Source organism: Periplaneta americana, chromosome 13, assembly GCF_040183065.1.
Source record: "Periplaneta americana isolate PAMFEO1 chromosome 13, P.americana_PAMFEO1_priV1, whole genome shotgun sequence".
Classification (NCBI taxonomy): Eukaryota; Metazoa; Arthropoda; class Insecta; order Blattodea; family Blattidae; genus Periplaneta; species Periplaneta americana.
Genome location: NC_091129.1, coordinates 43791369 through 43863457, shown reverse-complemented (window position 1 = coordinate 43863457; position 72089 = coordinate 43791369). Strand labels below are relative to the sequence as shown.

The window sequence follows — 72089 nt, the reverse complement described above, 5'->3', positions numbered from 1 at the left end:
CCTTATTCTTGTAATTATTGATAGGCCTCTAGCCTCTTGGATCCAAATTATGGCACCTGCCATCTTTTCTGTGTTCTTTCTTTATCTGTGGGAAATCCATTGCGAACAGCGTAAAATATCCTGTCGGTCGACATTCTTGTTGTGAAGATTCCATTCCTTTCCTCTTTTCATTACCCATCGTACAATATCTTGCATGTCACATGTCTGTATAATATTCTTACTTCGTATTCTATCTAGCCTTGATTTTTCTGCTGTTCTTCTTAGTTTTCAGAAGTTGTTTTGTTTTTGTTGCGTCTGATCTTGTTTCAGCAGTATAAGTAAGGATGGCTTGAGTACAGTTATATAAATCACGGTTTTAATTTCAGTCTTTATATAATAATTATTTCATATTATATTATTTAAATGTCCAGAAATTATGAATACATAACTAGAATCTAGTCTGACTTCCTTTTCCATTTTTCTACTAAAATCAATCTCATTTACATGTTTAATTATGGTCTACTTTTCTTTTATTTTATTGAAACCATTTTTATTTTGTCAATAATGATAGCCTGTAAAGGCATTAAGTTGTTTTTCAATAAAACTAAAAGAACACTACCAAATAGCCAAATAGTACAGTGAGTCCGAGCAAAAGTTCTGATGTTTCTGTCAGTCGAAATTACTTGTTCTATGTTTTTACCTTTCAATTCCAGGTTGCATCACACAGATATTTATTTGAAGTCAAACACCAAGGTCGTAATCCTTTCGTCTGTCCTGTTCATTCATTTGGTACTCTGAGCAATAAAATATATACTTCAAGTGACTTGCTAAGCCGAATCTTAGTGGGTTTAATTGCGGGGTTTTCCTTCCACTAGGATGATTACCTTCTCAAAAATTATGAAGTTCTATCTATTGCTCACGTAATCCTGGAATCTTGGCCCTTAGGCCAGCATTACCTCTAGATTCAAGACAGCCTAGGTCTACAAAAACAGGGGCGTCACTACGTATGATGGGAATGTCCCAAAAGAAGGATTCCACCTGAATCCTAAGATTTTATATTTGTAAATTTGTATTTTTTATTTATTTTTTTTTTTTTTGTTCTGCGGTTAAAAAATCCTCAGCACTGAAAAGACTCCTATTAAATAACATATTTGTAGTTAGATTGTGTTTATTATTTAAATCACAACTTGACATCAACTTAAAAATCTGCAACACTGAAATGGACAACAGTTTCCTTTGCACAGGATGATATATCGTCAAGACAGAATATTCATTGTATATATCTTGTGTGATGTGACAATGCAAAGAACCGCGCGGACATAGGTCTTATTCTATTATTTTTATAATGTCTCCTGCAGCTGACCTTCTGGTTACCAATATCTCTGAGTGGGCTTTCACTAGAGATTTGATTTTATGTAATTATATATTCTATTCCTATGTAAATGAATCTAAGCGAAAAACAAAAATACCAGCAAATCATACCAAAAGGATCTTACTGTGAAGTTTGACGTTACATATTTTGATGTACAACCTTTGAAACGGAAATTGGTCGCTGTTCAGAGACTAAATCCCACCTCGGAAAAGCTCGGGAATCATCGTGTGCGCTGTGTTCACACGCGTGTGTTTTACATAAAGAGATTCGAAGCCCGGTCTTTGTAACGAGAAGAAAGACCTCTATCGCTAAGCCATAAAGGCGTCTTAGGGAATATGTCATTTCGTGACATACAGATACGTCGCTGCTACGACTTTATTTCATCCTTGGACCTTGCTGCTTAATATTTTCCCGTGTGAATCACGCGGGAACCCGAAAGACAGACAAATTCAAGCTACAGGAAAGCGACCATTTTCTGTGTCAGAGAGTGTACATTAAATAGAATAGTCTACATATTTTCAAGTATTCATTCACTTCTGTTTTTCTGCCCAAAGGCAGATCTTTCACTGAAAATCCAGCATTTTCCATTCTTCCTTTTTTTCTGTCTTCCTCTTCGTCTTCGCACACCATCCATACATCTGTTGTCTATTGTCTGATGTCTTCTTCAGCACCGAAATTTTCTCCCGTTCACCATTCCTTTCAGGGGACTCCTCAGTAGAAAATACGAAATACACTTTCAAATACTTATCTCGCACAACACAATAGTTACAACTAGTTAAATATTGACACGTGCTACATGTAATCGAATACTCAAGCAAACGAATTTCTCACCACAGCAGTTACATCCATGAAGAATCGGAAACTAAAAGAAATAATAAGACTTAATTGAGACTTACTATCACACTACATCAAGCTCGTTCAGAAAGTTTCTTTCACATAAACATACTTACCCAAATATTCATATCATACGAGATGCGAATGAACGCAACTTGGGGAAACGATAGTGGAAAGACGTTTTAAAATTTTCTAATTACTGTCTTGGAACATTGAAAAGCACAATTGGTCCTTTTTTTTGTCAACTCTTCGAGATTGAGCTTTTAGTTCACGACACTCCTATTAAAACTGTAACGAAAAACAATGTGAATTCATATAGGTAATTGATTTATTATTCAAACAAATCAACCGGTGCCTATAGTAATATAACATATGCGGTACCGTACATATTTGAAACCAAAATACCTATTGGGAGCACTAGAAGCTTATATTTATTTATATCATTATTTGTAAAATGTTTGTTGCAGCTATAAGCCTAATATGATAAATAGGGCAAGGATTCGTATGTAAATGCATATTTTACAGGCCAATTGGAAGTCATGCTAGAGCATTTTTACATTTTGCCTAGTATTGCCTTTAATTGTTCAATTTAAAGGTTTAACAGTGGCATAGAGTAGTTTCGGAGCAGAGGAAGCAATCAAGATTAATTTAGTAAGTACTAAATGAGATTTGTGTAAATTATAAAAATTGTAAAAAGAGTTAAACAATTCTATTAACTAGGCTTTAAAATATCATTTTTATGATATTTAGATATTCCAGGGAAAAATTTTAAATTTAATAAAGTCATGGGCATTCCTAACAGAGTAATGAAATCTTACCTAGTCCAAAATTATACCCGATGTCGCCTGTATAAAACTCTAGCAAAACCGGTTCTTTGTTATGGCAATGAATCTTGGACTTCAGGGAAGAATTATGAAAATTGAATTATTGCTATTTAAATGAAGTTCATGCGTCGAACAGTTAGCTACATTAAATTGGATCACAGACGAAATAAAGGCATCTTACAAGGGCTCAGAATAGGATTAGTACTGCAATATACAGTAGAACTCTGATTATCCGTCCCCATATTAACCGATTGGCGGATTATCCGACTGTTTTTCTCTCGCTTCTTTTTTATTTTCTACAGAAACATATAAATTACTACTGTACGTTATACCAGTGCGTATACACAATTTGGTCTACTGTTCGAGTTGCTGTACGGTACAACTTCAAGATAAAATGGATTTCATAAGTGTCAAAAGAAAACGTATTGGTGCTAAATATGGAAAAATGTCCAAATAATTGAGTGGTTTGGGGAAGGAGAAACTGTGGCTCATCTCGCATCAGAATACGGAACTGATGTTACAACTGTGCGCGATTTAATAAAAATCAAGGTTAAAATGTATAGAATATGTAAATCTACAACATGAGATCTCTACTATTCCTGTTTTTTCCGCTAATAGCCTTTACAAGGAGTTTTCTTGCCCCTTAAAATCACGTCGTTAATATACCGAACTTAAATTAGTGAACTCCTGATTCACTACCTAGCGTGTTGAACACACGACTACGGAGGAAATTACTAAAGTTCAAGTATTATTCACTTGAATTATTAAAATACATTATGGTACGAATTATCCAATGTTTTCGATTAACCGTTCGTTCTACCCCCTTCATTACCACGGGTAGTAATAGAGGTTCTACTGTATACAGCGATAACAAGATAACTGCCACCATCATGTCAAGTGTATGCCTGGAACAAGGATCCCAGAGCAGTCTTGAATTACAGACCAGCTGGAGAAAGATCACTGGCACGCCATGTGAAGAGATGGAAGGAACATCTTGTAGACTGGAACAGTACATTTTGGGGCTATTAACTGTTAGGAAGTTCTTCTTTTCTTCTTCTTCTTCTTCTTCTTCTTCTTCTCTTCTTCTACTTTATGGAATTAGGCCTTTGGCCTTTTCCACTTTAAGAGATCGAATCCCTCCATCTTGTGATCGGACGTCCTACTCTTCTTCTACCTTTAGGCTGATATTGAAGTAAAATCTGTGGGAATGTATTATATGGCATTCTGCCCATTAGGAAGTTGATGATGATAATCATTATTAAAATTTATTAAAATAGGCATATCATTTTACATCCATAATTAAAAATCAAACATATTTGAAAAAGTAAAAGTAATATTCTGCTGTCTTATTGACTCCGTGTATAGTTGGTATAGTTCATGTATTAAGTTAGTATAATTTTTGTGTTCAATTGTATGGTTTTGTGTGTTTTAGTTTGGATAGTTTGACTCCGTGTGTAGTTGGTATAGTTCATGTATTTAGCTAGTATAATTTTTGTGTTCAATTATATGGTTTTGTGTGTTTCTTTGTTTGAATAGCTTGACTCCGTGTATAGTGGTATAGTTCATGTATTTAGTTAGTATAATTTTTGTGTTCAATTGTATCGTTTTTGTGCGTTTAGTTTAGATAGTTTGTGTGTTTAGGCTGTACAATTTATGTGTGCAATTGGTATAGGTTTTTGTGTATTTAGTTTGTGTGTGAGTTAAGACTATGTATGTGTTCAGTATGTGCAATTTTTTTCTTTTTTCTTTTTATCGTGTGTTTAGTGTGGACAGTTGTGCTCAGATTATAATTTATGTGTTCAGTTCGCATATTTTTTTGTGAATGTTTAGTTTGCATAATTTATATGTTTAGTCTGTATTGTTTTTCGTGTTTAGTTGGTTTAATTTGTTTATGTGTTGAGTTTGTAAGTGTGTAGTGTAAGCTTTCTTGGACTGGCTTCCGAAGTGTAGTAGACCTTCAGCTCACCCTACACTCTTCTGTAGGAGGCCGTTGCCCTTATGGGATTTCAGGCTTTTCGTATTTCGTATCTTATCGTTTACATAGGGATGCTCACTGTTGACTCGATTGAGTCACAACACCACCCCTACTTTTCTCCTACCACTTCGCAGCGCAGCCAGTGCAGTTGTTTGTAGCGAACAGTAGGAGAACATCATAAAATTTTCAGTGCCGGATTCATCATGCCAAGTCGATCTCGGCACAATTACCATAATGAGTGTAAAGTGCAATATTTTTGTGCATAGGAAGGAGTTTATAGAGTCAGATGCCTAATATGTAAGGCGTTAATTAAGTTGTTCTCCAGTTTCAACATTAAAATGCATTTTAGACTGCATGATTCGTGATTATGGAAGTCACGTTTTGTCTGGTAAGTGTAGTCATATTATCCATAGTAATTTATTATCTCTGAACGTTATTTATGTTAAAGCGATTCTTCCTCCGTGTTAAGATTGACACTTTCTTGAAAAAACAGGTATTATAATTTTCTCTCAACGAATTATATCAAAATTATTTAATTATGTATACAAATAAATAATAGCTTTCACTTTTTTTTCATGATACAATCATTCCTCAATTAACGAAAAAGAAGTGAATAGCTGATTTTATTTTATGATAGATTTGTATTCACATCTGATTATTTAAATGTAGGTATGCAAGGAGAAACAAAATGTCGTTACTTTCAATTACAGTACACGCAAATTTATTTCAAGACTAAAAATGTGAGAAGAACAATTACAAAATCGTGATTTTTCTTACATTTCGTCGTTGCTATCAGTTGAAGTGAACACAACACTGATCATCCAAGTGTTCTAAAGGAAATGCTTCAATTCTTCACTCTTTTGAAAAACAATTATCACAATTACAGCCAATACAAGCAGAATTGGGCCTTGTAGTCCTTTCAGGTTCCAAGTGTCCGAAGCTCCTTAGGATTTGTAAAACGAATTAACTCAGTTGCAGAGTAATTACTCTTTAATTTGTTCCGGTAAAGAAGGATGGGAATTGTATAAATCTTTGTCAAATATCACATTTCCGAAGTTACGTTAGGTTCTTTGCAGCGCGAGTGTTGTCAGTTTTCGGTACAACCTATATCTGCGAACAAACCTTTTCTCAAATTAACCACATTAAAATTATACACTTACGCTGATCTCAGATTTTTATCTTGTTTGTCTTCTCCGTCTTTCCTTACCAACATATGAACCTAACCTAGAAAAAACTTATCAATGTGAAAAAGTGGCGTCTATGTTCCAGTAACTGTCAGGAAGATTAATTTATTTCGTCAACAGATTTAACTGACACAATTTCAAACAGTTGATTACAAGAGAAAAAAACAATTCATTTTCGTTATATAGGCCTACCTTGTTATCTAAATAGGGCACCATCTGTTAGAGTTTGAAAGATTGGAAATATTATTTGTATCTTGAAGTTTTTTATACTTCTGTTCCTTGAAAGAAAAATTGTGTATGTTAAACCTATAGCCAAGTTTCCACCACTGATAGCTACGTCGTATCGTTCATCTTGTACATGTAAGTGGTTGCTTTGCTACGTATAAGAAGGGTTGGGGGCACCAGATACTTCCCCTACCGTTTGCTTGTGAGCATGCCCGGTTTATAATGTAAATAATATATCAGGGAAAGCAATGTTTCCACTACATCCAAGAACGCTAAGCAAGCAATGTTTCCACTACGTCCGTGGACACAACGGAAGCAATGTTTCCACTACATTCATGTACGTTACGCAAGCAATATTTCTACTACATCCATGTATGCTATGCAAGCAATGTTTCCACTACATCCATGTACGCTATGCAAGCAATGTTTCCACTACATCCATGTACGCTACGCAAGGAATGTTTCCACTACATCCATGTACGTTACGCAAGCAATGTTTCCACTACGTCCACGAACGCTAAGCAACCAATGTTTCCACTACGTTCATGGACACAACGAAAGCAATGTTTCCACTACATCCATGGACGCTACGCAAGCAATGTTTTCACTATACCCATGTATGCTAAGCAAGTAATGTTTCCATTACATCCATGGACGCTACGCAAGGAATGTTTCCACTACATCCATGTACGCTTCCTAAGCAATGTTTCCACTACATCCATGTACGCTAAGCAAGCAATGATTCCATTACATCCATGTACGCTATGCAAGCAATGTTTCCATTACATCCATGTACGCTACGCAAGCAATGTTTCCACTACATCCATGGACGCTACGCAAGCAATGTTTCCACTACATCCATGTACGCTACGCAAGCAATGTTTCCACTACATCCATGTACGCTACGCAAGCAATGTTTCCACTACATCCATGTACGTTACGCAAGTAATGTTTCCACTACATCCATGTACGCTATACAAGCAATGTTTCCATTACATCCATGTACACTATGCAAGCAATGTTTCCACTACATTCATGTACGCTATGCAAGCAATGTTTCCACTACATCCATGTACGCTATGCAAGGAATGTTTCCACTACATCCATGTACACTATGCAAGCAATGTTTCCACTACATCCATGTACGCTACGCAAAAAATGTTTCCACTACATACATGTAAGTTACGCTATGCAAGCAATGTTTCCACTACATCCATGTACGCTACGCAAGGAATGTTCCACTACATCCATGTACGCTATGCAAGCAATGTTTCCACTACATCCATGTACGCTATGCAAGCAATGTTTCCACTACATCCATGTACGCTACGCAAGGAATATTCCACTACATCCATGTACGCTATGCAAGCAATGTTTCCACTATATCCACGAACGCTAAGCAAGCAATGTTTCCACTACGTGCAAGGACACAACGAAAGCAATGTTTCCACTACATCCAAGGACGCTACGCAAGCAATGTTTTCAGCACGAGCGCTGCTCAGTCGGTCTCAAATTTTATTAATACTACTGTATCTTCTTTTTATATTGCTTGTATTATTTTATTTGTATTTCTCTTTGTTTTGTTTTGTAATTATATTTCTTTATTCTGTATATTTAGTATATCATGTTTCCATTACATCCATGTAAGCTACGCCCCTGGATCTTAATAGTTATCTGAAGGGACAATATATACCAGGGCTGGGCATATTACGTGATTCTGAGAAATGAGCGCTGTTTACTCTGAAGAGCAATTTTACCGGGCGGTGTGACGCTTGCATATTGTACGTCACTCGCTGTCATTGCAGTGATTGACTCTACAGTAGGATGGCGAAATTTGAAGGTTCATCCGCCTGAGAAGCTGTATGCCAGACGAAAACCTACATTATACCTTGAGATTGAACCTGCCTGATTCATTTGTCCCTAACATTGAACAGCTTCTGCAAATGAAACGACTTCATAAGTCTGGAAAACATTCACATAGTTATTTTGGTTATTGAGTTTAAAATAGTTTTGTTTCACTAGAAAATATTTATTGATTTCAGACTTGCAGAAGCACGATTGTGTTACAATAGTTTATTCATGCAAAATGAAAGTGTAAGAGAATATTTATTATTAATTTTCTTCTTGTGTTTCTGATTGTAATCCTTTATTACATATATTTATATTAGTAATACCATTATGTAATTGTTAAAGAACTGTGCATGTAGCTTGTGTAAATAAGCCTATATATATCAGCATGCTCCATTACATTGGAGTGATACTACATGCTTTACATAACATTTCACAATTGGTTACATAATTTATGACATGAGAGTTAACAAGATATTTACAATTTGATTAAGATCTTGGAATTCTTACAGGTTCAGGTGTTACCTAATTATACTTGTATATTTTAGGTTACAGTCATTGTTAGTATTATTTCTACTTTTGATTAATTTTACATTTCGCCAAATTGTATAGATTTTTAATTTCTTTTAAGCCTTTTAGGTATGTTTTTGTGAATTGATCAAATGGTGGAGGCCAGATTTGACCTGTGCGTATTATATTAGCTCGTAGAAGTCTTCTTTCATTTTACAGTTGGGCACATCTTAGTATTATATGGCTGACTGTCTGTTCTAGTCTGCAAGGGCACGTTGCTGCTGGAATAATATTGAACCTGTGAAGGTACGATCTTGTGAAGCCATGACCTGTCTCAATAGAGGTAAATTCGGCTCCGATAGGTAAATTTATCTTCAATCTGTCTCTAACAGATGGGAAGAATGATTTCGTTATTGCGCCTTTAGTTGAGATAGTCCACTGCTCTTGCCATTTGTTTGTGCTCTTTTCTTTCTCTTCTGTTAATGTGTGTGTGCGTGTGCGCGTGTTTGTAGCGAAGTTTATTTCATTAAATTAATGAGAGTGTTTAAAGTCTGTACTGTACAATGGATTGATGTAATTCTTATGAACTATTATGTACTGACAGACTGAATGGATAGGACAAGCGTGGATCTTGTTATATTAATGCAGGGAAAGCATCTGTAATGTGAGTCTGCCACTGCGTGAGCATTCTATTCCGACTTGGAATTGAAGTGCGTTGCGGAGCACCTCTGGCTGGCTATACGAAGTCGCTTTCATGCCCGGTGCTGATATATACTGGGTGTTCAGTTCAAACTGTGTCATGGCTCGCTGTATGCCGTCACGTGGCTAGTCGATGAGCCTAGAGAATTCAATCTTCCTACATTTCCGCAGAGGTGTATTACTTGTCTGCTAGAGAAGTTGTCTAGCAAGTACGGCGTTCATTCAGAAGAGTACTTTCCGATACGTACGGTAACGCCGGTAGTGGCAGGAATGTGAACTGTTTCGAAACATGTACTGAGGTGAGTTTTTTCTTACTGTCGGGATATGGGGAGAGGGTTAAGACGATTACTTACGTATTTGTTGACATTAACTTCCACGGTCAACATGGACACGGAGCATTTGATTTGTGTTGTGGAATGTTGCCGTACGCAACCGATGATAACAAATACACTGCGTAAGTTACGACTTGGCCGCGCAAAACACAGAAAGAGGTTATGGTGGCACACAGATCGTACAGACCGCCATCTGTTGCACGACGTTCAAGTTATACCGTACACGTTCTCAAGTTCAGATTGAACGCCTTGATTAATAGGCAACTTCTCTGACACAAAAGCTGAAACTCGCTTCAAATCGCTGACTCATCAACAGTGACGTCATGACACACTTTGAAATGAACACCCAGTACAGTAGTTTGCCAGGAAGAGCTTGACTGATATGACAGACAAAGTGGTGGGGACATCCTCAGTAAACAATAACAAAATTCTACAAGTCTGGCTTTCAGGTAGTAGCTCCCTGTAAAGCAGGTTTGAATAATTTCAAGGAAATATTGTTCCGGAGCCGGGTATCGATCCCGGGACCCTTCGCTTAGCGCGCGAACGCTCTACCGACTGAGCTACTTGAAAGCCAGATTTGTATAATACATTCGTTACTGTAGGTACGTTAACAGAAAGCCACAAATTAAGTCACACAGTATTGTGTGCACTCATATTTGAGTTCTGGCGCCTTGTCAGCTCATTTGAGTTGTGTGGATATAAAAGGAAAAATTGTGACGGTGTCGTGTATGGTTCCTGGGGTAGCTCAGTCGGTAGAGCGTTCGCGCGCTAAGGGAAGGGTCCCGGGATCGATATCCGGCTCCGGAACAATTTTTCCTTGAAATTATTCAATAACAAAATTCCTTTGCCTGACATGTATAACTTCTAGCAGTTTTATGGAGAGCTTGAAGGTCGTGATTATATAGACCACATTATACAAATGCTATATTATTTAGTGTTGGTATTTTATATTAATACAAACTGTGGTATAACTACATAAGAGATCTCAAGGATTTCTGGACATGGCATTTACATCTCTAGCAGTTGCGAGGTAACTGTCTATTCTAGGGTGCCTAAAAGATTGAGCCTACTTGTAAATCGGGAGTATCATTTAACAATCAAAAGATTAAAGATAATAACTGAATAAAATTCCAATTATACAAATAATGAAATTGAAAACATGTGAAAATATGTTACATTAACCCTTTATTAGTCGCGTCATATTTTTATACGCCGGTACTCGCTTGGGGTACAATAGTAATCCATACTAATTAACCATTAAAACATGAATAGCAAACGTAAAATAAATTTTCAATGTACCACTACCTGTACTTTTTATTTCATCTGAAGGTAATTAATAAAGTATTACCCTGAGCATAAATATATCCATGCATATATATACTTGTATCTAATTTAAACATCTTAATAGGCCTAAGCCTACTGTTACAACTACTCCTACACTATATTCCTGTCCATCGTGGACACAGTTTTTCTACTGATATGGCTGTTCGGGTTGTGTTCCCGCATAAATTTTAAGATTTATAGGTGGACTATAAACTATTGCAAAAATCTTAAGCAATATTTCGCTGGTTTGGTTAAATATAATTCTAAACGAAGATCGTCCTAGAAATGTAAGCAACTGCTCGTCCATTGTTAGATATTCACTGGGTGTGTATGCTCGCTGTAAACTTTGTAAAAATATTCCAAATCGCGAATTACTGCCAATTTGTCAATCTGTTTCTGTTCAGAACTGTTACGAACGTTGTCGAAGCGCAAACAACGCAAAGATATTTAAGTCTGCTCTATGTCATGGTAATAGCTTCTTCTGCCGTGACTGAGTGGTCAGATCTTCTGCTTGTCACGCAGGCGGTCCGGATTCGAGACCCGGTCACATCTGGGATATGTCATTGAAATTTTTCGAGGATAAGTTAGAAGCTGCGGTTATTCTCAGAGTTCTCCCGAATTACCATAATAGGAACAAACATTATTTGGTAAAGAGCTCTCCATTCTGTCATCATTTCATGGAATTCCCCGAATGGCGACTGGTAATGCACGGAGGGGGCTGGCCTAGGAAGGAATGGAGTTGACTGCCTGAAACACAGCAAACTTTATTGTGGTCAACCGATGTGGGTTTGGAATATGCCTGATTCAATATATCATGAAATGTTAGCTGCAGGCCGCTACCGAACTTAATCCCCATGGTATGTGGTCATTAGTTGCTGGTGGTAGTGCTATATACCGTGAGCTCTTCCCTGGGGCTCGTTAGACTGGAGTTGGATCATGGCTATCATGGTGATTCCTACGCGGAAAGGTAAAAGGATTCTGCAGGCTGTACGGATAAATGCTAAAGCAAGCCTGAAATATACAAAAAAGAAACGGAGATGATGATGAAGATGACGACGATGATGATAATGTAATTATGGTGTCGAAATGAGTCCGAGGTCCAACACTGAATATTACCCAGTAATTCTACTTCAATTGGTTGGGAGAAAACTTCGGAATAAACCTGAACCAGGTAACTTGTCACAACCAGGATTTGAACCCGGACTAGTTACTCCACAGAGATGGATGTATTACAGGCTATTCCCACCCTGAGATAACACGGTAATAAAAGCATATAAGTCCTATATGATAAAGAAAGCTCACGTCAGTAGTCGCGTGGCATACAATTGTAATCCACTTAAAACTAATGCAAAATCAAACTGTTACCAATATATTCCAGTGCATGCGAACAAATTGAAAGTGTGCAATGCTTTGTTGTAGGAAGGTACAAGAGTTCCTGCATGATTGATGGCAATTGATGATGATGACTACGCAATATTATATATGACTAGATTACTATTGTATGCCGCGCGACTACTGAAAGGTTAATGGTCAGCTACAGTCATATTATGATTAGCTTTTATTGAATAAGAAGGAAATACATAAATTAGCATTGTACAGTACAATAATTGATCATGTATAATGTCCAAGGAGTCTTTAATTATGTGACCAGAATTTCTGAAGCTCAAAATGGGACTTATATTAGTATTACATCATCTTCGCAGAAAACTCCATTTTCTAGTTGTACAACAGTCAGTACCGTAAATACCAATTTAAATAATTGTCTAATTTTAAAATAATTTAAACAGTGTAGACATCAACTGATTAAGCTATATCATATGTAGAACAAAATTATATTTAAAAAAAAAACAGAACAAATTTATGTTACACATAATCATAACACAGTACAAAATTATAGTCTACTCATAGGTCATAACCAGGCTTAGGATCCGGGACACTTTAGCAACCAATGTACACACAACTTGACTACAGAGTTCCTTGAACATAGTAGACAACAGACATACTGTGAATGTAAACAACAACGTCAATGTCCTTCGTTATATTCTACTTTTAATAGTACAATCTAGTGACGGTGGAAAATTAAGTAGGATACGTACCTCACAAGTTTTCATGTCCCTCGGCGACATTGAAGGCGTTAGCGTTACAATGAAGAACCATGTACATACTTGCAACTAGTTCGAAGAAACTGTTCACTATGAACTGAAAATGCACTGTGGTGGCCTGAGTTCGTTTCGTAGGGAGAGACGGAAGAATACTGTACCTCTGATCACGAACCGGATTGTACTCTAACGCACAGGTAAACAAAACTTAACGCGCCACCTCACTCAATTTATAGGCCCTAATCCGTTGCAAACTTCACTTCATTCTTAAATTGTTTCGGATCCTAAACCTGGTCATAACATTCCTAATGAGCATATTTTTTGTGACATGCGAATAGTCAAAACAAGTTTCATACTCTTCTTCAAGAAATTAGGGAAATCAAGGAAAATGTATTCCAAATAAGTTTGGTAATTAATCAAGGTAGGAATTTATACCACAACATGAGGATATTAAATTAGTTGTGCTTAGACTGTCGTTACGCCATGAATGACGTGAAGTCTGAGGTATGGCCAGGTTACAACTGAAATGTGTTTTGTATTGAAGTTATTGAATGGGGATATGTTTCTCGTGCATAGGGTTTAGCGTTGCGCTCCGGCAATTGGTTTGTTTACATTGCACTGTGATTCGTTGAATGGTTAACTACATAAAACTACAACCTCACTCTGCTTATACCACGGTAGAGTTCCCTAACAGGTACCCATGCACCTGCATTGCTAGCTACTCTCACTCTCTCTTTCAACAACGAATACTCTATGCTTACCTAACCTTGTAGTGTCTGTGGGTAAATTCTGTCTTTAGTAATTGACAATGTCTTCAATTTAACCTTCAATTATTGTTTTTCTCCCATGTTCATATTTTGTTTTTTTCTGGCAAAAAAATCTATTCTACAGGAGCATTGATTCCAGCAAGTAAAAGCCAAATTCTAAAATGTTAATAATGTTTCTGAATGACAATTTATTGCTCAAAGGGGAAATGCTGGAACATTTCTTCTTATGTCGTATGGACTTCTTTCTCGTTACTATTACATTGATAACTTTGCATTATCAAATTACTTGATATAAAAAGATTTATTCACTTAGCACGGCTCTGTCATCAATGTCGGAATCACCATGAACTTCTGTAATATTATACACATTACAAAATCATTATATTTTGGGATTTTTTTCATCAAGATTCTATTTGTCATGTTTTAACAAAACGGGACAAAGAGGCATTCTAACAAGAACTGTTGGGATACTGAGACAGAATATCTAAAAACGGGACTTCTGGTCACATTAACTTTAAGAACTTGTAAGGCCAAATCTTTCGAACACTGAGACAACAAAGCTAAAAATCATACCACGAAAAGCAAAAGGAATTCCGATGACTTGCCAGCATGAATTTATTGACGATCTCTTTTTCATGTAAGCCCAGCAAGGTTATTAACGTATCTGCTTTATCCTCCTGAGTCCTGAGAGTATAGTAGGTTTATACTATACCGTACTTCATACATGACTATGGTATAAGATATATGTGCAGAGACGCGAAGTATAGTGTAATATATTTGAATTTCTGCCCTAACTGTAACCTGCAGAATTTTTTCTGCATTTTTCTCATGTCAGTGACTTTCTTTTGAAGTGTAGATTTATATTTAAATTTAAAAATAAAATAACAAATGTCTCAGGACTCAAGGGGGGCTATATGAATTTTATATATTTACTTCACTCATTTTTTGAATCGCACATTTGTGTTAATAATATGTTTTGAATGTGGAGAAATAACGTTAGTGGCTTCACTGTTTGAAGTATTTATATGGAGAAAATAGAAAGTGTTGTAACTACATAATAAAATCCTAAGAATTTCGGAGCATGGCATCATTTTCTAAAGTACATTGCTGTTTAAATAACTGAAACAATTTTTCTTACATTTGTGGAAACTTCACACCAAAAACACACCGCAAGAAATTATCTACTTTTGTTCAAGTGCATATAGACTTTATTACGTAAAACACACGCAGAGCATGAAGTACTGTTCTTTCAAAAATACGTTGTATGCCTCATAGTAGCAACTTGTCTGCTCCTAAGCCACCCGAAAATGTCCAGTTACTGAAATCGATGGAAATGACAGATGAAGAGCAAATTATTCGTGAGAGGATTATTGCTTGATCAATTAAATAAACCTCCACATTTTATCTAACAAGCAGAACTAAATGACCAAGTGTGGGGTTTGAATCTATCGAAACAGGATGTCGAGTTCTTGGGCTCAAGAGTGCAATATTAGAATCCCTTGACTGCAGAAATTAGGATATCGAGCTTTGAGTTTGAGAATTTTGTCAATTTCATGAAGGACAAAATCTGTGTGTGTATGTGTGCGCGTATGTATACGTATGTACAAAGATACCAATGGCTTAATGCTAAAGTTTCATTTACGACAGATGAATGGCGTTTGTTCACAGATGCGTTCAAACTTAAAGCTAGTTTAATGACAGTATTGTTGCACAATGGAAATGAATGGCCGTCCATACCGCGAGCCAATGAAAGAAACCTATGAGAATGTGAGCATAATATTGGATGGAATAATTTTACAAGGATGAAATGTACAAAAGGAAGGCTTCAGAGATGTAATTGTTTTCGTCAGGTTAAACGAACAGTCAAGAGTCATGAATTTAATAAATTTCTAACAATGATCATTTCTAATATTAATTAGTGTTATAGCTTATGAAAACACCACAATTCTTTATATGGATAATATTAATTACCATAGGCCTATTCCTTAAACGCCTAATTAATACTGTTTCAAACATTACTGCTTTATTTAAGATGTTCAGTAATTGAATTCTTAACTATTATGACAATAGCTCTTATCTAAAAAATAAATGATGCGATACTGACTTTATGCAAGCACCACTAAATTTAACACACTAAAATTAGAATAAAAAGTGTATTTTTACTCCAGGTACAGAAATAAATGTTAAATTTATTAGGTGGCGTAATTATCCAGTAAAATAATATATAGACCAATAAAGTAACATGATTGCTTGCTTTATCAGCAGTTACCTTTATAATATCCTGCTGTAGAAAGGGAGAAATCATTTGATGTCCCTCCTACAAAGTTTGCATAGTTCCATTTGCATAAATATTTATAACTGACTGCGCAATAGATTATTCTAGAATATTTAATCGATCTCCCACAACGTAAATATTACGTAACAAGTTATGAGATCGGTAACTACCGACCTCTGAGGGAGAAGTCAGTTGTAGGCGACATAAATAAAACTGTGAATTACACTTATCGTTCTTCGTACTTCGAAGGTGTTATGAATGACTTTGATGTCGTAAAAGCACACCAAGTAGACATAATCTTATGGAGCACATAATATTGATATTTTTAGATATTGATTATAGATAGAGGAAACTATAATTCTATACTTCATTTTCAAATATATTACCCGTACTATACACAATCGAAAGTCACACACACACACGCACGCACGCACGAACGCACGCACGCACACACAGGTTCAAGTACAATTCTCATAAACGATTAACTGCTGGAATGTTTTTCTTAGAACTGGCCAGTGTTGTCAGAATTATGAAGCTCAGATTCCCTCCAGACTGCTAAAAAATTCCCGTTCATGGATAAATAATCCCTCACTCTTACCAAAATTAATTATTTAGAACAGGTTGTAATAGCAGAAAAATATCAATTTAGTAATTGTAGCAAATGCGACGGACAGTGCTTATTACCAGAGCAGTTCAGCGGGAAATTCGTATAACGGCGTACTGAGTATAGTGGTAAAGCGTACAGTGGGTGGGGGTACTGTAGAATGAATGCCAACAAATACACAAAGGAAAACGCTCTGGATTTGAAGTTCTGACGAATAATATGGTTTTCATACAACCTGTGTCTGAAACTATTACACGGTTAGAAATGTCAGAGCAAGAGATGCCGGAAGCCCTCAAATTAATTTAGAAAATTATCCAGAGAATTAATGAGACATGAAGTACACCGGTTGCTGAACGTGTAAAACAGAAGTGGAAATAAATTTTATGTAAAAATAACGGATATGGAACATTGTGTAACATAAACAGCAAATTAGCGGACATAGAGTCACCCGAGAATAAAGGACTGTCTCTTAGAGACTGCAATGATGTTAGGTTTTTTTCGTTTTGCTCCTATCACGTCGTGCGACGTAGAGCGCAGGTTTCTACAGTACAAACTTTGGCAGATAACCGAAAAAGATTTACGTTTGTAGTAGGTACATTGCAATTCGGTAGGCTACTGTAACTGCATTTCCTAAAGACGACCAATAGGATAAATGAAAAAAATTAAAATTGCTACATGCTTATTTCCACCATTAACACTGTGTATAATTAAACACAAATGCTTATTAAAGACAGGAGAATAAATGCTTTTCACATTCTTTTGACATTATCATTGTGTGATGTATATTTACTTTCAGAATGTACATATGTGTGTTTCCCCAAACTACCGTACTTTACTCTAAATAGCAACGTTGTTACCTCAACACATCTCTATCTACCTGCAGCGAGTCAACAACCTATAGTGCATGCACAGTAAACTTATTGTATCGGGTCCAAAGTCTCGAAACCTGCTTATTACCGAGAGAAGTACTGTTGTAATAATTATATAATATGGCATTTAATTCGCTGTGCTTTAAAATATTGTTAAAGAGGAAAAAACTCTTCACAACCTTTTGCCAATAGGATATGTCTTCAGAAAACAATGAAGTAAATAAAAATAATAAATTAGTATACGTATCATAATGCAGTGCAAATAAAAATAGGTGTACTCTCCAACATACAGCAGTCAAATTTATACTAAGTGTATATTAATAATAAAAACGCTTACAAGAATTGAGTAGCTTAATATCAAAGACGGACATCTTTCATCTCCATAGTTTTGATCTAGAAGCAATTTTTTAATTCACAGTGTTCTTTGTAATATTTAACAGATTTTATTTTATAAATATAGTGTTAGAGTTTGCATATGGTTTCACTATAACTGGAAAGAGCATGAAAAATTGTATAAAAAACCATAGCTATCTAAATTTCGATTGAGGTCAGATGTCCGTCTTTGATATTAAGCTACTCAATTTTAAAAATTGCGAATTTATCCATTTTTAGAAAACTACAGTTAATCCATCAAGTACCTGAAATTCCTGTTTTTCCTGCCATCTGACAACTCTGGAGCTGGCTTCCCAACCTGCTGTCGAGAGAGCAGGAAGTCGACCGGCAGCGAAATGGTGTGAAGTTTCCTCGTAAAATTAGAGTGTATGTAGTACTTTATTACTAATAGGAATTTTAAAAATTATGCCATATCAATGGGATTAATAAGATTATTTTTGTTATAGTTTTCTCCGCTTCAAAGAAATTATTTTTGCTCTCTAATTTTGATATTAATTTTGAACAATTTGCTTGGTTGAAGAAGGAGTCCTTGAAACATGGCTGCCTGGAGCCGCAAAATTTAACATCTCCGAACTCGCAATGAAGTGAATAACGGTATTTAGGTGTTTCAAGCACTTTTGCGCACTCATATTGTAAATTTCAATTTTATGTATTCTCTCTTCGGGATTTCGTCTTGTATTTAATTACTTTTGTTTTCTAATATTCCGAATATATTTTTAATGCTCTAAAATTATGTAGTAGGATTCCTTAACGTTGTCACTTTTGACGAAAAATATTATTTAAAACTCTTGAAAAGAACTGAAGTATCATATTTGGAAATTGAAAAATCTTTTGTGTTATGAAATTGATGGATTGCTTTATGAATTCAATGATATTGCGTATAATGTTAATTACTGAACGAATAAATGATTTAATTGTTTGAGATAAGAAGTTCAATACGATTCGCACATATTTCATAATAGCATTGATAATGAAAGAAACTACTTTCCTTCTGATTTCGATTATTTTCCGTATAAGAGATCGTAGTGTACCATAGAAAAAGTTCCATCCTCTTCCTATTAATTTGAAAACTGGTTGCATGTAAGATGCAATAACTTTTATAGCATACCATAATGGTGATAATGATGTTGTTTTAATGAATGCCTCGAATACTGGTAGAACAATTTCTTCGTTGAGTCTCCAAATTACGGAAAAAACTGTGTTTATTACCTTTAAAAACGCTTCAGGTATATCGAGAAAACGATCTAATATCTCTAGCGGTGTAATAGGTAGGGGCAGTGCTAACCACCGTCCAAGAGGAGTACCAAGGAAGAAAAGACGTCTAATAGGACCTCCATATAAAATGAAACGTTTTAAGGGTCCTCCATTCATCTCCGATACTTCAGATGAATTCCCCCTGAGAGAAGAAATGTCTTTCATCTGTCTTCTTTTTATAACATCTCTTAGCATCGAAACAACAAACTTTTTAACTTTTTCCATCATAATGTTTGCAAGAGTAATAGAAGGTGTTAGTATTGAATCCGCAGTTCCAATTCCGACTGCAAGTGGGGCTAAAGGTGTTACAAGGAGAGTTTTGGTTAAAGGTAATATAATTTTCCTGAGAAGAGAATAAAACACATTGATTAGAAACGACAAAATTTTTTGGGGTAGACTTTTTGGTTTCCCAGTTGTATCTAGACGGCGTTCTATCGCTATCAGTATTTCTGTATTACGAGCTCTAATTTTATCAAGCCTTAGTTTTAATTCCATTTGTATAGAGCGTAAAAAATTTGTCATACGCTGCAGAAGATTTTCACTCTTGGGTCTAGTAGGTGTTTCAGTGACGAATACCTCCGTGCTGCCATTGGTTGCAACGCTCGTGTCACTTATTTCTGTCACAGATTTCTCCACGTCGTGATCTCGACGTCGAAGTGGCCAAAAATCCAAGAAGCTCAGGGGGTTTCTTATCTGTACCTGAAACCATGACAATTCATAATAAGAAATTTACTGAATGGGTTACTTCTCCTGCTACCTAGAGGAGAAACAGGATTACCTGCCACCGGCGTGGCTCAGTCGGTGAAGGCGCTTGCCTACCGGTCTGAAGCTGCGCTCGGTCGCGGATTCGATCCCCGTTGGACTTATTACCTGGTTGGGTTTTTTCCGAGGTTTTTCTCAACCGTAAGGTGAATGCAAGGTAATCTATGGCGTATCCTCGGCCTCATCTCGCTAACACCAATCCCATCGACGCTAAACAACTTTGTAGTTGATAAAATGTCGTTAAATAACCAACTAAAAAAATTATCTCACAGATGATTTTTCAATAGGTATTATGTTAAATTTATCCACATTTTTTTTTAATCCATGCATTTCTCCGTTATATGTCTGATAACAATTTGTATTAAGAATAACATAATTTTTCTACTTTAAGATGTAATTCACATTATTCATGTGGGATGATCGTAGTCTGTCACGAAAATTCCAGAATATAAAATTCAATCTGTAGCTTATAGTTTCTTAATTTGTTAGTTTGCTTCCAAATTATTTTATTTTGTGTTATTTATAACTAATATTATATTGTTATTTATATTATCATGACCTAATGTTTTTTTCTTTTATGTCTGTGTTATGCTTTTCCTAAAAGTGATTTCGTTAGAATTAATTATTAGCGGAATCCTTTTTTCGAATTGTTCATTGTAGTATAGGTGGTTTTAGAATATTTTATTTTCAGGAAACAACTAAAATTTTATGCATTAGTTTTAAATTTGTATCTATTTCGTTTTAGAAATTAACTTTTTAGGACTGTATTTTATTATGAACTAATGTTTCTGAGATGCTCATGGTTGTATAGAATGAATCGGGGGGTGATGACTATCGGGGGAAGATGCTTATTTCTTTGTAGTTTCACATTTTTCCAAGACAGAACGCCACGCGAATGTCTTCATGATCACTATGACAATTGAATATCTCTAGAATGGAAGCTAACTCATTTTGCCACGTGTTCTTGTTGTGAAAAGAAGATAAGCAAGAAAACAGCTCATTTTTCTGGTATAAAATAATTGCAAAGGTATGTTACAATGTTAATACATCCTTGAATTCGTAATAACTGTCAAACATTTGTAATGGATATGTAGTAAAGGTTCTAAATTTTTTATTGTTAACAACCAATGACCTTGTTCCGCCATCTTAGGTTGCGTCACAGCACTAGGCATCTTACTCCGCTACTTGGGGAAGATGCTGATTTTTTCGGGGTAAGATGGCAACTTGCTGCAAGAAATTTATGTTTTGTTTTATTGCAGGGAATACGTAAACATTACGTAACGTCCTCTGATAGAGGTCAGTGGATTGAGGACAGTCTTCAACTTGCGGTGGAACATGTTAGAACAGGGGTATGAACTGTTATAGAGCATCGCAAGCATACGGGATTCTTTACCGTACCCTTTAACGCCGCCTAGAAAAGAATGATGATAAAAATTGTACTGGATTAAATTCATTGTGTGCAAGAAGTGATTTCACGAATCTTGCACACTGCAATAAAATCTGTGCAATGACTATGCTGCTAAGTAGTAATAAGCGTGTGATAAACGAGTGAGTGTCCATGAGCTTTAGATTAAGTCATATATATATATATATATATATATATATATATGTATGTATGTATGTATGTATGTATGTATGTATTATCAAACCAAGTTCAGATAAAATACATATATCAGTAAATGTGTTAATTGCATTTGTCATCTTACCCAACTATCGAGGAAAGATGCCTACAGTGAAGATAATATGAAAACCTGTATCTATAAACAAGGTAATTAATATTTTCTGTTTCGTATCAAAAATATAATTTCAAAATAACTTCCTGACTTTGATATTTCAATATGAAATTCAAAACTAAATAAACAGTATCGTAAAGTTTTAATCAAAGAAAATGTTAGGCAGCTTCGCCTGATCGACTCTATATGCTATTCAAATATTTAAATTTCAGGAATTAACTGAAATGATTACCAATTTATGTTATAGGACTGTGACTTTCATTGTCTGTGTGTTTTCGTCATTTCTACCATGTCAAAACTATATAACATTGAGGAGTTTGTCTTGAAATGGGAGGGAGGCAAATTTAATTTACTGTTTATGTTACCTCATAGTGTCACCAGGAACATATCTAAAGTTCATTAATTTTGGTATATGTTTTCAACAAAATGGAACAGAACTTTTGAATTACCTTGTATTTTTAAAAATAGGATGATTATTTTATATTTCCACATTTTTTAAGTCTATAGTCAAATAATACATTAATTATTTATATTCAAAATGCTTAACAAAGATCAATATATGATTGTATTACCTCCTCTTGTATAAATTTGTGATAAAACTTGGTAGCAGGAGAGTTAAATATGTCGCATCATTATTACGGTTATTATTAGTCTCACGGACTGAACCTCGTGGTTTGTTCCGATCTCATGAAGTATGGAACATGGAAATGTAACTTCCTAACGTTTCTTTGGAGTTCAAAATGTCGCTTTGATTCTATATTTCCTTCAGTACTGTAAATATAAGTATATTGTTTCATTTTTGTAATAAATAATGAACATGAAAATGAGGATATGGAAAATAATGAAGCTTGTGAAATGGAGAGACAGAATAGAAAAGAAAGGTACGCTAGCAAAATTGAATTGATAATGATTAATAATGATATTAATCAGGAAGTGAAAAAGAAATCGGATGGGTCACTACCCAAAAAATATATTGCCTAGGCCTACTGAAGTATGAAAAGGAATAATGGTGAAAGAGAGAAATGTCAGGGACAGAAGAAGATACGAAAATGATGGCAACATTAATATATATGGACGTATTCGGAGATTAAGAAGGAGGCGGAAAATAGGAAATATTGGAGAATGCTTGGTATGAGATCAAAGACCAACAATAATGGAGGGAAACTATAAATGAATGAACATTTGCTGAAGTTTAAAATTATGATTATGTAGCCTTTGACACATGTGAATACTCTAAATTCTGTTTAATTATTTTAGTGTTATTTTTCCTAGAACACATAATTCAGACACATGTAGAAACAATGAAATGACAATCACTTTTTAAATAAAAAAATAAATAATAAATTAAATAATTTTATTTCGTGTATGCCTGATGCTTCTTCACAATGTCCTGAAAAATTGTTACTTCTGTTTTTCCTGTTCTTAATATCTTGATTTCTTATTGAGATACTATTCTACTTCTGGAATAAGATTGTTTATTTATTCAGTAATCTTGCAATCTATCACAATCTTAACCCTTATAAAATTGGATGTCCTAAAATCCACAACTTTAATTTTTAAACAGAATATTAATTTATTACTGTATTTAAATTATGTATACAGGGGATTCAAAACGTCTGCGACAAACTCTGAGGGGTGATAGATCTAACAATTAGGAACCCTTTTTGTTAAACAACCTATATCTTTTGACGCGTCGTTTCGAAGTTACAGTTGAAAATGTTTTTGCACGGGCGTACGTCAATGTATGCGAATGTGTGAACCTCTGTTTGTTTGTTGAGATGTTTGTAAGAGACGAGAAAGATTGTTGTAGTTTGTTTACGTTTAATGTTCAATGACTTTTCCTTTCAGTTCAATGTAATCATCAATTGAGATTGGATGTCTACGCAGTCTTCCACCAATTCCCCGGGGACGAAGAGTCCCATCGTCTCGAAGGCGCTGATAAAGTCGACCAAACATCGTGTGGTGAGAGTGATTTCTGTTTTGAAACTGTTGTTGGTAAATGTGGAGAGCTCTTCTTCCGTTTCCGCGAGCCTCCCCATAACACATTACCATGTCGGCTAACTCGGGGAAAAGTGTAGACATGCATTCTCAATTGATGTTTAGACTGAACTGTGAGGGAAAGGTATTGAACATTAAACGTAAACAAACAACAACAACCCTTCTCGTCTCTTACATACATCTCAACAAACAAACAAACAAACAAACAAACAAACAAACAAACAGTGTTGCACACATTCGCATACGTTGACATACGCCCGCGCAAAAACATTTTCAATGGTAACTTCGAAACGACGCGTCAAAAGACATAGGTTGATTAACAAAAAGAATTCCTTATTGTTTGATCTATCACCCCTCAGAATTTGTCGCAAAGGTTTTGATTCACCCTGCATATTATGTATATTTTACAGGCTCAAGTCGAAATACGGCACTTCGCGGTTTGCCTAGACTAGACAGATCTAGATACACCTGGAGCATTATGTTAAAATTCAGGTTCATCGAGATTAGCTTAGGGAAATCGCGATGTACCTCATTGTTGGAAATGGTGATGACAGAAAAATGGCATGAAACTGATGCTGATGTCATTAACCAATAATAGTAAGTATTATCGTAATCAAAATAAATTAAATATATTCCATAATAACATACCTCTCGTTCATGTTGTGGCTGTTACGTATGTCTATTATCAGCAAGTACATCTCATTTGACGATATGTGTCAGAGGAAAAATAATTGTTTGTATAATCTGAAGTCTGATTACTGAAATATGTTACTAGTCAGGAATGTATGCAATGAAGGGGGAGGGAAACTAGCCACCCTACCCCATTATCTCTTGCATTAGTTGTCTCACGAGTGACGCCTTATTCGTGTCACTTATGAGATTGAAACCTTCTTCGGATAGATGACTAAACAAACAATACAATAATAATGATGATGATAATGATAATAATAATAATAATAATAATACTAATAATTATTATTATTATTTATTTATTTATTTTTTTATTTATTTTTATTTATTTATCTATTTATTTGTTTATTTATTTATTCATTTTTGTGGACCTTAGGCCATCAGGCCTTCTCCTCCATAGCACCAGGAATATGTACACATGCAACATTTTTGGACAGCAGCGAAGGTATACGAAATACGAAATAAGAAAAGCCTGAAATCCCATAAGGGCAACGGCCTCCTACAGGAGAGTGTAGGGTGAGCTGAAGGTCTACTACACTTGGGGAGCCAGTCCAAGAGAGCTTACACTGTACACTTACAAACTAAACACATAAACAAATTATACCAACTAAACACGAAAAACTATACAGAATAAACACATAAATTATAATCTGAACACAACTATTCACAATAAACACACGATAAAAAGAGAGAGAAAAAAATATATATATATTTATACACACAAACTGAACGCATACATAGTCTTAACTCACACACAAACTAAATACACAAAACCTATACCAATTGCACACATAAATTGTACAGCCTAAACACACAAACTATCTAAACTAAACGCACAAAAACGATACAATTGAACACAAAAATTATACTAATTAAATACATAAACTATACCATTATACACGGAATCGAACTATCCAAACTAAAACACACAAACCCACATGATTGAACACAGGAATCGTACTAACTAAATACATGAACTATACCAACTATTCACGCAATCAAACTATCCAAACTAAAACACATAAAACCATACAACTGAACACAAAAATTATACTAGATAAATACATGAACTATACCAACTATGCACGGAATCAAACTAACCAAACTGACACACACAAAAATAACTATATAAACAATACACAACTATACACAGTTTATATAGTGTTCGTAGTTTCTTCCAGTCTTTTCCATGCCTGCCTGTCCCTCGCTGTTCTCGTTCACTGCGCTCCAGTCTCTCTCCGGAACCCGTCCAACCACCTTCTCCTTGGACGTCTTCTGCTTCTTTTCCCGATGCGTGGGTCCCACATGGTCGAGGCATACGTCCACCTGAAGCAGTCCATCCTACTCACGTGTCCGCCCCATTTCCATTTGAGACGTAGCGCCAGCATCACTGCATCCTGCGTACCTCTTCTTATTCGGATGTCGGTGTTCCTTATCCTGTCTTGCAGTCTCAGCTGTAGGACTTTTCTTTCCATTTTCCTCTGGCACACACGAAGCAGGTTTTTCTGTTGCTCTGTCAGAGACCAAACTTGGCATCCGTATAACATTACTGGAATTACGCAGGTTTCCAGAACTTCACATTTAAGTTTGGTGCTGATGTTTTGGTTTTGCAGGATGAATTTCAAGCTCCAAAATTTGTTTCAAGCCAAACATATTCTTCCTCGTATCTCTTTCTCTCTCCTACAGGAGAGTGACACAATTTGTCCCAGGTATACATACTCGTCGACGTATTCCAGCGTCATGTTGTTAATCGTTATAGGGATGTTGTCTGTATTGGTCATTAGTTTAGTTTTCTCCGGGTTCATTTGGAGCCCAACTTCTGAGCTTTTCTCGCAGAGTTCAGTCAGCATTTGTTGTAGTTCCTGTCTTGATTTGGCGAAAAGTACAATGTCATCCGCAAAGCGTAAATTTGATAGTCTCCTATCGTTGATGTTCAGCCCGTATCTCTTTTTACCCCAGTCCATTTCTCTAAATACATAGTATTTCTAACAGACAGGTGAATAATTTCGGTGAAAAGGGATCTCCTTGTTTCACTCCCCTCCCTAATTTAAATGCTTCTCCTTCCACCTCTGTTCGGATTTTTGCGTAACTGTTGATGTAGATATTGCCCAGTAGTCTTATAATTTTGTGTTCGACTCCCATTGTGTCTAGAGCTTCAAGAACTTTAGAATGCTCCACTGAGTCAAAGGCCTTGCTGTAATCTACAAATGCAATATATACCTTAATGTTGAGCTCGTTGACTTTTTCTGTTATTTGATTTACTGTTTGCAGATGATCGATGGTACTGAAACTTCGTCGGAATCCCGCTTGTTCAGGTGGTTGATTTTTGTCCAAAGTTTTGTTAATCTACTTGTCAATAACTTCGTGAATATCTTATATAAGCTGGACATCAAACTGATAGGGCTGCAATTGTTCAGGTCATCTTTTGTCCCCTTCTTGTGCAGAAGTATTATGGTGTTTTTATACCACTGGCTGGGAAACTCTTCCGTGTCTAGTATGGTGTTGAATAATTTTATAGCTGCTTGGACTAATACTTCCTGGCCCCACTTCAGGCATTCGTTGAGTATTCCGTCTTCTCCTGTCGTTTCCCCATTCTTCAAGTGTCCTATGGCGTTTCTGACTTCGCTGATTAGAATGGGTGGAATTTCGTCATCCCTTGCATACAAGGTTTCGATGTCGCTCCTCAGCATTTGGGCGCCTGTATACAGAGTTCTGTAGAATTTCGTGGAGGCTTTCTATTATATTTTTCCTCGAGGCTTGCCTGTCTCCATCGGTCCCCTTCACTCCTAACATCAAATGTTTGCCTTCGCTCAAGTGGATCCTTAATTTCTTTACCGATCTGCATTCCTCCAAGATTAGTCCTACAGAAATAAGGCGCATTAGAAGTAGAGATATACATCTCTAATAAATAAAATTCTTGACCTCTGTACTAGATGAGATAATACACTCCGATTGACTTCCATTTTTGGAAGGTGTCGGTAGGCCTATTCAATTTCATTTTCTACTGAGTGGCCCTCGGAGCCGTTCTGGAAAATGTGACAACTTAAATAAACATACTTTCAGAGAAGCTGTAACACAGAAGTTTTCATTCCATGGTCTGTAATTTTCACAACTACAACAGTACGAACTCTGCTCGAAAAGAAATAATAGTAATGGCAATAACAATTATTATTATTATTATTATTATTATTATTATTATTATTATTATTATAAATTAATCACAGAAATATTCTACCAATCTAAAACATCTTATTAAAAATTTTACATTAAAGGTCTGTATGAGCTGCTTTAAAGAGCGACTACTAAATTAAATGCAAATATTATATATATATATATATATATATAAAGTACAGTGTCGCCTTGAATATTTATTGATATACAGAGTGATCAACTTAACTATTACACCTCCGATAGCGTGTGGAATATTTCAGATATACGCAAGCAGACAATTACAATTTAAATTACATCGAAAGGGACATCTGATACACGTAATATATTTTTTGTACATGAAATAATTTTCAAGATATTAGAGTCAAATTCTTTTTTAAATGTGAACCAACTATATTTTGTATTGCAAATTACAGACTGTTTGAATGTCACTGGTAAGAGTAAACATAAACGTTGTCTGACGCACCCTTCCTTAGGTCTAGTTCATAATGTTGACTTAATTGAAGATCTAACACACCCATAGTACTGTACACAAGCCAATACAATATTATATCTTCAGTTCTGTACTGGACAATTGAAAGATAAGATATCGGCGAGAAATCTGATTGCACACCGGATATTTTGTTTTGTTTTTTGAGAGTAACTGTATATTTTTTATTGTACACTAATTTTATGTCTCACTTCATCATGTGCAACATTTCCATAGTATTAAAATGTACAGCACATTGTGATTGTGATTTAATTGACGCACAATTCTAACCACAATTGTTCTCTCCCTGTTCGACACTTGGTCAGACATTGTTTATGTTTACTCTTACGGGTAACATTCATTCATTCATTCATTCATTCATTCATTCATTCATTCATTATATTCCATAGATCTTGCATTAGCAATGAAGCTTTAAGATGTGGAACAAGTCAAAATTTTACAATATTACAATTAAAATTTTTACAAATTTTTACAATATTTCACAATTTTTACAGTTTTACAATTTAGTAATTTTCTACAATTTTTACGATTTTGTGCAATTTTTTACAATATTTTGGCGAGATGTAGTGAGCTGAGGTGAGGTCCGAGGATTCGCCAAAAGATTACCCGGCATTTGCCTTTTGGTTGGGGAAAACCTCGGAAAAACCCAACCAGGTAATCAAATCAAAGGGGTGAAATTAAGTGATTCCGAGGACTCGCCATAGACCATCCGGCTTCAGTTCCACGGCTAGGGAAAACCTCGGATGAAACCATTCAATGAGACCAAAGGGGGATCCAACCCAAGCCCGAACGCAGCTCCGGATCAGCAGTCCAGCGAGTCTGCCGACTGAGCTACATCGATGGCTCTACTAAAAATATACAATACATAGCCAATCGGATTATTAAATTTACAAACGCAAACGATCATTCACCAGTTGAGGTATATGTATAATACAAAACAAGTAAGTTAATTAAATTTAAGGCATAAACAATTCAACCAGTTGTGATATACAGAAATTGATAATACATATCATGAAAACTACTTCAAATTACAAACACAAACAATTTATCAATAGAGCTGTACAGATTACTATTCAATTTGAAGCATATACAATTCATCGGCCAAAACTATACAAACATATACAATACGAAGTAAGCAGATTAATTCAATTTGCAAGCATACTTTCATTAAGCTATACACATTTGTGCAATTAATATCAAGTAGATTAACTACTGTACAACAGTCAGTAAAGTAGTCAGTTGTTACTAGACAGAACTAACGCATCATTTGCAATAAAAGATATAGTTGGTTCCCTTTTAAAAATGGAAACTGTCTCTAATATCTTGAAAATTATTATTTCATGTACAAAAAAATTCATTACATGTATCGGATATGCCCTTCGATGTAATTTAACTTGTAATTGTCGGTTTGTGTATATCCGAAATATTTCACACGCCATCTGAGGTGAACGAGTTAAGTGGACCATCTTTGTACTGTTTTTATACTGTGTTCGGAACGGGGCGGTACGACCAATCACTGCGACATAGAAAGTACAATTATTCCGTTTAATCTTGGACTAGGTGAATTCCCAATCCACAGAGGCTGTCTAAACTAAGATTCTCTGCGTATTCAGGTTTCGAGCAAGCAACCACAGTCGCCCGTAGTCCATATCCCTTCGTGCGTCCCCAGTCCGCGTTCGGGGATAAGTATGGAACGAAACCTGAATGAAGATGGAACGGAATTATTTTAATCCTGCGAGGCAATTCTACATACAATACATTTATATTCATTGTGTTAAAAGCATGAACAACGAAGTTGGCAACTATTAGACATGTACGATGAAAGAAAAATTATCTTTATTCCCTCCAGTGGTTGCGCGGGCACTCAAATGCATCGTTAGTGGTCGCACTGACCACAGTTGTCAACCATATTTTAGGGTTAATAAATAACTTTACATGTATTTTTTTATTTTTCTGGTTAATTATTAATTGTTACACTTCAACAGAGTTTGACTGCGTTCACATTTTAGTATTCACAAAACAAATAGTTTCTCCAAATACTTCTTATAATAAATGCTGTAAAAACATAAATTTAGAGGCTAAGAAAGTTTGCAACAGAGCACAATCTTGATCCAAGAATGCACCAACTTAATTAAGTGCCAAAAATGTTTGCTTAACATTTGTAAATTACAATCACTAACTGAGAGGGTAAAGATATATACAAAGAAAAGGTATCCAGTTGACATATAGGCCTAGAAGAGGTCAGAAGCAAAGGAGTTAAAGTGACATTTCTAAGAACATGAGTTAAGTGTCCCCAAGGCAAGCTAAATCATCTAAAATTTTAGTGACAAAAGGGATATATATATGATAACACAATAATATTGCAATAAAAAATTTCACGAAATTTACCAAAGCTTAAGTACTTTGAACCACTTTTTCTAAAAAATAACTTAAGTGCACTTACACCCCTTTGCTTCTGACTCCCTCATATGAGATAAGTTCTGGTAGCTAAAAATAAAGTACTAGATCACAATTGTGATCCACGGGAACACTGGAGGGCTTGAAGAAAGACTTAACATATAGGCAGCTTACACATCTGCTTCATCACTTCAAGTAGGAATTTCATAAGCACTATTCATGGGACGCAAGGATTGGCAAACGCAAGATTGGAAGACAGAAGACAAGGTGGGCGGGCGAACTCAAATCAAGATTTGGTCATCTATGGTCAAGAACAGCGAAAGACCGACAGCAATGGAAGCTCATCACAAAGTGACTTGAAACCCAAGCAGTCGTTAGTAAACAGTGGACACTTCAATGTTAACCCAGACAGCATTTTAAATAGTACACTATTACATTCCAAAAGTGACCATTCTTCCCGGAGTGGCTAACCGGGAAATGCTTGAGAAGCCACCCTGCATCTTCGGGAGGTCCTTGCCCTTCACGGGATTTCGTGGCTAATTCTTAATTCTTAATACAATGAGCGAGTACAAATATAGTGCTATTCGGCAGTATATATTCGAATATTTCCATGTGAATATCTAAAGCAAATTAGTTAACGAGATGTACGAGTTCGAGACAATTATCTTATACAGTACCAGTTATTTTTCCCTTTGTGATTTACTACTTACTGCATACTTCCTCTTGTACCCAAAGTAAGTTGGCTGAATTGCATCCGAGACTTACAGATTTTAGGCGAAAGACAAAGCTAACAAGGTACTACCTTCCTGTTGTTCAATTCATACACCGTACCTTTTCAGAAAAAATGAAAGAAACTTAATATATTTTACATGAACACTGCAGTCTACCCTTTTCACGTGTTTATTATTATTATTATTATTATTATTATTATTATTCCGATGAATTAAGGTGTTGTATTATCTTCCATTTCCGTGACTTCATAATTTAATCATTTGTAAGTGGGCCTAACTTAGCCCTTTCTTTTTTTAAATATATTGACGTTGAAGTGTTATGATTTTTACTAATGCAAACAGCAGTCACAATACATGATTAGTACAATTGTGCGATTTTTCTTCCACACCTTGCAGTGATGAAATAAATATCTAATAGGCCTGCTGATTAACCAGTAGTGGACAGTAATACCAAATGCTATGATATTTTAGTATGTGTAAACAGTTTTTAAATTAGGAGTTAGAATTAAATTAATTAGGAAGTTAGTGTGTTATATATGTGATTAGAAATGTTTTTCGAATTTGACCATTTCCCAAAACATAAACAAATATCTCAGGGACGTTTTTTTTTTTTTTTTTTTTTTTTTTTTTAGAATGTTGCCGCCCATAGCACATGCGCATCTGCTCTCCCCGATCCCCATTTCATTTTTAGTAATCTCTGCATCTCGCTCCCCTGAGCTGTTTTCTGTCGTCACTCATGATATGTCAATTTAATTAAAACATAAAGTAAAATCTTCGGTACACCATGCAGAGATAATTGTACTTTATCACAACGAATAATTGTAGTAATTATTATTTATTTATTACTCGTAACGTCGTAACAATATTTGATTTGGCTTGGAGGATGAGGGGAGTACGTTGCACTAAACTCGGCATGCTCAATATTAAAATCACATTGCTGCGTATGTTGTATCGTAAATAATGCAAATCGTACATTCAGTAGTAATAATTAACCATTGTCGTGGAATATTTCGCCATTATAAATGATGATGGTAAATCATATTCTTTTCCTCGAATAACGCTACTAATTGTCTTAAGGCAAGACAAACTAAGAACTATACTAGTTTGATGATGATGATGATGATAATAATAATAATAATAATACTAATAATAATAATACTAATAATAATAATAATAATAATAATAATAATAATAATAATGTCTGAAAGTAGAAGACACCGGTAGTTCACTTTCAGCAATTATAACAAATTATAGGGAACGAAATCTGAAGGAAAAACACGGAACTGAAAACAATCAACTTGCCAAAGGTAATTAACTAGATGAACAATGTAGTTTGGAAGCAAAATTTTTAATTGAACAAATTCAGACTTTCGGAAAACAAAATTGTAAATTCCATTAAATGACGCTGAAAATCTGCATACTGATATTTAACAAGTCATCAATAAATCTCAAATAAGACTGTAATATGTTTGTTATGTTTATAATCTTCGTACTCGATCAGTAATGCAAAATTAATCAAAGAATTTTCACGATACACAATGCTTAGTAATGGAACTATCCATCATTTAATAGGATTGCGAGGCGAACCTAGCGGCAGAAATTGTCATGGGAAATATCTATTGAGCAGAGTTTCCTGAATTTATTTTCTCTCAGCATAAGTTCACACTGAGGATAATTTATTATTGTGTACTTCGTTTTCGTACGCACGTCAAATATTAACCATTGATGCCTCTTTCCACAGAGCGTGACCACCTTTCAGGATTTCGAAGCTTTCAGTCAACTGAGACAGAAATAATTATTTTCTTATCACGTTGTACTAGAACAATTTCTTGCCTGACATATCTGCAAGCTATGTGTATAAATAAAGCACAACGTCATAAGACAAAGAGATTCATTGGCATGACTAACCATAACGGTACCAGGTAAGTAACGGAACATTTTTACATAATATAATTTTCTCCTTTTCATTATTATGATGTAGAAGATAAAATAATGTTAATATCACTGCCTTCATTTTCTACAATTTCTGAACAGACAGTCATCATGTTGTGGTTAGTGCCAACTCTTTTTTAGTGTCATTTCATCGACATCTGACTTTGCCGAGGGCTACTGATTATTTTGCGACAACAAAAATATGAGGGTATTTACGTCATTAACTCATTAAAGAAGTATCCTATAAGATATAACACTTTAATTTATGTTATAATTTTAATAGAATAACAAAAAAAGTGTTGAATTAAAATACTGATTTGAACAAAATTACAAAATAATATACAATGAAATATATATATATATATATATATATATATATATATATATATATATATATAAAATATGGATATTGCGTTAGTTGTTTCGTTTGAAATCCGTTGTGACTCACAATAAACACTCAAATAACAAATACAACCACACACATCCACCTTCCTAACTACTGTACTCTGCGAGATGGTGTAAACAACGCGTGCGGAGATACCTCAGATTGGGGACTGTGCTGTGTTGTCAATATTCCACTGAAATAAGTTTCTGGTGCAGGAAATATGAACAATTACTTGTGAATAATATGCACGAAATAAATCTTAATTTTTGATGATGAATGAAAATACTTTTGCCGAGCCAGATTTGTAATTTACCCATAGCTTAGGTGGTGGGCACGTTTGTCCACAGACAAGGAGCTGCGCTTAGGTTTGGTTTCCATATCCGCTTGTGCTGATAACCTCATTTGATTTTTTTCGGTGTTTTTTCCAAATGTAATTCGAATTTCAGGTAATAGGCCTAATAACTGCTCGGTCTCCTCCCGCTATTACGAATTACATCGAGAATAAATTACAAAGAACCTAGTTGATACAGGTCGTTATAGATAACCGACTGAGAATATGTTCTCCACTACCTTATATTATACACCAAACTGGGTAAATTGGGATTTTCTTTAGTGTCTTCCTTATATTTCTTATCCAAATGTGTGTTACATGCTGTGAAAGTGGAATAATCCTATTATTATTATTATTATTATTATTATTATTATTATTATTATTATTATTATTATGATTATTATTATTGAAGAGGTGGAGAAGTTAAAATATCTTGGGGCAACAGTAACAAATATAAATGATACTCGGGAGGAAATTAAACACAGAATAAATATGGGAAATGCCTGTTATTATTCGGCTGAGAAGCTTTTATCAACCAGTCTGCTGTCAAAAAATCTGAAAGTTAGAATTTATAAAACAGTTATATTACCAGTTGTTCTTTATGGTTGTGAAACTTGGACTCTCACTTTGAGAGAGGAACATAGGAGTTTGAGAATAAGGTGCTTAGGAAAATAGATGGGGCTAAAAGGAATGAAGTTACAGGAGAATGGAGAAAGTTACACAACGCAGAGCTGCACGCATTGTATTCTTCACCTGACATAATTAGGAACATTAAATCCAGACGTTTGAGATGGGCAGGGCATGTAGCACGTATGGGCGAGTTCAGAAATGCATATAGAGTGTTAGTTGGGAGGCCGGAGGGAAAAAGACCTTTAGGGAGGCCGAGACGTAGATGGGAAGATAATATTAAAATGGATTTGAGGGAGGTGGGATATGATGATAGAGAATGGATTAATCTTGCTCTGGATAGAGACCAATGGCGTGTTTATGTGAGGGCGGCAATGAACCTCCGGGTTCCTTAAAAGCCAATAAGTAAGTAAGTAAGTAAGTAATTATTATTATTATTATTATTATTATTATTATTATTATTAATATTATTACTATTACTGTCTTTAGTATTCTGTGTTATTTCATTAAAATTCAATTTTTAGAGTATATTTCAAGTAACGGAAATGATTGCTACTTGGAAATTTGAAACTTGAATTACAGTATATATGTTCCTTTTAATGTTGTTTTAATTATATTACATACATGTTAACAGGAATGTTTCTTGATTTTGGTGGGAACTCCGTTTAGAGGAAACAAAATTAAAATAAAATAGTTATTTTGTTAACGATCGTCCTTTATAAAATCGCACATTTACCCTAAATAAATGAACTTGTTGCTCTTTTATAGTTTAAATATAAATTGATATACCATTCTATTAAATAATATTGGATTTCGTTATTGTAAGCATAATTATGTTTATTTTACTCAGGTCTTTTAGGATTATTTCATGAGTTTTCCTTTCAAGAAATCTTACATTCAGACCTACTAATTCATCATACTTTACGTCGATTCCTCAGTATAATTATTGGTATACTTACATAATACTCTCAAATTTGTATCAAATTTCTCGCTCTTATGAAGTTACCACATAAACTCACCTCGTTACTTGGTTCCGTTGCAGTGCTTCTCGATTCTCCAAGATTTATGTCTGTAAAAAGTACATTTGTAATTGAATTCTTGATATTTCCCATGGGTTAAATTAATGTACACTTGGTCAAAATGAAAGTTGCCTGTCTCTTGAGCAGCGAAAATTTTCTAAGTCTCGTCAGGTGAGCGCGCAGTTCACTACCGTAAACCTCCGTGCGCCGCTTTAGTTAACTCATAATACAAGGCGCTGATTTGGGCTACCTCCACAGAATGCTTCGAATCTCCGTAGTGCATTTTTTGTTTTGTCCTTTCTTTTATTCTTTACAACTCCTTTAAGTGTAATGTAATCAAATAATTTGCTTATGTTAATTCATGTTACTTACAAATAACTACAAAATTGGTGAAAATTTGTGGTTATAATTCCAGGAAATGAGGATATAATTTGTCATTAGAATTATGGTTTTTTTATTGTTTACAATAAAATTAGTACGTTTAGTGTTTGTGTTACAATATTCACTGTTTAAACACTCTGAACGATCTGTCTGTTTTAAATCTCGTATATTAATTATTTTCTCGGAAGATTTTAGTGATTAATAGTAAGTTGTGTTCCCCATTATAACTACTAGAAGAATAGCCTATACGCAATCTTTTGAACAAAGCCTAGCTGTCTCGAGCACTCACGGAAATACCCGATTTGAACACTATCAGACGCCGGCCACTTTCATTTTGACCAAGTGTACTGTTACTTTTACTCTTCGACAGCACCACATGAAATGTTTACTGTTTTCATAAAGATAAATAAAAATATAATAATAAATAATAATAATAATAATAATGATTTATTTTAGCTGGCAGAGTTAAGGCCGTAAGGCCTTCTCTTCCACTCAACCAGCAAAAAGTGTATTGTATTTGAAGAAATGCGTCATTTGCGGCAGTGTCATCTCCGACAGTGATCATTATATGTGTGACATTTCCGACAGTATCATGTAATTGCAGGTGGTTTTTCCAATAAAACAATTTTTATCCGCTTCATTTGCGATAGTAGAAGATTCTTAAGAACTCCCAACTTTTCCCTCATAATTTTCTAGGCTTGGGACTAGCTACCCTCTTTGATGTAGATGAGGGAGGCGGTTTAAAACGTTGCATATTGTAAAATTATAGTGAAAACAATGTTTTTATGATCACAGTTTGTGCAGATATGCAACTGTTTTCATTAAGCCTTTGATATATTGTCTGTCTGAATCATATTTTCTATGAGCCGTAGGCCCACATAAACCTCACTTTTAATATATTTCGTTTTTTTTTCTTTTCCTCCTTTGTATTAAGGGCATGTCTGTCTCATAAGAAATTGCTGTATTCGATTTCTTTTTTCAGTTTTTAAAAACGAACAAGATGGAATGTGATGTTCTTGAAAGATAATTTAGTCTGCGATTTCATTCTTCCACTTTATTTTATTTTCTATATTCCTCTTATATTAATATATTATATTATATAATTTCACTGTAGCTGTAATTTTAATTTTAGTTCCCATTTTATTTTATTTTCTGTTATAGGCCTATTAATAATATATCTGAACTGCGACCGAACACGAGCGCTGCTCATTCGGTCCTCAAATTTTATTAATATTATTTTATCTCCTTTTTTTATATTGATTGTATTACTTTATTTCTATTTCTATTGTTTGTAATTATATTCTGTATTCTGTGTAAATAATAATAATAATAATAATAATAATAATAATAATAATAATAATAATACTTACTTACTGGCTTTTAAGGAACCCGGAGGTTCATTAACGCCCTTACATAAGCCCGTCAGTGGTCCCTATCCTGAGCAAGATTAATCCATTCTCTATCATCATATCCCACCTCCCTCAAATCCATTTTAATATTATCTTGCCATCTACGTCTCGGCCTCCCTAAAGGTCTTTTTCCCTCCGGCCTCCCAACTAACACTCTATATGCATTTCTGGATTCGTCCATACATGCTACATGCCCTGCCCATCTCAAACGTCTGGATTTAATGTTCCTAATTATGTCAGGTGAAGAATACAATGCGTGCAGTTCTGTGTTGTGTAACTTTCTCCATTCTCCTGTAACTTCATCCCTCTTAGCCCCAAATATTTTCCTAAGCACCTTATTCTCAAACACCCTTAACCTATGTTCCTCTCTCAAAATTGAGAGTCCAAGAGTCAAATAAGTCAAATAATAATAATAATAATAATAATAATAATAATAATAATAATAATATAACTGCAATGTTGGTTCTGTGTCTTCTTTTGTAACTGTTCCACATACTGAAGGGTATTTTGTCATTTACAAACTACTCATAGGCTATACAAACTAGTCGTTGAATTCTGTTACTTTCTGGTCGTTAGGTGAATCTTCCATGACATAATAATATAACCAGCCACTTTCAAAGTCCTCAGGCTATAAGAACACCAATGATGCACACATACGCATGTGAAGTCGAATCGCTTGGTCCTCGTTGTAAAGCTGGACTAAATCAGTGTTGAACCTTACGCCAAATTCACTGGTAACGAGACACAGGAAGAGGAGTATAAAGATAAATTATGGGTCTGTCGCAAATGGTGCACTTGTTTATCATGTAGTTGTGAGGAATATTAGCACTGTCGGGAGTGACACACAGTCGCAAATGACCCTGTCGCAAATATCGCGGACTCGTGTCTGACGGAATCCTTCCATGAATTGTTTTATGCATCACCTACAACAAGAACACGGATAGACACAAAACTTTTTGTTACTGAAATCCTCTAAGTCGCAACGCTTGTGTTATAGTTTTAATAACGACTGAAAACAGCTAAAATAATAAATAGGCATAGACAGGCGGGTTTATTACCACAAATACGATGAATTTTAATAAAGAAACAGTCATTTGTAACCCGCAGGTTTTTCGAGGTACGTAGTACATGGCTCTTAGAATGATTGGTTTGAATAAATGTTTCGACTGCCTGAGAGGGTTTTATTCCCGATTTTTTTTCGTACTTTTCAATGTCGAATCTCTAGTCCAGATGATTCTAGGTAATATTACTTTAAAACGGAAATACGTAATCGATCGAAACACAATGTGATTCTTTTGATTCAGGTATGGAATTCATAATTCACACTGCTATGCTAGATAACCGTATTACAAATTTCTTCCACGGTAGGCTTAATTATTAGTACTAGAATTAAAATATTATTTTGTTGTTCCAAAATAAAAAAAATCCTTAACCGTAACAATTTGTTAAGGTTGTCGGGAGTAAATTCTATAATATTGTTTGTTAGTGGTATCATTTGCTTTCCTCCCTGGATATGACTAACTCTTAATACTGAATTATGTTCCATGTGAGATACTTGTAGTTTCGTCAATAGTAATAACTCTCATACCTTTTACATTTGTAAACATCTATAAAATTTATATCTTTCGTATTGTAATTAATACAATTCGTGATTTTGGATGACATTAATTATTTTCACACAGAGTCCATCGAATGAATAATGTGAATGACTTCTTTTTTAAATACTCTTCGCTTTTTGTTAAAATACCACGACAAGAATCTTTTTTTACGTTGTCGATATTGTTCAACTGTATTATAGCATGTATATATGTATGTATGTATATGTATGTATGTATGTATGTATGTATGTATGTATGTATGTATGTATGTATCTATTTATGTATGTATGTATATGTGTATGTATGTATATATATGTATGATCTGGGTTCCGAATATTGCGGATAGATGACAGTGCTGTGACCCATTTTCAAGTTGCACGCCACTTCGGCGGGCCACGCTGTAGATAATGTGTATCTGTGGAAAGTTATGTTGTGTACTAGGGTGAGTATATGTGAAAGTGTTCGTGTACGTGTAGTGTATGGAATGAGTGTTGATGATGATGAAGATGAGGAAGAGAGAAAGGGGAAACCCGGTGCCTGCCCGTAGCCTACTCCTATCGAATAGGACCAAGGCGGCCGCCAGGCTTAACGTCGCCGTCCGACGGACGAATGACTATCAACAATAATATATGTCTTGTCTTCATATACAATGTGGAAAGATTTGGGATTTAATCCAGATATATTGGTGCACACTCTATTGATTATAAATTATTGACCGCCATTTCTTCTAGTCCAGAGATAGAAATTTTACATGAAAATTTCTGACCCCGCCAGGAATCGAACCTGGGCCGGCTAGTCTGGAGACAGACACGCTACCAGAGAGCTAACTCAGTGAACATATAATTATTATTAATATTGTTATTATTATTATTATTATTATTATTATTATTATTATTATTATTGACGTTTGAGATGGGCAGGGCATGTAGCACGTATGGGCGAATCCAGAAATGCATATAGAGTGTTAGTTGGGAGACCGGAGGGAAAAAGACCTTTAGGGAGGCCGAGACGTAGATGGGAGGATAATATTAAAATGGATTTGAGGGAGGTGGGGTATGATGATAGAGACTGGATTAATCTTGCACAGGATAGGGATCGCTGGCGGGCTTATGTGAGGGCGGCAATGAACCTTCGGGTTCCTTAAAAGCCATTTGTAAGTAAGTAAGTAAGTAAGTATTATTATTATTATTAAAACAGGATAGTGATCGATGGCGGGCTTATGAGAGGGCGGCAATGAACCTGCGGGTTCCTTAAAAGCCATTTGTAAGTTTGTAAGTTATTATTAATATACTGGCTAGTTTAAGGCGATATAGTATTGTAAAAAGAACAATATACTAACATATTACAAAATAATAACAACATTGAAGCAATAAAAATGAAAATAATACCCCAATACAACAAAGTAAAGTACAGGTCTATAAAATAGAATATAACAAAAGCAACTTAGTTAATATAAAATGAAGAGGGAACACGTAAGGAAAAAATACAAGAAATGGAATATATTAGTAAATAAAAAAAAAGAAATAAGCTATAAATAAAAGCCACAATTAAAAACTATGGTGGTAAATTAATATTGTGACCAAGGTAATGTAGTGATGGTAATATATATATATATATATATATAAACTATAGCGGGGGAAAGAAATTTGAATTGAAGAAGTGCAGTTACACTTTATTTCTTACTTACTTATACTTAGGGTAAGGTTGCTATCAGTGGGCCGGTTCCTTCGATGAGCCGGCTCGATTTCTCCATAGGTATTGACAATAGGCACACTCTGGTGGCTGCTTAGTGTACTTCCGGTTGCCAGAATATCGCTCTATTAGTTGTGAGTTGTTCGACGCAGACACAAAGTAGCAGTGAAAGAAGGTAAGCTTTTCACGTTTTTCTTCTAATTTACTAATGTAATGAAGGAAATGTTTCTGTCAAATATTAATACTGTATAAATTTCTACAGATAGTCTCTGAAAGTACGACAAATTCTCGTTATTTAGTCATATTTACATTATAAATTAGTTACTGGGAACGGAGACAGGGTCATTTTAAACGATACAGTGCTAGTTGCCTTCAATGAGCCACTCCCAGTTGCTATGAATGGGCTAGTAGCCCAATGGTGGAAACCGTACCCGCGTGCAGTCTCGTAACTACTGTTTCGAATTAGTTAACCAAGAGTTGGCTTAATATGTGTATAATGTAAACGAATGATTAGTTGTACATGCATATATTAATAAATATGTATGTTTTCTTTCCTAGATGCCGTCGAATATGAAATATGGTCAGTGGCAGGAAGATGATATGAGTCGCGCTTTAGCTGCAGTACGAAATGGTTACATGGGTGTCAAGGAGGCTGCCAGAACATATAGTGTGCCCAGGGTAACATGATATAGACATTTAACGGGCAGAATTGTTCTGCTGTTGAACATAAAAAAAATTATAGATAACATAGAAGTGGAAAATGAACTTGTTGCTCATGTTCTCAAACTTGAGGAATTTATGTTGGTATTACACTAAGAGAACTGCGCTTGCTAGCTTTTGATATAGCAGAAAGGAACGAAATCCCTCATAGATTAAGTAAAGAAAAGAGAATCGCCGGAAAAAAAATGGTATTATGCATTTATGAGGAGACATTCCGAATTTAACTTGGGTCAACCAGAGTCGACCTCTTTTTCTCGAGCTAAGGGGTTTAATAAAGAAAACGTAAGTCACTATTTTGACACCTTGCAGAAAATTGTTGATGAAAACCAGCTCGAATCAACGCGAGTATTCAACGTTTATGAGATTGGCTTATCAAGTATGTAAAGGAAACCTAGAAAGGTGTTTGCCTTCAAAGGTAAAAGAGCAGCAGGTTCCACTACTACTCAAGTTTGCTGCACAAGTGTTGCGTATCAATATGTTCCACGACTGATCATCTACAAACGTTCGCGTTCTGCGGAAGGGTTAGAAGATGGAAGTCCACCGGAAACAATTTTTGCTTATAATCCTGAAAGTGGATACATTAAAAAAGATGTATTTGTGAAGTGGTTAGGCCCTAAGGCATTTCATCGACACTGTCCGTCCTTCAAAGAAAAGAGAAATCTTGCTTCTTCTCGATGGACATTCAACTCACACCCGAAATCTCGGTGCTCTAGATATTGCTCGAGAGAATGGGGCCATCATGCTTCCAGGACACACTACTCATAGGTTGCAGTCACTGGACGTGTCGTGTTTTAAGAATTTGAGTAGGCAAACATGAATTTGTTACCCAATTTCATATTCCACGACTGTCTGGTAAAGCGTATGGACTGGCGGCAACAATAGAGACTGCAGTGAATGGATTTGCAAAAACAGGAATTTGGTCAGTCAACAGGGATGTGTTCCAAGATTGCCATTTTGTGGCAGCGATACAGTTTGAAAGAGATGATATTCCCGTTATGGAAGCTTCTACAATTGAGCCTGTAAATGAGGAAATTCCAGAACCAAATAGGCCTTATACCGTGATTCTAGAAAAAGGAGTAATAGCATCTGGAAGTCAAGATAGTTTAGAATCTCTTCCAGCTGATGCAGCAACATTGACACAAAAATTGCAAGTTTCCTTGGGTGAAATCTCTCCTATACCGAACAAAATTTCTCTCGGAAGAAGTGCAAATAAAGCTAAAAAAAAGATAGTGATCACGAGTAGTCCGTACAAGCAGAGACTGGAAGAGGTAAAACGCAAACAACTAAAAGGAAACATCTTGAAAATTCTGCACCCGAGAAGTCAGCTCAAACCAAACTCTCGTTCTCTTCAAAAGGTTAAAAGAGGTGTAATTCTAACAAGGAGTCATGGTATTGTGGCATCTGTTGAAATTACATAAAAGAAGATATGATTCACTGTCTGTCATGTAACGAGTGGGTTCATGAGAATTGTTCTGGTGTTCAAAAGGAGCCAAAGTGTTCAATTACGAAAACTATTCCTAAAGTGTGACAATATTTTATAAAAGTTTTGTTTTGTCTCATGAATTCATGGTTTTCATTGCACGTTCATTTTTAAGTCTTCAGTTTTTTTATTTGGTCAGCCAAAGAGAGGAGAAGGATAGAGTTTAATTGGCTTAACAATAAGTAATGGTATTTATAGATCCAATACTTCAATTGTCTTTATATGTTTTGTTTTCAGTGTATATAAATTGTTGTTTTTTATTAGGCCTTAAACTTTGGTTATTTTGAAATGTTTCACTTCTGTTTAATCACACTATAGAAAAAAATAGGGCTAAAGTGTTTTCTTTTTATTTCTGTAAGATCGTAAATCATTTGAGATAGAAATGGTGGTCTTAGCCTGATTACAAACTAACAATGATGTATTTCGTTTTTCTGTGTTGATGAAATATCTGAAGATTTTTAAAGTGCCCTAGTGGTCTTTCTTGGGCTCTAATACACGTTTTGTGGTTCCATATGGCAACACACTCCTCCTATTAGTGCCGAAGATATTGTGTATTGGCATTTATTTAGATGTGAGTCGTTATTTAACAATTTTATTCTGCACCCCATTCATGGAAACTACCTGGCCCAATGAAGGAAACCAGTCTCCTTCATTGGGCCGATGATGCTTATTTTCATTTTCCAAATATTTCATTAAGATCGAATACTTACAACTTCTATTTGTAGCGTAGTGAAATACAGAAGATAATATTTAAGTTTGCTTGAAAAAGGAAATAAATATTACTTTATCCGAGAATATTATTTAATATTTATTATAAGTGGCCCATTGATGGCAACCTTACCCTACTTACTTACGGCTTTTAAGGAACCCGGAGTTTCATTGCCGCCATCACGTAAGCCCGCCATCGATCCCTATTCTGTGCAAGATTAATCCAGTCTCTATCATCTTATCCCACCTCCCTCAAATCTATTTTAATATTATCCTCCCATCTAAGTCTCGGTCTCCCCAAAGGTCTTTTTTTCCAGCCTCCCAACTAACACTCTGTATGTACAGTTTTTTTCTAAAACTTGATAATCTAAACAGTTTCCGACAGTTGTGGTAGAGAATTCCAGAAACGAGCAACAGAAATGGCGAAAGATGAACAGTAGAAGAATTTTCTATATTTACAAGTAGAGAATGTGATATGGTGTTGTGAACGAATATCTATATGTGATAGGAGAAAAATTTTTCAAAACTAGAAGCTAAATAGCTAGGGTTAGGTTTGTGATGAATATTGAGAGTAACGTTAGAGATAGAATTTTTCTGCGTTCTTTGAGATGGACCCAAGACAGCATATTAAGTGAAGGTGAGATGCAGTCAGATCTACGAATGTTAGCAATAAATCGAACACTTGCATTATGAAGGCGCTGTACTAGAGATTGTCACATAATCGATATATTGTAAGGTATCAATACACAGTATCCTGCTTAGATTGATCGAGAAATAAATGCTCACCACTTAAAATCATATTAAGATATTGTTGTGATTTACATATGACAAGGCTGAGGAACTGTCCCAGTTTCTGCAACAAAGTTGGGAAACATCTGCATGCATAATTTTCGTTTGTTTATGTGTAATTTTCGTTTGTTTGTGCGTAACTTTCGTTTGTTTGTTCCTAGGGGACTAAAACAAGACTGGCGGCGTTTTGTAGGAGAACACGCTATTGTAAACATGTGGAAACTACAACAGAAAGTTCAGTGCGTGCTAGCAGTACCGGATTTAGGCCTAGGCAACCTAGGCATTTGCCTTTATTCTACGAAACTCCTTATTTATTTACAAAGACACTCTTTCAACATTCCCAAAAACGGGATTGTCTAATTGGAAATCAAATTAGATGTGTGTTTATTATTTATCGCTATGAATAGTAACCACAACTCTCAGTTACAATTCCAATATTATTATGTCGTCAACAATACTATTTAATCACTATCCAACATGTGCAAATATAATTCGATATGAAAGTCACAACGGATCCATTCAAGAGCTCTTGACGAGATGTCTGCCAAATTTTTCAAAACATGACCATTCCATGCCTTTCAGCAACTTATTGGATCGTACCCTCGTTATAGAGGAATTAGTTGAGTATATTTCGAATAAGGCAAATCTTTTTCCTCATAATTTTCAATATTTCTCATTTACATGCATTTATATATACTCGCGTATAAAATACTTTCTGGTCGTTGAGTGTACTCATTCAATATATATATATTAAATACATGATTTTTGCTGTAAGATGTGAGTGTTGGGCTACATTAGTGATGATTTTTACGGTATGAGAGTTCATGGTCTTCACATCATAATATACAAGATGTAAAATTACCCAATAATAATGAACTACGTATCAACTTCGCTATCAAAGAAGGAATATGAAAAGAAGAAACATATCTGTTGAGGCCTGTTTTTTATTTTATTTTATTGGGTTATTTTACGACGCTTTATCAACATCTAGGTTATTTAGCGTTTGAATGAAATGAAGGTGATAATGCCGGTGAAATGAGTCCGGGGTCCAGCACCGAAAGTTACCCAGCTCGAATTGGGTTGAGGGAAAACCCCGGAAAAAACCTCAACCAGGTAACTTGCCCCGACCGGGATTCGAACCCGGGCCACCTGGTTTCGCCGCCAGACGCGCTGACCGTTACTCCACAGGTGTGGACTTTGAGGCCTGTAATATAATATAATCTTCCGAAATAAGTTCACGCTTATTCGGATAAACTTGCTCCACATTTTCTTGCCGATTGCTATAAAATTTGAATTTCTTATTCTCTACAGAGATATCTTGCAGTGTGAAATTTAATAATTTTTAGTTCATAATATTAGTTTCTAATGTTGTAAAATCCTTCCTAGATTAAAATTGGAACGACAGTATATAGGATATACGAAGCTATGTGAAATGCCTATACAAGAGTTAAATTCTCTCACATTTACTTGCTTACAAATGACTTTTAAGATTCATTGCAGCCTTAGCATAAGCCCGCCATCGGTTCCTATCCTGAGCAAGATTAATCCAGTCCCTACCATCATATTACACTTCCCTCAAATCTATTTTAATATTATCCTCCCATCTACGCCTTGGCCTCCCCAGAGGCCTTTTCCTCACAGGTCTTTCAACTAACACTCTACATGGTTTTCTATATTTGCACATTACGTGCTACATGCCCTGCCCATATCAAACGTCTGGATTTAATGTCCCTAATTATGCTAGGTGAAGAATACAATGTGTGCAGTTCTGAATTATATAACTTTCTTCATTCTCCTGTAACTTCATCCCTCTTAGTCCGAAAAATTTCGTAATCACCTTATTCTCGAATACTCGTAACCTCTGTTCCTCTTTCGAAGTGAGAGTCAAAGTTTCACAACCATACAGAACAACCGGTAATATAACTGTTTTTAAAATTCTAACTTTCAGTTCTTTTCAGACCAGACTGGATGATAAAAACTTCACAGCCGAATAACAATAGGCATTTTTTACATTAATTCTGCGTTTAATTTCCTCTCGGCTGTAATTTATATTTGTTACTGTTGCTCTTAGGTACTTGAATTTTTCCACCTTTTCAAAGGATAAATTTCAGTTTTTTATATTTACATTTCGTAATATCTTCTGGTCACAAGACATAATCATATAATTTCTTCGGAGTTTACTTCCAAAGCATTCTCTGGTTGAGGTTCCGGCTGATATGTGCATCTATTATCAGGCAATACATCTCACCTGACGATATGTGTCAGAGAAAGAACAATATTGTTTGTATGCATCTGAAGTCTGACTAGTGTAATATGTAGCTAGTCGGCGATGTATGCAATGGAGGGGGTAAGAAACTGGCCACCCTATCCCATTATCTCTTGCCTAGTTGCCTCATAAGTGGTGCCTTCTTGGTATCATTTGTGAGGTGCACTGACAGTTAACTGAATAATAACTTTCAAAGCTATCTCCTCACTTGCTTCAAGTAAAATTCCCTTTGTCTCTAATCGTTTATGGGTTTTCTCCTAACACGTCATTCGCATAAACAAGCAGCTGATATAACCAGTTAAATTCCAAAATCTCTGTGTTTTCCTGTACCGTACTTTCCTAATGGCATATTCTAGAGCAAAGTTAAAAAGTAAAGGTGATAATGTATCTCCTTACTTTTAGACCTCGGTGAAAAGGAAAAGCGTCAGACAGAGACTGACCTATACTGACTCTGCAGTATGTTTAACTGACACACATTTCAATTAATCGCACTAGTTTCTTGGAAATACCAAATTCCATAAAAATATTATATGAAACTTCTCTCTTAACCGAGTCATATGTATTTTTGAAATCTATGAATAAGTGACGTACTGTGTCATTATACTGGCATTTTTTCTCCAATATCTGTCGAATACAAAAAATACGATTAATACTAGATCTATTACGCCTGAAATCACATTGGTGACCGCCAATAATTTCATCTATATAAGGAGTTAATCTTCTTAAAATAATATTGGACACAATTTTGTATGACGTCAATAAAAATAATATACCTCGAAAGCTACTACAGTTAGTCTTTTCCCCTTATTAAAGATAGGTACAATTATGGACTCCTTCCATTGTTCGGGTATAATTTCCTTTCCCAAATAGCATATATAAACTCTCATAGTAGAAAGAAAAATTATCACAAAATTAGACTTGTGGAATATGGTAGATTAGCGAAGAGATGAGAGTATACGAGGTGTTTCGCAGTGTTTCACGTATTTAAGAAATGTGCAGTGTTAAAAAGACTGTTAAATTTGTGGAGAGTACGCTGTGCATTATTATTAATACCGCTATCATTATTATTATTATTCCTATTATTAATACTTTCATTATCATCATCATCATTATCTTCGCCACCATTATTCTCAATACAAGACATGTGATGCATAATTCATTAAACTGGTGCATGAAGCAGGTGGGACTTGCAACATAATAGCTGTTCACTACATTTTATTTCAGAGTAATGAGTGAGTGTCTTTAAGGGGTTCAGGCAATTAGTTTCAGATTTAGAGAATATTACTGCTTTTGAAATTTTATTATTATTGTTATATTTTCTGAAGGGATTTTGATATTTTAAGAGTTGTTTGTTTATTATTATTATTATTATTATTATTATTATTATTATTATTATTATTATTATTATCATTATGCACAAGGACAAGCGGTCGCCTTATAACTGCTGAACTTGCTCGTTTTCTTTTTCGTAATATGAAAGAAAATTTGTCATTGAAATATAGTAAGATAGGAAGATTTCCTCATAATGTGGTTAACATGGTGACTACAATGAATGTCTAGTTGGTATAAGAAGGAGATAATATCCACTATCATTCCAAAATTAAATCTGTGTCATCTAGTTGTCTAAATTTGTAACCATAAACACTTTTGATCAAGCCATGTCAGATGTCAGATATACAGTATTTTTATGATTAATTAAATAATAATGGTAATTATAATAATAATAATAATTATTATTATTATTATTATTATTATTATTATTATTATTATTATTATTATTAGACTTCGTTGAATTGCCACACGCAGCATGCAATCAGGTTGCCGATGTACGGTAGTATAGAAGAGGTGAGCGACCTCCCGGTCTCGTAGTATAAGCAGTTCATGTTAAGAGTTGTGACCGGTCCAAATAGATAGAGCAGGTACAGCTAATGTATACCTATGTAAGCACTTGTGTTTGCATTACTGTGGTTGCAATAGTCAAAGCTTAACATTTGTTCAGTCCATACAAGAATTCAATCAAACATACTACAATGAGAGTGTTGCTGTTCCAAATAATTGCCCCTAGAATACCCTTACCCCCGCAGCCAGTCTGGACCCTTTGGAAAACGTGGTTGGATCCTGTTAATTATTATGCAGAATATTACGACAAAATAATGGAGGTAATTGATGCATTGGATAGCACAGACAGTTCCGCTATTGCAGCTGTAAAATCATTGCCTTCTGAACAGCTATTGGAAGATATTCTGTTCATTGATTCTAATTTTAAAATCGTGTTCAAAAGCATCACCATGTTAGAATCGTCTAAACTACAACTCTCAGAAACCCTTAATATAGTGTATAATGTATCACAAACCGTTATCCAAAATAACAATTCACTAATTTCAGAAAAAGTGAAATGTAAGTTGGGAAACATTATTGCTAAACATTCTCCTATTCACAACTTCGTATTATAAATGATGTGCTATCAGGTCACGACAAGACGTCTGAAATTAGTGTACCTACTAAAAAGTAGCGAATTTCCGTTCTTCAAATATGCACTTACTACTTCGTACGATGTTGAACGTACTTCCCAATATAAAAACTGTTTGAGTGACTATCGGAGGAGGTTCACTTTGCAGTCGCTCAAAATGTACGTAACTCTTCACTGCAATGCACATATTCAAGGATGATGTGAGTATCTTACATTAAATTTTAAGAGTTAATATATCTCACTATAAAATAATTGTATACTTACATTTTTAGACATTTCCTATTTCAATGATCATTCATTATATTTCTTGAATGCAGGATACAGGTTTTATTGTAACCGCAGTATACTGCTCAGTGTTTACATCAGAGGCATACTCCATCCTTTGCACGTCCCCTTCTTATTCAGTCTATACCGCGTGCATAGTAAACCTTACGATTCTCGTGGCAATTCCACGAAATCTAGTTATTGTTATTATTATCATCATCATCATCCGTGGCGCTACAGCCCTTGAAGGGCCAAAATCGACCATCCACTGCTAAACTCACGTCCACATGCCACTGTAGAGGTGAACGATCATCCAACATGTATGTAGTAACAAGTGGTCAGCACGATAATCACCCCGGTCGTTAAAGCTTAGCTCCCCAGATTCATCACGATTCTAGATGGACACAAGTCCCATATTCTGGCTGAAATTTCATGACAAAATTTCTTCCCCATGAGGATCGAACCAGCGTCCATTCCATAACACGAGTCCTAGGCATGGTGCTTTGGACTGCAATACTACGACGCGGGACCATAATATAATGTGATAAACTTGTGTAATGTAAGAAGAAATCCATTTCCATTCATCAGGAACGATATAATGATGACTGAAATGTTAAAATTTGAGGGAAATTTGGATAATGATGCAAATTTGTTTCTTCGCAATAACTGTTCATTCATTTTTCAATATAAAGTGGAAATAGATATGGCTAAAGTACACAACCTTGAAATTGTAAGAGAAAGAACGCTATCTGTGTTTAAAACGGTTGACAGTATAATTACCTGGAAAGTGTTCAGGGCCACTTACGATGATATGAAAGTCACACTCTTCAGTTTATGTCAAGTGTTGCACAAAGCAGTGACGTTTCTGGCCTGCCTACACTATATCCCAGAACTAAAGTGAATTTTTAACCAAGTTCACTATTAAAATAAGTTGAGATAATTTTTTGTCCATCGTATCTAAATTAAAGGACAACAAATATGGCTTTGTTTTTATTACGTGGAATTTTTAATTACGTAATCTTCATTTCAATTTTACAACATTATATCGAGAATGCACAACAATCAGCGAGTTTTCATGCAAATAAAAGAACAAGATAAAATATCTCGAGAATTTTATACATACAAGGAATATGGTAAAATGCTGTATATAATGCTTATAATATGCAGTATATCTACCTACCTTAAAAGTACAGTTATTTGTATAGGGAAGGAACTTCTACGTGTAAACTAATCTAAAATAACGAAACTGAATTCAACTTCCTCAGGTTCCAGTTCTGTCATGAGAGGTTTTTATGAGACTTTGTTTTTATCGTATTAATTTCGTCAGAATACATAAAGTAGAAATTCTTCATGTTATCGAACAACTAGAGGATCTACTTTCTGCAGAAGAGATGTGGTCCAAATCTATACAGTCCAAACTGACAAACGAACACGACGCTAATGATTCACCCTCTCATAATTTTACAAACAATAAATTCAAACCCTCCCTATTATTTATGTCTAAGGTAACGGAAAAATACGAAGTGTGCCGTCTTTCGAACACAAGAATGCCATTAATTACTGTGTGTCGAATTGGTACAGGTGCGGAGAAAATATTTACTACCCTCGATGCTAAGTCAGAGTAGGAGTTCGCTTGCATGTCTTGACCTCATGGGGAATAGAGAATGGGAACAAAAGACTGGATTATTCCTCTTGAAGGCGAGGAAGATTAGAGCTGCAGCTGTCGAAGTTTACGACGCGAACTGAGGAAGGGTTAACAGTATCCACCCAACTGTACACTTTTATGGCTTTTAGGTTAGGATATATTATATAATGTGTTTTATTGTGTCATTTCCATTTTTAACATGTGTGTTCTTTTAGAGAGTAGTTGGATGTAATTATAGGTGGGGGGAGGACCTACAAAGGAGAATTTTTTTTGGGTACAAAGCACGCACGGTCAGAAGACCCGTGCATTGGATTTTAGACAAAATTATGATAATATAAAATTTGTATGTATAATATTAGTCAATAAATCTATCTATCTATCTATCTATCTATCTATCTATCTATCTATCTATCTATCTATCTATCTATCTATCTATCTATCTATCTATCTATCTATCTATCTATCTATCTATCTATCTATCTATCTATCTATCTATCTATCTATCTATCTATCTATCTATCTACCTATCTACCTATCTACCTATCTACCTACCTACCTACCTTCCTACCTACCTACCTACCTACCTATCTATCTAAGATTACGTTCCATGAAGCGTCTAATCATAGAAATAGCGTAATAAAATAATGACAAGTACAAGATGCGGCAGAGGAATCGGACGATTTTTAAATGGAAATAACTCAGTAGTTATATATATTAGAACAAATATATTATTACAAAAACTGGCTATGTATGCCATTTTGTTGACATACATTTAGACTGTCTTGAAAATTATGTCCTTCAAATGGTGTCCGTCTCTCTCTATGCACTCTTCAAGTCTTTCCCTGAAGTTCCGTGTCGCTCTCTCCAACATTTCGCCATCAATGTTGGCGATTTCCAGGGCAATGGCAATCTTCAGGTCATCAGTTGTTAGGGGCTTGTTTATTTACACTTTGGACTTGAGGTAATTCCACTGAAAGTAGTCGCACACGGTAAGGTCAGGCGAGCAGGGAGGCCAGAGAATGTCGCCACGCCAAGAAATGATGTGCCCTTTGAAACATGCGGCGAACAACTGGCATCGAATTTTCTGCCGTATGAGCTGTGGCACCATCTTGCTGAAACCATACAATTTATCTAGCAATCCCACGTAGACGCCTACGCAGTTCTGGTTGAAGAAAAGTCCTCAGGATTTCGACGTAGCGTTCACTATTCACTGTCACAGTGTTCCTGTTCTCCTCAAAAAGTACGGGCCTATGACATGGTATCTAGACACAGCATACCAAATTGTAAACTTTGCACAGTGAAACGAACGCTTGTGTAGTTCGTTAGGATTTTCGGGGGCCCAGTAGCTAAAGTCCTGCTTATTAACATTGTCGTACGCCGGACTCTTGGTCGTTTCGCTCTCCGACGTGTTGTCGAGGTGGGGAGGGGAAACGGGAGTGACGTGACAAGATGGCTGTGGTTTGTGGGTGGAGTGATACGAAACTGTGGTGAAGTTTAAAGGAAAGACTGTTTTTAAAGTAACATTGTTTATTACAGAAATAACAGTGAAAGTGTAACTATGGTTCCCTCCTAGTTCTGTGGTAGGGGTAACGGGGGAGTCGTGATAGAAATTGATGGTTTAGAAATTCGTCCTGAGGCTTCGATGCGGGGAGAGTTATGATGGGTGATAGTAAAGTGCGACTTGAGTGAGAGGAAGGTAGGGGTAACGGGAGTGCCTGGGGAAAATCGGCTTGCTCTCAGGTGTGTTGTGGGGGGGGGTAGGATAACGAGAGAGATGGAATGAGGTAGAAGGTTAGTTCTCTAGTTCGAAGGATCAACACAGCGTGCTGTGCGACTTACCGACTTCGAGAACAAGCTCCTGGCATCGGAGGATCAACACAGCGTACTGTGCGACTTACCGACTTCAGGAGCGGGGAAGGGTGACCTCTATCATCGACGGATCAACAGAGCGCACTCGCGACTTACCGACTCTAGAGGGGGGGCTGAGGAGATGGTTGTGTTTAATCGAACAAGCCGGGATAAGAGCTTGGAGTCGAAGTCAGGATGGTGAGAGAAGGGTGATCAGGGGAGAGAAGTGTGCGGGTTGGAGGTGGTGATGAGGCTTGTAGCGAGACTAGAATAAAATAAGTTTAGATTACGTAAGAAGTGAGGCTAGTGTAGGAAAGAATACAGGAGACAGGGGCGCAGCTTGGCTCCCTGTTCCCGGAGTGGTGGCCGTGTGCAGACACGTCCGAACAAAAGACAACCATAGCGTAGGCCTGGTTGGGAGACTGCTGTCAGTGACGGAGGTCGCGCTAGAGCTACCTCTTTGCCATCTGACGAACGAGTGACTGAAGTCGCGGAGATGCGTTATATTTATACCCCTCGGAACAATGGTGGTTGAGGACGCCATTGACGTCACAGTGCCTGGGGGTATTTCTATTGCCAACGTGACTCGTCGCCGCGCGATCTTTGCTTTCTCCCTCACAAGAGGGAAAAAAGCGAGCCAACCTGCTTTCTGAGAGAGAGAAAGCAGCGACTCTAGTTTGCGCGGGTAGGTTTTGAACCGTTTAAAGTAGGACGCACGGGCATCGAGAATTGATATACACAACAACATAACCATTTAAATGAAAATGTGCCCAGCCAAAATTTCGTCCATTCTCTCAGTGAATGTCCTGCGTTGGACATAGTCTCCCTCATTCAATTGCTGAACAATCATAAGTTTATATGGATGAAACTTAAGATCTGAATGCAATATTCGGCGCAAAGAACGTTCTGAAAGTCGCAGTGCTATAGCATGCCGTCTAGCTGATCGATTTGGACTCCTCGTAACAGCCACTCTTACTCGCTCAATGTTATCTGGCGTTCATACAATTCGAACGTGACCTGGTGGTTTGTTGTTGCAAGCCGATGCTTATAATCGAAAGCTTTGCACCCACCTCAATGTGGTATTGCGAGCAGGAACAGCCCCGTGGCGGTCAACATTTAATTGGAGACGAAAGACATGCTGGGTTTTCACAACTGAATCATCATTCTTGAAAAATGTATCGATAACGAAAGCACGATGCTTCGATCTGCATACTTCCATGATTACACAAAATGGCATCACAAATGCTAACAAACGACGGTCGAGCGATATCCATAACCCCTCACGGTTCTCAGTAAACGACCTTCTAAAAGCGTCCTATTCCTTTGCCGCACCTTGTACAATTTCCTGATGGTGTCCTGTAACAATGGTTCCCGAATTGTGGATCGCAATCCTCTAGGAGTCGTTTAAACATTTGGAGGGATTGCGAGATGATTTAGAAAATGAAACAAAAAATCCTTATTACATAATATATTTATTTTGTTAGAAACAAAAATAACTTTGAAGACGAAAATTAAAAAAAAAATCAGTAGTTATAAAGTGAAAATTAATGTAATAAATGTGCCTATTTTTCACAAAATAACTTCTCAGATCTGAACTCTGTATTCGATACAAACAGCGATTTCAGTTTCAGGTTCAAGGAGATATCTTGCTTTTGCTTTGGTGGCGATCATAAACGAGAGACTAAGTTATCATGAATACGAGATTGCAAATATTATGAAAAAAGTTAAGAGCTTTTGCAACCTCAAGGAATTCTGACATTTTTAAAACGAAAACTCTGCGAAAAAAATGTCTAGTGTTAACATTCCATCAGCAGTTACATGTTTCAATGATTTTATCCTTCACACTTTTTGGAATTCAGTCAATTGAACGCAACTGTCCAAAAACGGATTCATTATCAATATGTGAATGTCTTAATTCTTTTGACATCCTTCTGAAAATACTCAAAAATCAAACTTAATTACATTCCCGCAAGAACAAACTCGGTATTCGTATATTCTGTGCAGTTGAATTTCTCTGAGTTCTTTTACATAGGCTACTGTCAAGTGATGTCGATCAGGATTTCTTTATATATTCGTTGATTTTATCTCTGGCTGTAGTTATGTTAAGATCTTTGGCCTTTACAAACTACCATTCAAAGTGTATAAGTATTCGACAATTTCAGCAAGATAGACCAATCTGAAAGCTAAAGAGAACTGTGAAATAGATTTCCATATTGCAATTCTACATTCTGCAAGTACCAATACATTAAAAGTTTTACTCTTAACTAGAAAACTATATTACTGCATGACGATAGATTTTGAAGCACTGAATATGTTGTATACATATTATTTCATGTCATTGTTGATTTCTATTTTGATGATACTTTGTGAGGTATCCACTGGTTTTGAGGAAATTTATAGTTGTTTTCGATTGTACATGATCTTGTGCTATTCGAGTGAGATTAAGTACCCGTACGACTATAGGGGACTCAAACAAATGTTTAGCTCAAAAGTTGGTCGTGTCTTCAAAAAGTTTGTGAACCACTGCTCTACAACAACATTAATAATAATAATAATAATAATAATAATAATAATAATAATAATAAATTGAACTCTAGAAGCAATGAATTCCTAAAATGAATATGAACATAGACTTAAAGAAACATTAAATCAAGGAAGAGGACTATATTATAAGAATGAAACAAACAGTAGATAAATCAATAGTACAAAGCAAGAAAAGAAAGTCCTCATATAAATGTAGAAAATTAAGAAAATATAAAAGGATACGGAGCAGTGTCAGAAGTAAATTAATTACCAATAGGAGAGTATAAAAAGAGTAAAGTACAAGACTAGCAACGTAATTGTACATAACAATTAATTTAAGTAATTAGGAGTTATTCCAAATAGGTACAATTTTTTGACAAAAGCGAAACTTAATCAGATCTCAAGAATACATCATATGCAACATTTTTCATTATTTGCGTTCACTTCAATTTTCAATCTTGCTGTTGTTTAGTCAACTGTCCGAAGATAGTTTGAATCTCTAAATGACACCAATAAGGCTAATCCAGGGTGATATTATTAGTTTTTGAGCCTACAGAATCCTCTGTTATGGTTATTCATTATTAATGTATAAAAATTCCCCTCTGTCCTTGGGGATCGAACTCAGGACCTTCAGTTTTACATAATGAGTGCTCTACCACTGAGTTACTCCGGGACTCAATCATCTATAGCACTGGATCGAACTCCTCTCCTTAGTTTTTTCCCCGCTTTTTGGCCTACTTCATGTTTCGACATTACAACTTAGTGTACAAATGAGATTTAAGAACCAGTATAACGCCTGGTATATCATTATAAAGGAGTGGCAGGGTCTCCATTCCATACCGATGGTCTGGACCCTTAAGCCATTAGGTAAGTGTCTATATGAAGCAGTCAATTGTAACCATCATAGTGTGGAAAATAAAGGGGGATACACCCAATTATCGACCATTCCATAAGTCAAGAATAAGTACTGGAATAAATGTGCTGTGAGAAAAAACAAACTATATACAATTAGATAAACGATGTCATAAATAACATAGACTAAACCTAAATGTTGTAGAAAGATTTCAGTGACATTAATGCTCATTTTAAAATGGTAACTTTTAATATACAAAGTAACTAAGCGACAGGGAATCTCTAATAGAAAATCTACGTATAAACAAATTTCAATCTAGAGGAATTAGAATGCAATGATCACATTAAAAATAAACAAATTTATTGCACTCCTAAACTCACAAAAGCTATGGACATTTAAAGCATGAGAATGCGAAATTTCTTGGTGGATACAACGCCTAAATAAGAAAGAAACTATTACTACTTGTTTTTAGAATACTAGGAAGAGTAACATACATAGTGTTGATATTTTGAAGCTTGTTTTCTGATATATTTACATCAATAAACTGTCAAAAAATTAAACTTTGATTTTCTCTTCATAGGGCATCGACGTATTGTCATTTCAAAGCACAGAACAACAGAAAAAACCATAGTCATCATGACAACAGTCTGTCTGATACTGTCATGAGAACTATTAAGTCAACATTTTGAGTTTCTGGCTAACTCTGATCTATGTGCTAAGGAAGCACACCCATGGAAGGACACAAAATTGAAGCGAGAGGATGGATAATCTTACGTGGAATAGTTGCCCAAAGATCTTCTTTTTTTTTTTTTTCAATTTGTTATTAAAATATAATCTGTATTACTGTATTTTAGTCTTAGTGGTTATTTGTTTTTTCCCAACTATTGTATTACTTATTTGATAGTATGCTGATGTTTACTTTACCATATTCAGTGTACAGATATATAATTCAATAATTAAACCTATAATACTATATAGTACCGAAAGCTTACCACTCTTAGATAAACATCGAAGTAAATTAACAGCAGTGGAAATGAAATATCTTAAAAGAGCTGTAGGAAAGACCAGAAGAGATAATAATGAATAACAGGATAACAGAAGAAGTTAAAATGAGAAAAGCATTAACAGAGGTGATCAAGAGCGGCTTTCGAAGGGGGGCTGCGGAGCTGCAGCACCCCCAGATATTTGTGGCTCTTGTCTCGTTTTATGCTATAAAATACATTTATTATACAGTCTATATTTAGCGGCTCGAATTTTTTAAAATTTCGCTCTCATTGACATGCACGCAATCGTTAGTGAAGTTACTTCCTCCCCTGGTGCTGTCAGAGCGAAGCCAGAGACAAGGACTATGGGTGAAGCCGCTTCCTCACTTAGAGCTGCCAGTCTCGTCTCGGATGCTTTGCGCGTAGTTTTATCCCTCCCCCTGCTGCCCCTGGCCAAGAATCCAGAGTTTCCAGGAGCTGCAAAATTTGCAGCAGCTTGTCAGTAGCGCGCTGTTTTAAATACATTTTCTTTAATGTTGTGAGTATAACAAGTGCAACAATGTTTAATTCTGTACAATATTTACAGTCTATTCAGTTCAGTACCTTAACAATTCAGGAGAAATGTGAAATTAAATGCCCATCAGTTTAAATCTCGTAATGGAAAGAGCCGCTAAACAAAATACAAAGGCTCGCATATTTTTTGCAGATTTACCCAGTATCCCTGATTTCTTCTCTCGATCTCCACATAGTCTGTATTAGATTAATGTGTTTCAAAAACAATTCCATTAGATGGTGCAACAAAATGGAGTTTTAAAATAAGAACAGTAAATGTTGTTCATGAGAAGGAGCCATTGCTAGAATGTTTTCAAACCATAATGGAATCTGAAACATCCAACAACAATACAATAAATGAGGCAAGCGCACTGGTGCGTGCTCTTGAAGACCCTGAATTCAATTCCTGGCTCAGTTTTTTTTCTTCATTTTTTGATGTGTCATGTAGATATATTAAACAACCAACGACAACATCGCCACTTAGATGTTTCTAAGGTTCAAATCTGCATATAAAAAATTAAATTATGGTTTATTTAACGACACTCGCAACTGCAGGGTTCATATCAGTGTCTCCGGTGTGTCGAAATTTTGTCCCGTAGGATTCTTTTAAATGCCAGTAAATCTACTGACATGAGCCTGTATCATTTAAACACACTTAAATGCCATCGACCTGGGCCGGGATCGAACCCGCAACCGACTATGCTACCGAGGCCAACTCTGCATATCAAGCTTTGTTAATGCCATACAGACAATACGGGACAGTGCACAGTTGAGCAGCAAGATCTGTGAAAATGAAAACCCTAAAAAGTGTCGTAAGGTGGAAGGGATTCAGACAAGGGTTGCGGCAGCCAAGGAAGAGTGTGACCTCATTATCACACAAGCTAACACCTGATTCCAGTTCATAGAACATCTAATATTATCTTCTCTTCTGTGTCAAGAAAAATTTGAATGCTACAGAAGCTCATTTCCTGAAAATGACCTAAATGTTTTTGTGACGTTTTTTCTAATGTTCGATAAAGACAAACTAAAAACGGAACTCACTGTGTTGTATCAGAGACAAGAAATCAGAAATATCAGTTACGCAGTCAAGCTCTTGCAGTTTCTTCTATCTGAGAACTTGCAGGTCTCATTTTCAGAAGTTATGGAATTACTACGCATAGCTATCACCATACCAATGACAACTTCCGAACCAGAACTTTGCTTTTCGTGTTTGAAGAGATTAAAATCCTATCTCAGAAATACGATGAGAGAAGAGAGACTGAGCGCATTAGCTATGTTTTCCATTGTAAAGACTATATTAAACGACATATCGGATATTAATAAGAAGATGATTAAAAAGTTTGCAACCTACAAGGCAAGGTGCATGGAACTAATCTTTAAATAAGATAAGTTGTTTGGTTTATTTTTGTATGCAGCCCCCCTGAATTCAATATCTACGAGGCGCCAGTGGAGGTGATTAATGAAAGGCAATTGAAATGGTTTGGGCATGTATACCGTATGGGAGAGGAAATGAGAGTGAAAGGAAGAAAGAGAAGGGGAAGACCAAGGATTAAATAGGAGGATACAATAGAAAGAATAGGCCAACAGAAAGGAAAAACAATAGTAGAGATGAAAAGAATGTGTAGAGACCGGGGAAAGTGGATGAAATGGATGGAAAGAGACGAACCGACGCTTAGTAGCAGAAGGGACTGAAGAAGAAGAAGAATGGTTATTAAAATTAATTCATAAAATATATTCCTGCTTTTAATGATGCGAAAGTAGAGAAAATTAAAACTGTGAAATTATTATGGTGTGAGTGTTTTCATGATGAAAATATTGAAATGCATTCCTTAGATGTAGGTCTATATCATTGAAGTGGATGGTGCAATGGAGAAGGTATTTCAACGAGCTAGGCGGGAGATGAAAATTAGAAAGGAAGAAGTTGAGTACATAGAAAATGAAACAGATGGGCAGTTCTGATGTCAAGCTTACTCATAATTTTATTAATGTAAGTGCATTATAAAATTCAAGTTCGGTTTTCAGGAAGTTCAGTTTCTAATTCTCATTTATTTAATCTCAGAAACCGACATTTATAAATTAATTAGGCTTTCTAGACTCCTTTGAACATTCATAATGAAAATTTCTATAGAGAAAATGTTGATAGTAAGAATGCTATGCGTGAAACTTAGAAACGTATTGTATTGTTTATTTTCAGGTATATTAAAGTTATAAATTTATAAATTACGTTACAGCAGAAGAATTAAAAGCTACTGCACAGAAATTTTTAAATATATCTTCATATGATTTTGATTTAGCTAGCTTTTCCGTATTGTAAGTATGTGAGTGGAAGAGAAAGTCAGATAGTCTTAACTCTATCAGAGAAAATAAACCTAGTATTATTATTATTATTATTATTATTATTATTATTATTATTATTATTACTGTTATAATTATTACTATTAACCATACCCGTGCTCTTCGCTGCAATTGTTAGGAATAAATATTGACTCACATGTAAATACAGTTTTGTAATTACTTAGTGCATAATAGCTTTTTGTATGTGTAAGCCGTTTAATCCTGAATCATTTTGAAAGTTGTATTTAAAACTATAAATTTAACTCTTATTATCATGCAATATTTTCTGGAGTTGTTCAGCCAATTCTGCTTTTAAGATTGATATTATACAGTGAAATCAAAAACTTGTTCCTTACATTTTTATTCTACCTACTTTTCTGACTATACCATGCAGACTTTGTTTAATGGCTCGTTTTAGTTCCCATGGTGATACTCGTACTTTACTCTGCATAGATACAATCAGGACATAGTTAAAAATGCAAGGATAAAGTTTTTGATGTCACATTATTACACCTAATAGACAATTGGTGAGCGTCTGAAATGAAATATACCCTATAGGCTACTTGTAAGAATTGAAGGCTCTTGCTCTCAGCTAGAAGAAGATTTCCAATCAAATGATAAAACCCATGCTTGAACTTTAAATGATGGCGCAGAATTGACTTTATGTATTTCTTTTATACCAAACGATGCCACTTGGAATAAGATGTTGTACTATTTCATATTATTTAAAAAGTGTGTTGATAACGGATGCACTACGATAAGTAAGGTTTCAATTGGTTCTGGGAGCTCTTGAATCTCACAAGGAACAACTTTAACAACAGCGCAAAATAATCCGTTTAGTTCATTACCCCATTTTATTGCAATGCATTTATTGCATAGTTTATTAATTTTATCCATTTTAACATAATTCAAATGAATTGAATTATAAAATAATAGAATGCTAAGCTAACGTACTATTACTGCATACTAAATCAATACACTATCCTTGTTCGTTAATTCTTTGAGATTAAAATAAATGTGGAACATGAATATTATTTTAAGAAACACAGGAAACTATTATGGGTAAACGATGAATGCAGGAACACTGTTTCGTGAAATTTTGTAAAATAACTCAACTCCAAGTGTATCATACTCGATATTTAAGCCAGATATGCAACATTACACATACATTCACACCTATATTTTAGGGTAGATAATCTTCGGTCACACCCATTTTACTCTCATCTCACTCGTTGTACCTAAACTATGACATATTTCACTGCCACTGTAACACATTTTACTGGCATTTATAAACTGTTCAGTGTCACTACAGCACTGTAACGTCACTGTCACAACAAACTTCGAGTCTCAATAGATATATGTAGGCTAATTTCTTAATTTATGAAGAAATTACTCTACTATCTATTAGTATTAGTTTTACTCGATTTTTTCTCTATTATTTCTGCAGGTAAAACATTCCAGTCCCTGATAATTTCATTCGGAAATGAACATTTTGATATATCCGTTTTCTACATGAAAGAAATTTAATAGAAAGGTATTACTCAAAATCATTTTAATTTCAATATACAGTATATTATTCCATAAGATATAATTTATTCTACTGATGTACAGACATCTTAGAAGGAATGCAAGCGCCTGAATTATATTGGAATCATATGCATGTATTATAGGGATAAACACTTTTAATTAGAACTTTTGTCCTTGTTCCGTCTAGAAGATCATAGGAAAATCCACTGTCTTTCCCGCCTCTTTCACATATTGCATTTCTCCACTACTGTCTACCTTGCGTCTCGTTTTCAAAATTTATCCACCCACCATAATCTAGTCACACGATCACAACACTTCTTAACATTATCCATTCCCTCCCACCGAACATCCTCATATTCATCTTTCACTGTGGCTGTTCCTCGACTTTGGAATTGCCTACCTAGTAATATCAGGGACTTTCAGACATCAAACCAATTTAAGAATATTTAAGAGGCATATTGGTCCGACAAGTTAGCATATATAAATGAAATCAGTATAATAATCCTTTAATAACTGTCATATTAACCTAATAAATAATACAAAAATTACATTAGGTCATTACACAATTAAACATGTTTAAACATAAGCAATTACATTAGGTTAATAAGACAGTTATTGAAGGATTATTATACTGATTTCATTCAATTTAAGAATAGACTGAGGAAATATTTTTCAAACAATTCTCATTAACATTAATAGCTATTTCAAATTTCTCAGTGTTTAATGATTATAAAGTATATATCACAGAATAAATATTGAAATCCTCTCATCATCACCATCATCATCATCATCATCATTATTATTATTGTTATTATTATTATTATTATTATTATTATTATTATTATTATTATTATTATTATATCTGTTAGTCTGTTGGACTTAAAAATATCATTATTTAATTCACTACTTGAAAGGAACAGTTTCCTTTCCAGCACAGTCTAGAAATAACTACTTTGTACACGTCTAAGCTATATCTAACATCAAATATTTGAACAATAGAGAATGGAGTAAAGTAGGTGAATATGAAAATATGTAGTCCATCTATTGAAATAATCACTGAAAATGTTAGGTAATCTAATTATAATGTTTTTAAAATTATTCACTTTCGGGTGTTAAAAATAAGCAATAGAATAGACATACTCTGAGAAGTCATATGAAAGCCCAGGCACAATATATGTTAATTCATTATTTGACTAGTTGCAACCTTTACAGTCCGTGGCTAATCTGTTATAGACCTCTTTTCCGTGCCTTTATACTAATGTCTGTTATACACTGTTCATCCAGATTTTTTTTTTATCCACTGACACATTCGTCCATTTCATGATTTGTCCATTAAGTTTTGTTCACTGATCATTTCGTCCACTATGACAAAAAATATAGATGACATGAACATAATCAATTTGGTGAAAAAGTAATTTATTTAAATTTAAATGTGATGTTGAATGTACGCTACATACTGTTTGTATTATAAACATGATTAATCATCATTTTCTTCTTCCTGAAGAACTTCAGCATGGTCAATTTTTAAACTGTATAAAATTTTTCTCAGATATGTTTCCATCCGGCCGTCGTTCTTATAGTCTTCATACCGTATAACAATTTCCCTTATGCGTTTATGATTATTGGCATATGTCTGACTTAATGGTGCATGACTTGCGTGTGTCCTCCCAACAGTTGACAGCTGAGTAATCACCTGCTCATTCAGCAAGACTTCCAAAAACTTCCAAAGGCTGAGTTGATGAACAACCATGAGGTTTTTAAATTTACTATGTCAATCTTCGACGGCATTCTTAAGCCTCTGTTCCTTACTCACTGCTTCGTACACATTCCATAACCATGTTTCCGGTGTTGTAATTAGTAGTATTTAGTAGTATTTATTTACTTAACCTGGTAGAGATAAGGCCGTCAGGTCTTCTCTGCCCCTCTACCAGGGGATTACAACTATAATATGAACAATAAATTTACAATTAACATTGAATTTACAATTACAATAAAAATTAAAGTACGACAAGATTACCTGATTAATGAAAGCTAGACATTTTATCATAGAAGTTAAGAACAAAGAATATTTTTGTATTTACTGAATTACAAATTAAACCTACAATAACAAAAATCTATAGTGATGAAATTACCGGAGATTAAAATATTTTGTGATAGATTAAGAGAACTATTTACAAGAAACCATGTCTGAACGTGTCTCAATTACTGACCAACTGCCTAGTAAGTTTGCGTTTGAATTCAATTTTATTTCGACAGTCCCTGATGCTAGCAGGTAACGAATTCCAGCGTCTTGGAAGGGCTATTGTGAAAGAGGATGAGTATGAGGAAGTGCGATGGGATGGTATTGTTAGTATTGTATCATGGCGAAGGAATAGAAGAGTTCAACATTTCGAAGAGAAGGGAAAGTGAATGTATATTTCTTTTCTTATCTAGTTTAAGCCAACCTATTGTTTCCAGGGATGGGCTAATATGATCATATTTACGAACATTGCTTACAAAACGTACACACAAATTACTAGCACGTTGAAGTTTCGTTTTGTTGTCGCTGGAAATGTCAGTCAGTAAAATGTCAGCATAGTCAAAATAGGGAAATACAAGCATCTGCACAAGGGACTTTTTTAAGCATAAGGGAAGATGAACATTTGTCCTTTTTAGCACATGGATAATAGAATATACTTTTCTGCATGTTTCTGTGATTTGCATGTCCCAGTTGAGATTATTATCTATGTGAATGCCAAGATTTTTTACCGAAGAACTGAAAGGGATATGCACAGTACTTACTTTAACGGGGGAAATGTCGAGGTGCTTTACAGCGTCGGTTTGCCGTTTGTGTCCTAATATAATTGCTTGTGTCTTTCCAGGAATGATATTAAGATGGAATTTCTTTTGTCCGTATCACAATCGAGCCAATGTCTTCGTTCAATTTATCTATAGCGTCATTTATTCGATCTAAGCGGGAAGAGATGTAGCATTGAAGGTCGTCAGCATACAAGTGATAGTTACAATACCTTACAAGAGATGTAATATCATTGACATATATTGTGAGCAACAATGGTCCGAGTACCGAACCCTGTGGTATACCTGATGTTATGTTAAGACAGGAAGTGCTTCGAACGCAAACTTACTAGGCACTTGATCAGTAATTGAGACTCGTTCAGACATGGTTTCTTGTAAATAGTTCTCTTAATCTATCACAAAATATTTCAATATCCGGTAATTTCATCACTATAGAATTTTATTATTCTAGGTTTAATTTGTAATTCAGTAACTTCTATGATAAAATGTCTACCTTTCATTAATTAGGTAAGCTTGTCGTACTTTAATTTTTATTGTAATTGTAATTGTAAATTTAATATTAATTGTAATTTTATTCTTCATATTATAATTGTAATCCCCTGGTAGAAGGGCAGAGAAGACCTCACGGCCTTATCTCTACCAGGTTAAATAAATAAATACTAAAATACTAATACTAAATTGTATGGACCAATCGGTTGTGAACAAGAGAACTTGGACGAAAAGTAATGGACGAAACAAATTGTGGACAAAAGGTAGTGGGCGAAATGCCCGCAAACCCCTCTCAGAAATTATAAATTAAAAATATTCCTGGTAGACTTATATATTTTTGAGAACTGTGTGATAATTAATCATCTGTCATTACTCAATCATTACCAAGAGTAAAATTCTAGTGCACCCACAATAATAATGATGGCGAATACAGAAGTTCTTCAGCAGTAATTACGTTAGGAGACACCGATTTAGGTATTTACATTATCTAGAAAATTACTTTTGAGAACGCTTTTAATACTTAAACGAAAAAGTCGTATTCACGAATTGATAACAATGCCAGGGATCTTGACTTAGAGGGTGATAACGGAATTCTTGCAAATGGTATGGAGAAAAACGTCATTCTAAATCTGAAAATGAATAGTGTGTATTTATTGCTGTAATAAGTGTGTAAACTATAGTAAGCCTACAATAAAATATGCTAAGAAAAGAACAACTCAGTTACATATTAAATCGTATTTAAATTAATAAATATTTATGAGGGAGATTGATAAGAATTTTCATTAGGCTATGTTGTTGCTCAACTGTCTGAAGACATTTGAAACTCACAAGTGACACCAATAAGACAACACTCGTGAGACAATTAAGCCAGGATATAACAGGGTAGGGTGGCATGTCCCTATCCCCTCCATTGCATACATCGCTGACTAGTTACATATTACACTACTCAGACTTCAGGTATATACAAACAGTAAAATTGTTCTTTCTTTGACACATTCCTTCAAGTTAAATGTACTGCGTTAAATGTACATATCAGAGAGAATCTCAATCAGAAGTAACATTACTTACTTACAAATGGCCTTTAAGGAGGTTCATTTCCGCTCTCACATAAGCCCGTCATCGGTCCCTATCCTGTGCAAGATTAATCCAGTCTCTACAATCATATCCCACCTCCCTCAAATCCATTTTAATATTACATTCCCATCTATGTGTCGGCCTTCCCAAAGGTCTTTTTCTCTCCAGCCTTCCAACTAACACTCTATATGCATTTCTGGATTTGCCCATATGTGCTACATGCCCTGTCCATCTCAAAAGTTCGGATTTAATATTCCTAATTATGTCAGGTGAGGAATACAATGCGTACAGTTCCACGTTGTGCAATTTTCTCCATTCTCCTGTAACTTCATCCCTCTTAGCCCCAAATATTTTTCTAACCACCTTATTCTCAAACACTCTTGACCTCTGCTCTTCTCTCAAAGTGAGAGTTCAAGTTTCACAATCATACAGAACAACCGGTAATATAACTCTTTTATAATTTCTAACTTTCAGCTTTTTTGAGAGCAGCCTGGATGACAGAAGCTCTCTACCGAATAATAACAGGTACTTCCCATATTTATTCTGCGTTTAATTTCCTCTCGAGTGTCGTTTGTATTTGTTACTGTTGCTCGAAAATATTTAAACTTTTCTACCTCTTCACAGGATAAATTTCCAATTTTTATATTTCTATTTCGTACTATGTTCCGGTCACGAGACATAATTACAGACTTTGTGTTTTCGGAATTTATTTCAAACCTATCTCTTACTGCTTCAAGTAAAATTCTCGTGTTTTCCATAAAATTTGTGGATTTTCTCCTGACATACTCACGTCATCCGCATAGACAAGAAGCTGACGTAACCCGTTCAACTCCAAACCCTCTCTGTTATCTTGGACTTTCCTAATGGCATATTGTAGAGCAAAGTTAAAAAGTAAAGGTGATAGTGCATCTCTATGCTTTAACCCGCAGTGAAATGAAAATCATCTGACAGAAACTGGCCTATACGGACTCTGCTGTACGTTTCATTGAGACACATTTTAATTAATCGAATTAGTTTCTTGGGAACATCAAATTCAATAAGAATATTATATAACACTTCTCTCTTAACCGAGTCAGATTCCTGTTTGAAATTTATGAATAACTGATTTACTCTGACTTTATACTCCAAATTGTTCTCCAATATCTGTCGAATACAAAAAATCTGAGCTATAGTCGATATATTACGTCTAGAACCACACTGATGATCCCCAGATGTAACATTATGCTATATTTATTAAATGGAGCATATGTAAATTTTGATATTTTTCACGAATTTGATTTCAATTTAATTGTTAGTTAGAAGAATATCTGTACTCTGTCTTTCCATCCAAAACTCTATCAATGCTTGAACGTTCTATCCTATCTGGAGACATGTGTTAGCCTCTTAAAAGAATATCATAAACAATAGACCTACTCTTATGTGTGAATAATAAATTAGTAAAATACTTAGAACTTAAGGCTTTTTTATATATTTTAAAGACTGAAATTCTCTAAATCCAAAAAGTTAGCTAAGTACTAAAATTTACTTGTTGATTTCATATAGTAAAACACAGAAATTCATAGCCTAGCCAAAGGTTTAGCGAGTTCAAATCGAACTCTGTGGCAGGTTTTGGTTATTACCCAAATCCGGCTGATACCTGTTTTAATTCTTTCTTAAATCTTCCAGAAATGGAAGGCGAATGTTAGCCTATTTCATGTCAAATACCCGGATTCATTTCCCCGAATACGATCTGCCTGGCACCAATTTTAATGATGTTAAAAAGCCATGAATTTGATACAAAGTTTTTAAATAAGCGAAAATTTGAGGTTTAGTGACGTGATGGAGAAATGTTTGTTATTTGACGCTTATCTATGCATAAGTTAACAGCGAATTTTTTTTCCAAGTTAAAGACTTTTAAAATAGCGCAATATTGGTCCTGTGGCGTGGACTGAATATTTTGTTGGACTTACAAATACAATGAAGTTACCTTAATATAGATAACGCTGATAATAATTGGACATACATATCCAGTGTTCATATCCAAAATTTAAATTGTACCTTGGCACAAAGGAATAACAGCCGAATGATCTAGTATATATATTGAGTGCATCGCATTCATTGATGCAACTACGTTTAATGCAGTGGAAATATTGTGTAATGTAAAATATAGCCTACATACTTAATATCTGTCACATGAAAATTACTGTAATGCGTACTCTGTATTTGCACATGTATTGCTTACCTTTTAAGATGAGTATTAAAACGATTGAATTAAGCCACAACATTTTCAAAAGATGGACGTTCTTTCTCCAAGTAACACCTGTTGCGAGAAAATGAAATGTTAAGCCAATAGCTTGAAGAACTGTCTTACATGTAGCATTACGACGGTTATTGTTAAAAACATATCACAAAAATTATCTCTGTCATGCTTGACGTAGAATCGCACTAACCTCACCCACATAACTGAAGATAAAGCTGGCATTACTCATCTGAAAAAGTAACAGTTTACTTTCGCTCAATATGCACAATTACTATTATTATGCTTTAAAATCTCTCAGAAATAATTTCCGAATTATTTTATTATGATAGTACGAAAATATTCCATTTTTTTTTTATTTACAAATATTGTTTGCTTCATTCAACACACGGTAGGCTACATTTTAGAACAGTGTTTGACATATGACTAGATTATGCCATTAGGAAGTTCCAGAATAACGCATAGCAAGATGGGTATTTTCCGGGCTAGAGGGCCGTGGTCTGTCGGTGTTACAACCAAACGTTTCGTCCACTACTCCGGTGGTCATCTTCAGTGGCGTGGTACACGTGTGCGGAGAGATCTGCTGTGTGTAGAACTGGCATTGAGACTGGATGGTGGTGGTGCTGTCATAGTATCCCTGTTGCAGGGATACTGTCTGTTTCAGGGCCTTATCTGCCCTCTTTAGGCCGGGGTGTTTTGAGTTTATATAGATAGAGGTTTGGTCAACTTGGTGAACTTGCGGGACGAGAGAAGCATAGTGGCTCATGATAAATGCGCATCCGCAGCCGTGGCATTTTGTTTACATTTTTTGTTATAGGTAGCACGTCGATATTTAAGGTGTGGGACTGTTGTTGCTTGTCGTTGTAGCCGCGGTCCGCACCAGTGGCTTCGGTGTCTGATTGTTTGTCATAGTGTCTAATTGTACCACGCCACTGAAGAAGTCCACAGGAGTAGTGGACGAAACGTTTGGTTGTAACACTGACAGACCACGGCCCTCAGCCCGGAAAATACGCATCTTATCAACGCCGTCCGTGAAAGCTTACATTCTAAGATAACACAGTGGGTTTGGAATTGAAGACTTACATCAGCTGCTTGTCTATTCGGATAACGTGAATATGTTAGAAGCAAATCCACAAACTATTAGGGAAAACAAGGAAATTTTACTTGGAGCAAGCAAAAAGATAGGTTTGGAAGTAAATCCCGGAAAGAGAAAGTATATGATTATTTTCCGTGACGAGAACATATTACGAAATATAAATACAAAAATTGGAAATTTATCCTTTGGAGAGGTGAAAAAATTCAAATATCTTTCAGCATTAGTAACATATATAAATGACACTCGGTAGGAAGTCAAACGCAAAACAAATGTGGGAAATGCGTGTTAATATTCTGTCGAGAAGCTTTTGTCATCTAGTCTGCTGTCAAAAAAGCTGAAAGTTAGAATTTATAAAATAGTTATATTGCTGGTTGTTCTGTATAGTTGTGAAACTTGGACTCTCACTTTGAAAGAGGAACAGAGGTTAAGGATGTTTGAGAATAAGATGCTTAGGAAAATATTTGGGGCTAAGAAGGATGAAGTTACAGAAGAATGGGCAAGTTATACAACGCAGAACTTCTGGCATTATATTCTTAACCTGATATAATTAGGAACATTGAATCCAGACGTTTGAGATGGGCAGGGCATGTAGCACGTACGAGCGAATCCAGAAATGCATATAGAGTGTTAGTTGGGAGACTGGAGGGAAAAAGACCGTTGGGGAGGCCAATACATAGATGGGAGTATAATATTAAAGGGATTTGAGGGAGGTGGGATAGGATTGTAGAGACTGGATTAATCTTGCTCAGGATAGGGACCGATAGCTGGCTTATGTGAGGACGGAAATGAACCTCCGGGTTCCTTAAAAGCCATAAGTAAGTAAGTAAGTAGCCTAAGTAAGTAAGGAAGTGAGTAAGTAAATAAGTAAGTGTGACATATGAAGGGTGAGAATGAGATAGTCCAAAGCTACACTTTTAACAACTCTTTTTTGCGAGTTCATGTCTTACATATATGGGGAAGCTATTAGTAAGATATAATAAAAATTACATGACAAATAACGTAAGTATACGCCAGAGAAATCATGACACTACACCTATCAGCATTGGACTCCAGCACTAAATCTTTAACACGCCCTCCTGTAGCATTTTGTGTTTGTGGCTTAGGACTACATCATTCTCCCCCCTGCACATGTGTCATCATTTACTTTACTATCGAGAATTTCCGTAACGTAGTTAAAATTACGCATGTAGGAACTTCTAGTTTTAAGAAATTGTGCATAGAATTTGCAATGAGTAGTTTGGTATATCCTAAATCACTTAAGGAATGAATGGATGGACAAAGAAAAACGAAGATGAATTTGGAAAGCAAGTCAATCTAAGAAATAAATTAGACAGAGCAGAAATCTTTGAAGATAACTTGTACAAAATACAAGGCCCGGCAGAAACAATTAGATGACTTACGATCGGGGAAAATCACTTTAAGTGGAAAGTAATACTGACACCAAATTGAAAATATACCTCAAAGTATACCATATAGTTTTACGTTCATTTCTTGAAGATGCTTTCAATCAGGTGAGTTTCATCAAACTTGATATAAATCTCTGCACGGCGCTTTGACACTGTCCATCACTTTCTGCAGCATGCCCTGTGGGATTTCTTGAATATTGGTACGAATATTGTCGTTCTGATCTTGGATCGTATGAGATCGTTCTTAATACACTTTTCTCTTTAGGAAACATGACAGAAAGAAAGATAGATCAGGTGACCGTGCAGGCCAATATGTTGCCAAATCGAGATTTTCGGAATAATGCATCCGTGTTTGAAAATCATGATAGTCAATTCTTGCACAGTTCTTAACTTAGCCTAATAAACAATAGTACTGGGTTTTTTAACTTTCACAATTTTTATCCCATTTCTTTCGTTTTTTAAATTGTTATTAGATTCATTAAGAATAAGCAAATTTTCAGCTAAATGCGACTGCATATTTCTAAGCTAATTTTGTTTATATTAATTATGCAAATTATTGCTATACTCGAAATTTTCCATGTGTATAGCGCTTAAATACAGCAAAGTCATTATTTTTTGTTAAGGATTCTGATTCACTGGAAATATTTAACCTTGAAAATTCACGGTATCTAGGTTACTTTATCCAAAATAAATTTATGAAATCAGACGTTTACTACTACATTTTTTATTTTCATAATATTTTATTTTTTGCGCCTACAGAATTATCTGTGTTGGTTACCATTTGTTATTAACGGAGAAAAATTCGCTCCGACTCCGAGGATCGGACCAGACTCTCCCAGTTTTATGCACTGGGTGCTCTAACCACTGAGCTACGCCCAAGTTCAACCCACCGCACCGGATCGAATCTTTCTCCTTTGGTTCTTTTCCCTTAGTGGCCTTCGTCCGTGTTCATGTTGACATTCATTTTTTTTTGTCAACATTTATATAGGCCTAAGACAAACACGGAAAAAGCATATCGTCGTTGTTCCTGCAATAACTCCTATGTGAAAAGTATAAAATTTTTCAGTAGGAAGAAAAAACACATTTATTCATCCTATGGCAGCCGTACATAGGAGACTGTGAATTCTTGCATTTTCGAAACAAAGAAGTATAATTACATATAAGAGATTTTATTTGCTGTATCACTATTTAATTTATTTAATAGAGCATATATCTGAAAATCAATAAATATGTCAAATAGGAGTTATTGCAGGAACAACGACGATATTCAACATTAACATATAATCAATATATTTCTAACAAATTAAGCAATTTTTTTTCA

The 72089-nt window shown here is 35.3% G+C and overlaps 1 long non-coding RNA gene across 1 annotated transcript; it reads right to left on the bottom strand.

Moving 5' to 3' along the window:
* Positions 1-12640: 12640 nt before the first annotated feature.
* LOC138711831 (uncharacterized) lies at positions 12641-68387 on the bottom strand. The gene is made up of 3 exons (XR_011335486.1): positions 68252-68387; positions 35630-35679; positions 12641-20065 (listed from the first exon to the last, which is right to left on the bottom strand). It is a non-coding gene; the product is annotated as an uncharacterized lncRNA (long non-coding RNA).
* Positions 68388-72089: the final 3702 nt, after the last annotated feature.